The sequence below is a fragment of the Neopelma chrysocephalum genome, unplaced genomic scaffold (assembly GCF_003984885.1).
Source record: "Neopelma chrysocephalum unplaced genomic scaffold, ASM398488v2 Primary Assembly neopelma1_22, whole genome shotgun sequence".
NCBI classification, from domain to species: Eukaryota; Metazoa; Chordata; class Aves; order Passeriformes; family Pipridae; genus Neopelma; species Neopelma chrysocephalum.
Window position 1 is genome coordinate 30,875,074 of NW_020897689.1, and position 72,089 is coordinate 30,947,162.

The 72,089-nt window shown below is 38.1% G+C and overlaps 1 protein-coding gene and 1 long non-coding RNA gene across 2 annotated transcripts in view; one reads left to right on the top strand and one right to left on the bottom strand.

Moving 5' to 3' along the window:
- Positions 1-10,815: 10,815 nt before the first annotated feature.
- MC2R (melanocortin 2 receptor) lies at positions 10,816-22,892 on the bottom strand. The gene is made up of 4 exons (XM_027672966.1): positions 22,823-22,892; positions 21,313-21,408; positions 19,153-19,216; positions 10,816-12,009 (listed from the first exon to the last, which is right to left on the bottom strand). Exon 4 carries the CDS (start codon positions 11,853-11,855, stop codon positions 10,890-10,892), a length of 966 nt encoding a protein of 321 aa, XP_027528767.1. The 5' UTR covers positions 11,856-12,009; positions 19,153-19,216; positions 21,313-21,408; positions 22,823-22,892; the 3' UTR covers positions 10,816-10,889.
- Positions 22,893-61,539: 38,647 nt separating this feature from the next.
- Positions 61,540-72,089, top strand: part of LOC113963155 — a 15,162-nt gene continuing 4,612 nt past the window's right edge. Inside the window, exons 1-2 of the long non-coding RNA XR_003532665.1 lie at positions 61,540-61,629; positions 66,246-66,247. This is a non-coding gene — a long non-coding RNA (uncharacterized LOC113963155). The remainder of the gene's footprint in view (positions 61,630-66,245; positions 66,248-72,089) is intronic.

A 72,089-nucleotide genomic window follows, 5' to 3' on the forward strand; every position in this document is an offset into this window, starting at 1 on the left:
TTCCCTCCCTGTGTAATCCTTATTTCTGGAAAAGCTGACCATTCTCCCCCAGTGCAATACTGCTTACTGGAAATATCAATTCTTTTCCCCCAAATGTAAACACCGTATCCAAGAAATGTAAATCCCTTTTTCCCCTTCTGTCATCCCTGCTACTGGAAATGTTAAAGGGTTGTGGATTCCCCTGGCATAAACCAGCCTCCTTATTAGCATGTTAAGCCCCCAAGACCCTTAAATAAACACTTCTTGTGTTCAATAAACCATTCCAGTTTCTACCCCCAACCTGGGATCATTTTAGTCTTTTTGGACCCGTTACAGGTAATTTGTCAAATGGTCTATAAAACATGCCAAAGATAATACACAGATTTATTTTAAGGCAAATCAGGACACACATTTGAATCTTGAACATATGCACATACATTTGAAATGCAGACAGCAAGATGCGGGGAGGGAGTGGAGAGGAAGCAACGCTGGCTGAAGTGTGAGTACTGCCTTCCACATATTGTGGCTAATTTGCTCCCCTGGAAGCATATATTTGAAAGTGTATTTCAAGTATCTGTTATTTACCCTCACCATTATGCTTTGCTACAGCAGTTTTCCCCTGAAGGGATGATACTATTCCTTAAGGAAGCTAGTGTACTGGATGTTAAGTTCCACACAGTAAATCCACTGCTCTTGTTGTATCTCTTTGGTAAAAAGAAGAGTCAAAAAACAAGAGTTAGAACGACCTTATTAGAAAGGCCCTGTGTTTCAAACAGGTGCCAAAATCCCATAAAAAAACATGAAGTCGTCAGTCTACACCATTAAGTACTAAAACTAGTTAATTCACTGCTCTGTTTATTGCAGGGATGATTTTTCTACCTTTAATGTCTTTCTTGCAAGGATGAACCATTTTGACTCACAGTAGTTTTCTTCCCCCCCTGGAATTCCATCAGCCTGTTACTTATCTCCTCTTTCCTTACCTGCTCCTCAGAAATAGAAGCTGTCTGCATTTTGGCCTGTATTTCCAGCTAATAATGATTTTGTCCTTTAATTTAATGCACTAATTCCTTTAAAGAACAGTTTTTCTTCAGCTGCAGAGACTTATTGTTTCATGTGTTTGTGTACTAACAGCAGAGAGTTCCCATTTCTTGGGGTCTTTCACCTAGAGTGGTGAGGGTAGGATGACAGGTTTTGCAGATTTTCCTGTAATGAGGCTCAAATACTACTATTACTCTGGCCAACCTAGGCTTTTATGGAGGAAAGCATGAGGGAGCTCCTATCCTTGCTATAGGAATGTTTCCTCCTCAAAATACGTCCTCCTGACTTTTCAATGTGTTTATTACTTAATCATAGGACCTTCCCTCTAGCTAATATTATTGTAATAAATTCGAGTATTGTCATTCAAGAAAATACCCTGAGGTAACTAGTCTAGGAGAGCAATAATAAGGTTTCAACAGATTGAGAAAAGTGGTGAGTAGGTAATGAAAAAAGATGTAGAAGATTTGGCAGCAAAGAATAGGTCTTGAAAGTGCACTCATGATTTTTGAAAAAGTGATTTTTAAAGGGCAGCAAAATTTCTCTAGTGTTGATGGATAAAAGGGATTCTAGTAAATGCAGGTTACAACAGATATTAGAATATCCTTCAAAAGCCAAACATTTCAAAAATCAGAGTGCACTTCAGGTTATTCACAGATTGCTAGACTTGAAACAGAAATGTTAGAATTAAATTCCTCTATTTCAAATTACATACTGTTTTAAATTTAGTTCCTAATATTTTGTCTTTAGTCCTTTCTCATTTCTTATTTCTTGATTATTGTGCCAAGGAACTTCTTGCAATCAACAGGATCTTGGCTGCAGTGGTGGTTGGTATTTTTCTCTTGATAAATACGACACTATTTCTACTGTTGCTAGACAGCAACTACTAAAATGAAGCAGTTAGTTTTTTTGACTTTTCTTTCTCTGAAGGTTACATTTGCTGTCAACTCCTTTGCTCTGTGTCACCTATGCTGTAACTGGTTGCCTACCTGCCAGCAGCTGTCACGCTTTGCTGCAAATGTCTGTGCACTTTGGAGAGTGTGGCTTCTCCTACCCGTATCCACTCTCAGATCCTGGAGGGACTGTAACCCAGTGTGCTGCAGGTGCTAACAAACATGAGATTTCTCTTTTGTGAGAAAAGCCTCTTCTCCTCACTGCTGCCTTAATTAATGAAGCTTTGTCCTGGGTACATAAACTCACAGGCTAGGCAATCTGCATTGCAATCTGTTGTGGAGAAGTTGGTAACTGGTCAAGTGCACAAACCAGTCCGAGTATGCCTTTCCAGGGCTTATTTAGTGGATGTAAGCAAAGATATTTGTTGAAGAGATTCACCAATGGATAAAAAAGTGTGCCTCAGCTTGAAATTAGTGTGAGCAAAATTAGTCTGATGTAAACACACTTTCATTTTCTTATTGCTTCATCTGTGACCCAAAAATACTGATATGAAAGTATCGTTAATCGAACAGATGCATTCTTGAACTGCCAAATTCTATTTATGACTCTTATTTTAGGTATTTCTTTCTAAACATTGCCAGTTGGCACAGCATGTTCCTTAGGGAGGAGGCTTTGTCATCAATATAGCCAAAAGACTGGGAGAATAGACTGACAATTCAGAATACCTTTTGTTTTCCCCTCATTTCCTTTCTCATTCTTCCAGGAGAACATTTTCCAAACCCTTAAACTGAAAGCTTAGTCTTCTCCAAAGCTAACTGCAGGCAATGGTTTAATAAAGTTATGTCTCTTCTTTAGGGAAGAAATCCTCCATTACAAGCTTAGTGTAATACAGACGGTCATCTGAGCTCATGTTCATTTGCTTGCAAAGAAAACAGAAACAGCTGTAGGTGTTCCTGTTTTGGGCACCAAATTCCACTGAGTTTTATTTAGCCCTCCTTTTCCATACTGCTTTTTATTAACATTTCCTGTTTCAAATATAAGAAGACAAACATTTGAATAGACTGGTGAATGTTAGTACAGATATTACATTAGGTAATTTTAGTAATTTAAGAAAAATTTTGTGATCATGCCTCGGTTGCTGGGAGGACAGTCAGCTGACGAAACTATACTGTGAGGTGCTTATTTATAGAGTGGATATAAAGCATTTTGCAGATATAATGCACGAAATATTTGAAACCTCAACATCTGAAATTCAAATGACTGTGCAATATGTTTTAAATTTTAAATTACCAGGTTATTTTTGAAATACCAGAAGCACCATGCTTAATCTGACTCTATTATGACTGACCTCCAGACATGATACATTAACAGGGACCAGGATTGTGGCAGGCAATTTTACGATGATAATTTAAGGAAGAAACTGAACAATTTCAAAAGGAAATGGAAAATAAATTAATAATTAAGCCATAAAGCACAAACATTACGCTTGTTTACATTATAGATTCTTCAGGACCTGTTTTGAATTCCTTCCATGAGATATGGTATCACTTTATTTACACATATCCAAAGAAATAATACTTTAAATCAAATGGATGCAGGACTCAGACTGAAAGCCTATGGGATTGAATTTAAAGAATCTGTATGTCTGTGAAGATACATATGATCTTTGGTGTATGACATTGATTTAGACAGCCACAGCTTTGCCGTTCCTTCTGGGCACCAGACACTCCTTCCAACTTCTGCCACCACTGATATCCTTCCTCCTTGGCAGCAGTGATGGCTGATGGTGCTCAAGATAATTTTTCTCTCTTAGTCACCTCTTCACTGGAATTTCTGAATCAAGTGCTCTTTTTGTCATGTGGTACTGACTGTAGTTCTGGCATATTTCAAACAGAAATAACTACTTCATGGGCTATGTCACTTGTGCCTACTCTTTACATCTTGTTTAAGTATAGTCAGAAAATCTTGCCTTTGACATGCTGAGACTGGTATTGGTTCCAAAAAAGATTACAGACTTCAAACTTGAACAACAGTTAAATAAACAGTAAATATCTGGAGCATTTTGCGAACAATCCTGAGCAGCTGTCAGGGAATATTCTGTTTAAAAAGTTACTGCTCTGCATTTTCAATATAAAATATTATTCTTGAGTTCTTTTTGGCACTGTCAAGGCAAAAGTGCTAAGCTCTGAGACCATTTTATTATCACCTCTCTGGTTAATTCAGTTTGCCTTCTAACAGAGTTTTTACCCAGTTTTCACTATCCGATGGCAGAAAGCCGGCAGACTGTACTCAGAATACAAAGCCATATATACCTGCAAAGTTTACTCCTGTCAGCTGCAATGAGAGGAGATTTTTTTGGTGTATCCCAGTGCTTCGAGGTAAAAGGATGTCCAAGGCTTATGCATAGAACCCAGTTCATCATTATTATCTGTAATTTGTTTGTTGGTTAGTTTAAGTCAGCATTTTCCTGTCAATGTAAGAGCACTTAAGGTTGCTTCAGGTTGGGATGTCTCAGAAAGCTTGTGCAAGTTCACTAAACTAGTCTAGTGCAAGCCATTTCCTTCACCTATGGTTTGCCCATCATTGCAGTTCTTCTGCATCTGATCTCTAGACTAGAAATGTTAATTCTTATTCATAGGATTGATTGTGGTGTCTTGACTTTGGCTGGCTGTCAGGTGCCTACCCAGCCTGCTCCCTCAATTCCCCCCCTAAACAGGACAGGGTGAGAAAATAAGATGAAAAAAGCTTGTCGGTCAAGATACAGACAGAAGGATTGCTCACCAGTTACTGTCATAAACAAAACAGGTTCAACCTGGGGAAAAATTAATTTATTGTCGATTAAAACAGAGCAGGATGGCGAGAAACAAAGACAAAACAAAGACCTTTCCCCCACCCTCCCCTTCTTCCCAAATTCATTTCTTAATTTCTTAGCCTATGTTGTCCTCTGCCCCCAGCACAATAGAGAACTGGAGCTGTGGTCAGCCATACCAGTTACTCTCTGCTGCTCCTTACACTTAATGATTATTTTCTGCTCCAGGATGGGTCCTCTCCTTGGGTCCTCTCCTCTGGCGTAAACCTATTCAGCATGGGTTTTCCACAGGTTCCTTCAGGAAATATCCACCTGCTCCAGCATGGGGTCTTCCATGGGCTGCAGTGTGAATAGGTGCTGTGGCATGGTTGTCTCCAAGGGCTGCAGAGAAATACCTGCTTCACCATGGTCATCTCCACAGGCTGTCAGGGAGTGCTGCTTCAGCACCTGCAGCGCCTTTTCACCTTCCTTTGTCTCTCACCTTGGTATCTGTAGGAATGTTTCTCTTGCATTTGCCCCCACTCCTGTCTCATGGCTGCTGTGCACCGTCTTCACCTTTTCATGTGCACAGAAGTGCCACTATCTTGACTGCAGAGCTCAGCCGTGCCCTCTGGTGGGTCTGTTGAAGCTGGTGGAACCAGCTCTGTCCCATGGAGGAGTCCTGGCTTCTTCTCATAGAGGGCACCCTGCAGTCCCCACTGCCAGTGCCTGGATATTTCCACCTGATACATCAATACAGAGTGGAAAATGCAAGTTGAAGAAATCCACCAATTATTGGTTGTTATTGCAAATCAAGAGCAAAAGCAGTGTTCTGGACACCTTTGCTCCTTTCACTCGTCTCTCAATATTTCTTTTGTTTATCTGACCCTGAATGTTACTTCATTTCTGCTTCTCTCTCAGCTCTACAGATTTCTTTTCAGTAATGCAAGATGAATAGGGCCTCTCCACCTGTTTGTTTCTCTGTTCTGCTTACTTCCATGCTGTGCCACCCAATCCTAGAAATCACTTCTTGTTTCCCTGCCCCTGTCTCTCCTGACCTGACCCTGGCTTTGCTGGCAATGTTTCCAGCTTGGCAACCCCGGGACCCCTCTGTGTGATGATCTTTCTTGTGCCCCTGGCACTCCTGAGCCACCCAGAAAAAACCTTCAGTTTAGAAACAGGCTGAACAAATGATTTAACTCATTTAATACCATTATTTTAAAAAATAATTATTCTTCATCAATCATTTTCCCTGGGCCTGTTCCCAGGCTTCTAACTGCCCTTGGTGCCAGGTCCTCTAATGGGAAATGCTACCACTCTCAGCCCCTTATTAACCAGCCAGCTCTTGCTTTCAAGGCTGTGCTTCTTTCAACTGCCTGCTCATCCAGTCTCTTTCAAAGGCTTTACTGTGATCTGAGGGGAAGCGTGGATGAGAGCCTCAAAGCCACCGTCAGTTCCTCTCGGCTTGCCCTCTGACATGGACCGCTCCATGCTGGGCTGAAGCACTTTTTTCCCCTCTTCTTTTTTTCCTCATTGCGCAGACTGGCAGCTAAAGACAGGTTTAGCTGTAACACCAGATATGATTTCCCAAATTGCTAGGCAGTGATCTCATTTCTCAAGTAAATGAAAATGTAGGGCTGTAGACTGTAAGACTGAAATGGTGCATCAGTGAAGCAACTCTGTAGATTGCTCTTTAAAATTCAAGCGAAAAGTTCAAATGCATATTTATCATGGTGGATAATAATAATTAATTTTGAAAGTGAGTAGCTGCAGGAATCCCTGGACTGGTAAGCTAGTTCTGAATTGGAAGACATCTAACCTATACTTTCAGTGCCACCAAACACTGAGACACAATTTAAATTATCATGCACAATTACCCAGAAAAACACAGGTGATAGGATTTTAAAGGGGCTGAAGACACTTCTTGCTGACTTTAGAGGCTGTACTTAACCTCATGGTGTTATGCTGACACCAAGACTCCCTGCAGAGCTGAACGCTCTCATGCCATGATGATGCAGAGGCTCCTGGGTGGCTTCAGACTCTGTGAAAGTGTCTCTTAACTGCCTGACATTGTAACTAAGAGGTCAAAGTCAGGGTATTGTGGGGGCCAGTGGCCATGGGGCTCCTCTGGGATCCATCAGGGCAATCTGTCTTTTTGTTCAGGAAACCTTTCTATACAGCTTACTACAGCTGCATTCTCAATACAAGTATCCACCCAGGTCATGTGCTCCATCTCTGCCATCCTCGGTCGGGTTGTCAGAGGGTGTGAAGTTGCCGATGGAGTAACTCCTCTTGTTCTCGAATGGTTTTTGACTAACTCTACCTTTATCCAGATAGTTCATACAAAGTTTGGGTGTAACTGTTGAGGTTGTAGCAAATGGTAGCATAAAGGTGCTGATGGAGCAATCAAATGTAGTGTAACAAACCCATCTCATAGTCGTAATGTAAAACAAAATAATTATGGAAAAGCAATAAACAATTTTAGTTACTCAGTAGGCATTTGTACTCCAGATGGGTTATCCAGAATTACTTGATAGTTAATGGTCACTCATTAGACTATATATGACAGCCCAGCAGTCCGATCTTTGTCTTATAGAGGTGAGGGGATTTATGGACATGAGAAAACTGCTTTCAAATGGACATGAAAACTTTTCTTAAGTGGCCACATTCTATTCTCCAGAATTGTACTTTGAGTCATCCTCTTTGAATCGGAAGCTCTTGACAGCATTGTATCTTTTGAAAAGATGCCACTTCAAATGAAGGCATATTAAAGTGCTATTGAATGATACAGATGCAATGGGTGCTATCTGCTACAATTACCTTGAAGAGAATTAAAAAATATACCCTACTTAGCTACAATTCTATTTGAATAAAGGTATCATTTTAAGAGTTTAATTTTGTTTGAGAAACTGAAATTTTGTTCAGCTAATAGGAGTCCAAGGCACCTATTTTTCTGAAAGTCTTGCCCAGGACAATAATTCACTGAAAAAAGATTTTTCTCACATGAATAAACTTTCAACTATATTTTCTCACAAAACCCCTGCATTTGTCTTGCTAATTTGTGAACAAAATAAAACTGCTCTGCAAGTTTGTCTCTCACTGTCATCCCAGCTGTTCAAGTGGAATTAATTCCCCTGGGTGTCTTTATCAGATTTGTTCACTTTGTTCCTGAACATGAAGTTCAGTTCAAAACAACAAAAACAGAGGAGGAGCTTTTCTTATTTGACTTTGCAGCAAGTGACTAGGAAATGTTTTGTTGCCAGAGGCTATGAAGTTCTGTGGATGCTTCCAAACGAAACATTGATTGTAGTGTTGATTGTGATTTTCAAAGGACTAGATGTTCCTTTCAGGTTTGTTAGCTTCTGGTAGGATCCAAATGAACTTTTTTCTTTCAAAGCTAAGGTACAGTTCTGCCTCCCAAAAATTTGTAATTTAAAGCTGGGCAGATGAAGGGAAGTCCCAAAATCTGAGGAAAGTGTTCACTGTTATACATTAATATATCAGAGGAGAATTTCAATAATAACTTCAGCACAATATGATTAAAGGTTCACAAATCATAGCTTAAAGAACCTGTTCAAAGAGCAACATAGGGAAATATATGAAGACATTAGCATGTGAGACAGAGAGACTTTCTTGGACACTGCAGAACAACTGAAATGCAAGTGAAATTTACAGTCAGTTAGGAGATAATGTATGGAGATTTACCCATCTGCTGGCATGCAACAAATGTAGCCAGACTGAAAAAATAAAATCTTTCTAGAAGCTTTTTTATACAAGAATTATTTTGTGCTCTTCCTGACTGTTTGTCTCCAGAAAAGAAATATTTTCAAGAGAATGTTTCATTTGTGCAACCTGAAAAAAAAAGGTTTATATGTGTCTTTTGAATTTTATATTGACTCTTTTACCATAACCCCTGGTTTCATCTTGAGATCTAATATTGTAGACACAGATTTCAGCTGTACTGCAAATGCAGAGAAGATCCATCTTTCTTACAAATTTACCCAGTAAAAATGGCAAATTCTGTTGTTTCTAAGACAAAAATGGAGAACAACAGGTAGTTCTCGTCATTTGCAACCTGGCTACCTTGCAGCTTTTCCCTAGTCTTGCTGGTTGTCTGGGCATTAGAGGCAGACTGGTGGCCTAGTGGTTAGCATGCAGGACTCTCACTGCTGCGACCACGGGTTCGAATCCCAAGTCCCCCGGGCAGATGGTAGCTCGTTATCCCTGTGAGGCCATCCATCTATGAGAAGGTCACTCTAAACAAACCTACGTCCTGAGGACCTCACTGCCATTGTCCAAGCTTGCTTGGCCCCGGCAGATGAACCTTAGGATTAAAGGGTGGGCTCAGTTCAGCGCAGGCTGTGTCTCACCTAAAAAATCCATTGCGCAGGCTGGAAAGGTAAAAGACCTTTCCCCAAATCTTCGTTCGCGAAGACTGGCCATTATTATTATTATTAAAGAGGCAGACTCTAACAGTAACAGCCATCAAGTGTCTATCATCAATTTACAGACATAATCACAAAGATTTAGGTATTGCTCAGGCATCATGACAGGAACACATGCTCTGGGGTGTTGATCTGACTGTATCCACAGATTAGACCAGGTAGGCTACAAAGAACAGGCAGTTAATTTCTGGTGGGAACCAGTTCCAGACAGTGCTTGGATCTCATGGCAGTAGGAGATCCAGCATGAGTAACTGTAGAAATACTTTTAAGTCAAAGAAAACGATGTGGAATAAAACCTGCAAAAAATTTTCTGCCCAAGTGTCGGCGCCATGTTTTAACAAGCTAGATGGAAAAAAATCTCACTGGACCCTAACTTGCATAACCATGACTGCTCTGTGTTTTGCAGATAAATGGTAGCTGGAGGCTTGGTGATGGTGCTGGGAAAGACAGTGGGACAGTCGGGGAAGGAGTGGGCAGATGCTGGGTTACTGGAGGACAGTTTGCTGTGCCACTGAAGTAGGGCCAAGAGGAGTACAATCAAAGGTGTGCTTGTAGGATGGATTTTGTTTGGTAAGGTAGAAGCCCAGCTCCTTGGGAGATGGGCTCTGGCTCAGGATCTGTGAGTGACTGCTACTCCTTGTCTTTGCCCTGGGCCTGGGGATGTTGCAAAAGGTGGTTGGAACCAGCCAGCTCCTAAGACTTTTGTGTAGCTGAGGGTAGTCAGATGAGGGCTGAAGGCAGCCGGGTCCAAGGTGATCTGTTTCCTCCAGACCAAACCACACTTGTCTACTGACTACCTTGTGCTGCCACATTCTGGTGTGGCAAAAGAAAGCAGTAGTAGCTGGCACCATCTGAGGTCTGCTGTAGCCACGACCTTGTTCACCCCCAGCTTTCCTGTGGATACCTTTCTAAGACCTAACTGCCAGAGTCTCCACAAGAGAATGAGTCCTTAGCAAAGGACTTTAAACAGAATTTCAATGTTATGTTTTACTGCTGAATTTTGGATTTTGATATAACTCCGTCTTAGATGCTCCCCATTGCAGGGCTAAAGGTATAGTGCTTTCTTTAATGATTATTTCTCTATGTTTAGATATTATGAGGTTAACATTTTATCATATAGTTGCATTATCATTTACATTTGGAGTGTTCAGTCCAAAATATCCTCTTCTCTTGAACTTACACTCTGAAAATTGTTTTGAAACTTAGAGGTCACTAATTGCATGATTTTAAGGAGACTAGATGATAAAGAGTCATGAGTTCACTCTTTCAGCAAAATCCATATTTTCTTCTTAATCATAGACTTTTATACAAATGTGCAGTTTAGAAATAAATGCTCATTTCACTGCAATTTAAACAACAGAATTTTAAAGTACTATACACCTTGAATTGAAATTACTGATATAGAGTGAGTTGGCTCATCTCAGTGGTAATGTAACACCGGATGCAAAAGATTTAATTTGAGCTTTTCTGAAATGACAAAAGATAGTTAAGACTGTTTTTTTTTTAACTTTCATGAACATTGTAAACAGAATTAGCTTAGTAATATCTCTGGAGGTCTGCTTGACAAAGATTTGTAAGCATACTTAGTTTTTATATATTCTTTGGTAGTCTTCTGAAAAATCACTGTCAATACACTGCAATAAACAAAGTATTACTGTGGGCATACTCGTTGGTATTTTTAACTCTGCAAGCAGATGTTGCACAGCACTCCACAGGTGCTTCTATAATCTTCATTTTTCACTAAGCGTTTACCAGTTCCAGTTCCAGTTTGACCTGGAACAGTAGAACATCTTCTTAAATGTACTCCTCAATTCTGGGCTTCGGAATGCAAAAATCATAGGGTCAATGATTGCATTGCACATTATGAGTGTTCCATTCACATGGAAAATGGACATATAGCAAGCACAGTAAGGGTTATGTGGGCAAAACCTTGCTAAGAGAATGTGAAGAACAAAGGGGGCCCAGCAGCAAAGAAAAACTCCAAGAAAAATAGTCAATGTAATTGCTCCTTTCATGTTAGTTCTCTGGTGGACTGTGCTGGTGGGCAGTGAGGCAATCATTTTAGCATGAGAACGAGCCAGGAGGAACATGTGGACATAGAGGCACAGTATAAAAAACATCATTAGAGGGAACAGGATAGTGAAGGGAATGACTGTTGCAGCTTCATAGGAGAAGAGGGCAATGGCAATGCTACTGCCAGCACAGAATGTCCAAATGATTGCCAAGATAACCAAGGCCCTTCTCAGGGTCATGATATTATGGTACCGCAAAGCATAGAAGATAGTGATGTATCGATCTGCTGCAATAGCCAACAAGCTGAAAATAGATCCCAGTAAAGACAGAATGAACATGGAATCCATGGCATCATCCAGTTTTTTCTCAAAGTCCCCATGACGTGTCAGGTATCCCATTTTGCACAAGATGATGAAGATGTTCTCCAGAGTTTTGTACAAGCTACCTAACATGTCTGAAATGGCTAAACTGCAAATGAAGAAGTACATGGGCAAATGCAAGTTCTTATTTCTAACAACAGCAATAAGGATAAGCAGATTTTCCAGTATTCCAGCAGCAGCAACAGTGAAAAAAACTTCCTCTGGCACCACAACCTGGGTGCAGTCAGTGACATTTAAGGAAAAATCACTTATATTTTCAAGGGAAGGAATGCTTGTCTGCCCTGGGTGTTTGATTAAGTTGAAAGGCCTCTCAGTGCTCATCTCTTCTGGTCATGGAAAGATTCTGGATCGCTGTTTTTTAGGTTTGGCTTTATTCTGAAGCTGACCTGTGAGTCAGACCATTCTTCTTTTGATCAAGGTTTTCTCCTTCATGTGAAGCAATTTTAAGACTTAACTGAAAGATCTGGAATTTCTCCTGCAATAAAACATGTAGAAACATAAATATCAAGAAGAAATTTACCACACAGATAAGGCAAAAATAGACATTTGAAATATCACCTACTGTGATGGAAAACACACATATTATCACTAAAGAGAGGCACAATTGGATTAGATAAAATAAGACCTGTTCAAGGCTTCACTGAACCTTAGAGAAAGTCGAAGTGTAAATTATCTCTTAGCTTCAAAGTAATTTTAAAAAATAGGTGTAGTTTTCTTTACCAATGGGCATACCACATTTACTGAACTAATCTGGCAGACTTCAAGAATTTGGCAATCTTTAGTGGCCCAGCTGTTTTCTTTGAGAAAGTCTGGCATTTCTCGCATGATTTGCAGTATTAATAGACACAAATAAGACCAATGCCAAGATAAACTGTTGTCCAGAAGAGTAACATGTTTACCACCACACTGTTGATGGTGCAATGAAGTACTCTTAATTTAGATGTGAAGATTTGTAAATATCGATGTTTTTAGAGGCATATTAGATAGTAGTGGGAGGCTTCCTTTTAATTTATATTGAAACTGTAATTTGATTTCATGAAAATATTTCTAAGATCCAAAGTACAATCTTTTCTTTTCTGTATTTTACAACCATCTATTAGACTGAATGTTTATTTCAGCATCAAGATGATGTTTTCCTTTCTCCATAATGATCCTGATCTAAACTACCTCAAAGCATATAGGAATCTTTCAAAAAGAATAGGCTTTTTACTTTTTTCATTAATGTATAAATAGATACAACATTAATTTAGCTCAGATATGACCCATAAATTATAAGACACATTTTTTCCTGTCATTTTTGTAGCCTGTCTTGCAAAACACACATGCAGTTGCTATTTGGAAAATCCCCTTCTTTAAAGAACTGATATATTTTCACTGAAAGGATTGTCAGACATTGGAACAAGCTGCCCAGAGTAGTGGTTGAGTCACCATCCCATGAGGTATTGAAATGATGTGTAGATGTGGCACTTGGGGGCATGGTTTAGTGGAGGACTTGGCAGTGCTGGGCTAACAGCTGAACTTGGTGATCTTAAAGATTTTTTCCAACCTAAATTACTCAATGATTCTCCCTCTGTTTTCAAGTTTAAAACAGGTTTGTTTGACACTTTCATACCAATAAGTCTTAAAATTCCTTTGGACATTTGTTCATAGTCAGGGTTGTTGAATACCATAATACGCTGTTACTATTCCAAAGGGAGAAGTCAAAATTTTAATTATTTTGCATGTAAACAATACTCTCTGCAAGTGTCAATATCTGTTATCAGGGCAGCTGAACTGCTATCTGGATGTGATTAGCCCTAATGGAGATGGATGTATTTGGCGTCTTTTCCGTGGAAGACAGGTTTCTAAATTGTGTTTGCTAATGTCATCTGCTGAGATTTCCAGTAAGGTGCTACTTGTGGTATAGAATGCTGAGATTTGGACCACCTGCCTTCATGAATTTGATTGAAACAAGCTCACTTAAGGAAAGTATTCAGGAGAGTACCCACATATATGTGAAAACACAGGCTGTGTAGTGGAATAAGTGAACTGTATTGCACTGCAGCATGCATAAACATTCCAAAGAAAATTAGGTCAGCATCTGTCAGTATGTGAAGGAAGGAGTTACTAACAAGAATAAGAGACTTGACAATGTCTTCGTAATGATATGTTTTTCCTATTCTCACCTAGAGCTGCTGTCACAGTTAAGTTTTATGATTTCTAATCTAGCAATCTGTTTAACAATTTTCACTCTCTACAGAAAGACAACACAGACACTTCAGACAAAACCTCATTTCAATTGGATTTGAACAGGGGAATCAGTTGGCAAAAATATGTTTATGTCACTGTTTTCTCAGAATTGTTTTTTCATAATACTTCTCTCTTGACATAGTCATATTCCTGAAATAATCTGCCTGAAAAACATGAAGCTTCCTTTACTGAAAGCATATAATATTATGAATAGTATGATATATTACATCTGCTGCTTATAATTTTACAGTGACGCTTTAGTAAGTACAACATTTGGGCAGAACAGAAAACTTATAAGGACTTTAGTGCATTTACAGCAAACTGAATAATTATATCACTTAATGTTGTTTCCAAACAATAGAAAGCCAGAAAAAGACATTCTTGTTTCAGAGAGCCTCATTCCAGCATATTGCCCACTGTTTTGTTAGGTTTCCATCAACCTAATTTCATTTAAGGTCTCATTTAAGGTCTAGGAATAAGTTTGTCTGACTAGTAAGAAATGCAGCCAAAAAGCAACAAATGATAACAGAAGACCTTTACATCTGAAACACATTTGCAAATGCAGCTGTATAGCAAAAAATGCAAAAACCTCAACCCATTGTTTTTCATGTTAACATCATGTCCTGGGGCAGAAATCATCAGGTCAGTAACACTGGATACTCAGAAATACTTTTTATCTGGAAAGAGGCAGTCTCCTGAGCAGGTATAATGAGCAATGAGCTGATGGCAAACGTGGTTACTAGAAATGCATATATTTGTAATATTATCAATAATTTCTATTCAGTTGGTAGTTATCTAAAGCAAGACAAAGCAACAAGATGGGAAAATGGAAGCCAGGACCAGAAATGGTACTGACAATATCGTACAAACTTAGGAAACAAATCAAAGTCAAATTAGCTATCAATTGTATTCATCACCGTGATTATGGTGTGGCTCTTTAAAACACTCTTGTCACTTGGAAACCATGTTTGCACTGGTTTATATTACACAGCTAAGAGTCAGCAGTGGTACTTCTCCTGGTACAAGGCTGAGAATGCATCTGTGGATGCTGGGAGCTCCCAGTACTCCTCAGGATCAATCTTGGATAGAAAGCACTGCGTGCCCAGTGCCTACTGATAACCAAAATACAATTTTTTCTATGGTAGAAATGCAATGAATTAGCATCTGAAAGGTCTGGGAATAATAGGTCTGCACTTGATTTTTACTTTAATTGGATGAAAACTTATTCATTAAATAAATAAACACCACACTTCCCTTCAATCCCAAAATGTTAAATAAACTGTCCTAGTCAGCTGTACTAGCAATAAAAGTAATTTCAGTTGCAAACTATAATGATAAGATAAAGAAATTATATACCCTGAATACTGTATAAAATCCCAGGATTTTTTTGCATCTATTATTTTTTCTAATAGCAAACTATACATCCCTTTATCAGAGAGATCCCAAGGCGTACTTGTTCTTTAAATAGCTGGCAGTAAATAAAACCAGAAAAGGTATTGAGTAATCTTTTCAGATTTTGGACTGCACAAAACAGCTGAGATAACTAGACAATTATGTAGATGCAATGATTTCTTTCCAGAACCATTAAAGGTAATAATTCCCTGTTCTATGCATATAAATGTTTTGAAAAATGTAATTCATTAGGAATGAAACAAAATAAGTGGTTTGTGTATCGGACACAGTATACACAGCATATTTCACAATCGATTCAGTATATACAGAGGTGTGTATTTGTCACTTGAAATACCACGACTTTTTCTCAATCCTAAAGTCTCCAATATATTAGCACTTACCTCTGATGTCATTATCTCTAGCATTTAATCTCCAAAGCTATCCAGTGTATAAATTCTAACTGTTTTAAATCAAAGTACCTCTATCATTGGGGTACCTGGTTCCCCTTCTAAAACTTGGTCGTAGTGGAACTGATTATGCTGCCTGGTGCTGCTTAGGATGACCTTCTTTGAAAATGCCAGTCAAAGTCCCATGGATGGGAACTATGTATTTTTTCAGTCAAACCAAGCCAAAATGTTACAATTTTTTATCAAGATACATTCGAAAAAAAACTATGGACAATTACCTTTTCTCTTGTTTTCAGCTTTTCCAGGTGTTCCAGGCATTTAGGAAGGAAACGAGCCTCTCAAAAATATGGATGTGGAGGTTTAATTTTTAAAGAAGCTGTTAAAAAAACAAAATAACAACTTTTTTTTTTCTTTTTTTCTTCAGTAGGCAGGCAATGGCTTTCAAGGGGATAAAGGTGACTGGACCTTTTATAGGCAGGTGAGCTATGAGGACAGGAGGATTCTTACACTTGCTGATGGGCATTTCTTTTTGTCTACCAGCTGGGCTTAGCTCTGAACAAGAAAATAAGTGTAAAAACCACACAGAGCCTGATTCTGCCTTGTCCTGCACATTGTATAGTGCTTTACAGTTGTTAGAAGTAACTGTGTAAGAAGAATTACTCTACAGTATATAGATTACTAAGGGTCCTGTTAGCTTCTCTACCTCCTGTAGCTTTTCTGGCCATAATTAAAGTGAGGGTCACTGGCTATGTCAGAATACTTAAACTATCTCACTGAATTCTAGGTTGACTGTGCTTAAGGTACCTCAACATGGCCTGTATAAAAAAACTTGAACAGAAACCTTTCTGCTTGAGGAACAGTAGCAGATCATAAATGAAACATCCTCAGCTTCAGTTGTTAAACTCTTGAAGGGAAGAGTTTCCTCAGACAACCTCAATTTTAAATCTTACCGTTTATTAAATAGACCCAAATAGTGCAGGAAGCGTCCAAGAAAGTCGCTAAAATTTAGGGGAAGCACAGTTTTTCAATAGTATATAAACATTGTTCCTTTTTGAAGCAACCTGTGAACATTCGTTTTTTTTTTTTCTTTCTGGAGGAGAGCAGACTGGTAACTTTGTGAGAGGTTACGGTTTCACAGCAAGCTCTGAGCCACCTGAGCAACTCACTGTGCTGAAAGGCAAATTTCCCGCTCTCCCTTTCTAACTGCACTTCTTTCAGGTTATCTCCTGTTATTTCCCTGGAGCCTTCCAAATATTTTCTTCCCTAAACAGCTATAGCAATTATTATGTGTATGTATCACATAATAATCCTTACACCAGGGTGTACCCTGAAAATGGGGTATGCTGGTGGGGCTGACCGGTGCAGAGGCTGCAGCACACTGAACTGGCATGCCTGCAAGCTACCACACATACCAGTTTTCTCAGGGTAAACTAACACTAACTTTGTGAGCATTATGCCAAAAACTACGTTTCTACCAGTGCCAAGACCATGCTATTTCTATCCAGCTCAGACATCCGTAGCAGCGTAACAATCTATGTACAAACACCAGCATGAGTAGTTCCTTGCTAGTGAAACTCGGAGGCCAGGGTTCCTCCCCTATGAAGGCTGATTAACCATATCCTTCCTCTTAGGAAACTTTCCCAAAATTTCCTTTGGGAATCCTGCTGAAAGTACTGATGTTTCTCATCAGGAACCGAGAGGGCAAAAAAAGTGTCCATTTGATAATTTTCTCTCATGCAAAACTAAAAAAATCTATATTTCAAAAACTTTGTTCAACAGCCACTGAATAAAACAGCAGCTGTGAATGGCAAAAGAGTAACACCATTAATTTCCATCCTCTTTTGAATGCGAAGTTTCAGTCACTGGCATTTAGGTGTAACAGAAAGATCTCTTTCCAAGGAAGGTCTTTCAGAAACTTGAGTTTCCCCTGCTTACTGTTGTAGGTACATGCTAGAAAAAAATTACCATGTAGTCAGAGAACAGTGAGGTAGTTGGACTCTTTGCTTATGTTTCATTTTTCAGGTGCCAGAACCTGTATCTTTTCATCAAAGTAAATATTGTTCATGTGAAAAACTAATTTAATACAGAATAACGTAACTGTAGTTTTGATCTAATATTTTTCCTTCTAAGTATTTTTAAAAATTTTTTATTCTTTAAAATTACAGTCTAGGTAAAACAATATTAAATAAGGGTGTGTGAGAACTGTTAGGAAAAATTAAGATACTATGATACCTGGTGTTGTTTTATCATATCATCTTTTGAAATTTTATGAACAACTGCAATTAGTATCCATAATGTATTAGATAATTTATTCTTTTGCTTTGATCTCTCTCTAGTGTTCTAGGGTTAGCCAGGTGTTAATGACTGATTACAGCTATTCTGATACCTCACATGTGTGGACATTATATAACATTTTGTTGCCTAAACTCAAGTTCATGAACTGTCATCAGACCTAAATAAATGTTTTCTGTATAAGCGTGTTCTCTGCCATTTATCTTGGAGATTTACTGCATCAGAATAATGAATATACATCCCGTATGATTTCAATGTCTACTACTTACTTAGAAATAACTTTACACCGATAGAGACAGTACTTTCTGAAGAAAAGAGCAGAGACAAAAAAGGGAAGAGTATACATATACAAGCTAATCACAAAAAAAATTGTTGTCAATAAAGCCATACATATATCAATTGGGCTAATTGCTAGCAAAATATTACTTGTATGATTACAACTGTGGCTTCCCTGTAAAAAGCATTTCTAGAGTGAAATTAGGCTGTAAATCATACTTGCTGAAATGCTAAAGGTAAGATATGAGTGTATATTTTGATTGAGAATTCTATATACTATGTTTTTCCTGAGTTTGAAAACTGTAAGAATTTTCTGACCAAATCATACAGTGGACAGACTGGAGGTCTTGCAAAGATTACAGTTGAAGAAAATTTAAAAGTTTGGTTTACTTCATATGAATACTTCTTTTACTTTTCCCCTTAAGATCAACACTGAAATAACACAATTATGTGTTTCTTTAATCATTAATGAAAAATGCCACTATCAGGAAAGATTTCCTTATTTGCATTTAAAGTTAGGTATATTCAATATGCTGTGATTTTGTTGCCAACAAGAGAAAATGAAATAAAGCATATAAGCCATGCAAAAAGTAACTGGCCAGGACTACTCTTCTCTGTATGGTAAGAGTGTAGCTTCATTAAACACAAGCCCTGGGTACTTCAGCAAAGGTACTGAAAACAAGAAAAGTAAAAATGATTAAGAAAAGATGGTCTGAGTTCTCAATATACTAAAAATAAATCTTTGCAGTAGCAGAGAGGAAAAGGAATTATTCAGTGTGTTTATGAATGAAATGTCAAGAACCATTAAAATAACAGAGAGAAAAAGAACTTAAAGCTGAAGAGTCAGGAAATGTTTTCTAATTGATTAACTCCTTGTAGCAGTATAATTTTTCACATACAACTGTTGAGGCTGTAAGCTATGCTGTTATCTCAAGTACTTGGAACTAAAAAAACTGCATATAGTGTTGGAGGTTTTATAAAGACACTTGTTTTGTCATGAAGCATAAACACAGAATACTCACAAAGTCATTATGAAATAATCCTTTTCATATCAAGTGTGTAGACAATTTATTGAATGTGAGAGATCTATAGAGAGATAAAACCAGGACCTGTAGAAAATCGAGGGTTGTAAATGAACTAATGTACTACTGACTGGTGTTTTGCTTCCTTATCTAGTACTTGCACTTCAGAGGGGTCTTTTCCCCAGCACAGACAGCACGTTGTGCCCTGGAGACAGGGAACTTTTTCAAGTCATTTAATACACAGCTATCAGGGAAGAGAATGAAATTCAGTGAAGATTTCCCATCTTTGCTGCTGGACAGCATAAGTGATCATGAGAGTTGTTTTTTTCTCTCGCTCTCCACGAAGCTGCTGTTGTTTTGTAAAGTTGTGATACATTAAGAAATATAATTATTAGTCTATTGCAATTTTGAACAGCATACTCTATCTAAAAAAACCCCCTCAAACAAACCTTGCTGTGCCTGATGCAAGTAATTGCTTTGGAAGTGATGCACTTATACCCTTTGCTCACATCCTTCACCCCAGTAGATCAGTCTCAAGCCATTGGAGTGACTTAGTGACAAGTTACAAATATATGTTTCTTTATTAAGACTGTAATGGGATGATTCATGTTTCTTTGAAATATTAGTTACTGTGCCCCAGACTTTGTAGTCTGCTTTCATTACACTATTCTTTCTTATTTGTTTGAGAATAAATTAATTTTAAGCCTATATATAGCTGTAACTTTCTACAAGGAATGAAAAATTAGGTTGAATTTGAATACAGTACAAATAGCTCTTTGGTTCACTGTAAAAATCAATCAAAAGGCCTTCAAGTGACGTTTCTGGAGGCCACCGCTCTGTTCTTACTCTTTCCAGTAAATCATTTTTTGCCAGTAATAATGCCATCAGAAAAATGTTATCAACAAGTATCAAAAGCTTTAACTATTTCTTGAAAAAGAAGTTCTGTGTTTCTGCTCTAAGAAAGCAGTACTCCTAGATTTTCCTTTAGGACCCATTCATCTTTTTTCTGGCTGTGTTTGCTTCAGTAATTGCAAACAAAATAATAGTCAAAGTAAACGGTACCATTAGAATAATCTTTAATATTTTTAAATGACAGAAAACAAGAATGTGGATTTATAACATTTAAGCACATTATCATTATCTTGTAAACCCAGGTATGTCTTATTGAAAAAAACATGCATTAAAGATAAAGTATCTTCTTTCCTGAGAACTACTTAAAAGTGCCATTGTACTTTTTATCTTGCTACTGAACAAGTAAATTTATATCTCTTTATGCTAAAATGTAAAAATAGTGAAAAGACAATGATTAAAAAAATAATTAAATAGATGGTTATTTTATCTGGGAAATGTGTGGGCTCAACAGGGTCAAGAAAATACCTCTTTGAGATGTGTTTTTTCAGAGCCATCTTCATCCCATATGTCTGAGAGGGAGAATGAATAGAAAAGCAAAAGTAGAAAGACTCAAACATGAATTTTGCAAGCCCATAAAAATCTGCTTGCATTTGGAGTAGTGGCCACATAAAACTTTACGCTGGTTGGATGTCTGCATTCAGTGCTAGAATGGCCTCTGTTACAGGTGAAGACAACACAATCTCATTGAAAAAGGTGTGCTGTCATCCAAAGCCACCTCTGGAGAGGAGTCGGAAGTTTATGAAGAGACCTTAAATTAGGTCATTCTAGCTTGTTTTTTCCATGCATTAACATATGGAGCCCCCATGGCAATGATGCTGTGGTAGAACAGGTGTTTCTGCTTCTGCACAAGTACCACAGAATTACATGTATATCTGGGTGTGTGTGTGTGTGTGTGCATGTGGTGCAATTTGGCTTCTGCTTCTGGTCTGAAAAAAGTGACGAGGAAAGTCGGAGGATAAATATTAGTTCAGGCATCTACAACAACATGTGTAAATTATAGGCATTTACTCTGCCCCAATTTTCCTTGTGGTTATCTGCTTCAAGGCAGAGACTTCTGCTGTCCACTGCCTTCCTCTGCTGTGGATTAACTATCTCTGAGTATTGGCAATTAGAGTGCACCAAAGCACACAGTCTACTGAGAAATCTATAACTATCAGGTAGATCAATGGAATTATTCAATGTTTACACTTGAGTAAGTGAGAACGGAATTTGGTCTCCCTGAGCAGACTGAATGCAACAAAACTATACCTGACAGCAGTAGCCCTCCTTAGACAATTCCCAGTCCAGATCCAGAAGAAGACTCATTGATAACCAGTTAAAAGGTCTCTGAGGGATGTGTGGCCTCTGATTGATGCAACAAAAAAAACAGATGAAGCAGGAAAAGCAGTGTACAAAAGATAAGAAACATTTCAGTAGAACCTTCTGTATAAATTAATTTCTTCAGGTGATAAAGTAAAAAATCTTACTCAAGCTTCATACAAGAGGCATAAAACCTCTGCCAAAATTTTTCTTTAAAGAAGAATGTAAGATGAAAGATTTTAGAGAACATTAGAAATGTGGCACTTTGTTCCACAAATAACATTGCATTTTTCACTAACTTATCGAAGAAGGCTTTCTGACATTAGATATATTTAGTAAACATCCACTTACCTGCTAGAGAAACGATGTGTGAGTCAGTTTGCTGGTAACTCTGGGAGAAAGATTATTTATAAAGCAAATGAAACCAACATAGTCTTTGCGTAAGGGAAAGATTGGAACATCTAAATCAAAGAGAGTGACATTTATTTCATCGGCATAACCTTGAATTATGGTCACTTTAAAATAAATCATTTGCTGTCTCTTGAAACATTCATAAGAAAGAAAAACAAAATATGCCCAGTCAAAGGAAAAATATTTTACTTCAAATGGATTACCCTTTCAGACACTCCTGATCTTTATAACCTCCCCTCCTAATATTTGGCAGGAGGAGTCTGTAAATCAAGGAGACTATTCACAAAAGGACCATAATCCGTGTTATAAATAGTATTTAAACAGCCAGGTAGATAGCTGAGATGTCATATGATGTTCATTGCCCATTAAGATGATTGTCACTGTGTTTGTTTTTCAATCTAACACCTCTACTAAAGACCCAACTGGTGGCTGAACTGAAAAGTTAATGAGGTAGGGAGAACTCCAAAAGTTCAACTGTGTTACTCTGAATAAATTTAAGTGATAATCACAGAGAACTGTAATTCAGGTCATGAAGGTAAAAATATGTACTGAGCTTTAACAATATTCTATAAAGGATTGGTAGGCCCTATTACTGAAACAAATAGGAGGAAATAGCATAAGTGAGTTACCTTAGGGAAAGAATTCACAGTTGGATCTATTAATTAGCAATTAAATAGCAATGTCCAAAAGCAGAATTATATTCTTAACTGTATAAACTGAGAAAATTTGTTTGCTTCCAGGGAACCAAAGGAAAGTTCAACTCTACTACAGAAAGGGTGAATTCAGGCTCAAGAACCAAGGATTGAATTCATCTGTGTGCAGAAGGACTGGTAAAAACCCAAACCCTCTTCAATAAGCAGTTCGACAGCTCCAGTGAGAGTCATTTGGATCTCTGGAACTTAATTATTAGAGAAAAAAAGGCTTAGCAACACATTTGAAGGGAGGGGACCTGAAAAATAAAAAAAAATGTTCATAAAATGTAAAATATATTCATTATCTTTGAGCATCCTTCAGATTTCCAAGGAGGAAAGAACTGTCTCACTCTTACTCTTTCCGTCCTGAGTTGCACACAGGTTTCATCTTTTCTTTAGACAAGTTGGGCCTGCTGAGTGCCATTGTGATACACAAATGGGTCATGGAAGAATAGGACAAAGTCAAGACAACTGATGTCACAAGAGTGCGGAACACTTTTTACTATTTGTTTTCACCTGCATTGTCCAACATTTAAAAAAACTCCTTCAAATATACCTGGTTAGGTTCCTAGCTCTTGACTGCCAGCTTCAAGAGTACTCATGCTTTATTGTGTCAGGCAGTTTTTCTAATGTTAATGTTTGCGTTTTCTGTTTTGCGAAGGAAAGGTATGTAAATATGAAAGGACATGTCAGAGACAGGCTAAGAGTTATTTGATTATTTTTTTAATATTACTATGTAAAAACAGATGTACTATGATGAATTACAATGAGAAAACAGCTAGAGTTGCATGTCATAAATAAAAAGTGAATCCCTGTTATCACACTGCATAAAATATAGTGTTTCTCTTTAAGGATCCATTAAATCAGTAGATAATTCTAGTTTGAAAGATGAAAAATGCAAAGTAATTAGAGAATGACCTTATCACCTGACAAACTTCTTACAGTGATTTTACCAGTTCCGTGCTTAAATGACTATAGACAATCTAATAGTTGTATTGCATAAGTTTTCATCCCACTGTGTTTCATTTCCCAAGAGCACAGCAGGAAATAAACAGTATTTTCACAACATGTGAAGAGACAAAGAGATCTAGAAATTGTAGCAGTAAAAAGCTCTATAAATAGTCCAGGCTTTCAAGGAGGAGACATGATTGGTAAAGTTGACTAGAAGAAGTGTGAGTGAAAACGGGGGCCTCAGATGGGTCAAGAGAAACACAGATACTGTTTCCACAGTATAAATTTTTTTCCATCTAGTAGACAGGGAATACGTCAACTGCAGTTGATTAGCAATGTTGCAATATTAAATACTTAGCAAAGTCTCAGATTCTTTAGCCATGACCTTTAGCAAAAAAAGGAAGAATGGATTTAGCATGCCATTTAATTCTTGCTTAAAAGCAGATCTGTTAGGTCTGTTTTCATTTCATGCCATTCTCAGCATGCTGTGCAAACTTAGAGCTTTGAATAAAAGGCAACTATTAGGCTACTCTATCATCAGAAAGCAAATAATAATTTTCTAGTGACAGATGGCTTAAGGAAACATTAGCAGGAGAAGAGGTTTTTCTTAAGCAGAAGACAGACTAATCGTGATTGTCTGGTAAATCAAAAATATGTAAATATTTGCAAAATTATTACTAATAATCCAGTATTTGCACAAAAATACTCATCATTTTTTGGTGACTTGTAGTGTGAAAAAAAAAATTAAGTTTTAGGGAATTTCTGGAGGTAGGCTGGTAATAAACTCATCCCTGAGGCAGTGCCATATGGTCAAACAAAGCTCCAACAAGAAGGATTCAGCCAACTTTTTCAGATGTTAGCATGTTTTATCTTGCACAGTGAAATACAGCAAGTGTGATGATAAAATCTTGTAGCATGGAGTCTTTATATGATAAAGAAATGCAGTCAGCTCTCTGATGGGATGGTAATCAAAGAGAGTTTATTTCAAACTCGGTGCCCTTTTTATCCCTTAAAACCGTGTGACCTTGTGACCAATGGGGTCGTCTGTCCCGGCGCATGTCCCTTGGCTTCCCTGCCCTCGGTGCGTCCCACTGCGCCCCTGGAACATGCCTCCTACAAAATCTGATATTAAAATGCCAGTAGAGAATTTTTTTTGATGAATCTGGGTTAGATAGAGAAGCCCAAGATGCTATGCTGGTGTACCTCTGTCTCCGGCTATCACATCGTGCTTGATTCCCAGCACCTCGCAGCTGAACACTGTTGAGCATAAATGTATGGTTACAATGCCACACCCCAGGGAAGCTTGATTTATTCGTTAGTAAAAAATACTTGCAGTAACAGCAAAGCTACTCCTGTTATTTTCTTGCACTGTGTCATTGTATCTAGTGTATTGGAGTGAGAGGAAAAGAAGAGCCGGAGCCTTCCCAGCTGGTGTGCCCTTGTTTAATGAGGTGTGGAAAGGGCAAGTCATGAACGAGCAGCCTGAGGGGGAGTGGGTAGTGGTGGCATGACGCCTTCACCAAGGCAGGCTGGAGGGAGTAGTAAAAGAAGGTTGGGGGAGATAAGGTTGGCTATGTGACTGTGGTCTCCTCCGGATTTCTTTAAAATGGAAACCTAGTTTTCTGATCCTCTTACCTTCCTCTGAGGTTATGAGCAGTCAGTTTCTGGTGTCAGCCCAAATGGGAAGCTGCAGTTAATTTTATCAGCCCAAATGTCACAAGAGTGCACTCTCGGCTTTTCATTTCAGAGGCCTCACATGTGTATTAATGCAAATTCTTGCAATAGAAATTTTTTTGCCCTCTTCAATTTTTCTAAAGGAAATTGTCTGTTAAACTTTGTTAAAACCTACAATATAGTCAAGAAGTGTATTAGACTCAGTACATATAAGGATTAACTGCAGTTTCATGGTCTACTTAAATGTTAACACTTATTTTTAAATACTTGGATTTTCTATTTTTATATTGTACTGTTACAAATGTTTTGGGTATAATATTGCTACTCAACATGAAAGATTAGAAAAGTTTTAAAAGGAAAAGCTGACATTGCTTTTGCTGTGCAAGATGGTTTTCACGCACTTAGTGCAGTGGTCAGATACTTCTCAAATACTGGTGTTCAAGGGGACCAGACTATTTTCTGTAGATGTTCAGTAATTTCAAGAGAAAGTCATGTCAGGAAAATTTAGTAATCTTTTAAAAAGTACATTAATTTCTTCAAAAATGAGAATGAGAACAGTTAAAAGGAATATATATTTTATTAAGAGTCATTGACTGTCTAGGATAATTCTCCCTTTTTTCTTTCCTAATTACTGTTTGCTTTCCCCTCTTTTCCTCTTTATGGAGCTTTTGGGGGACATTCTAACAAAAGAAAACCTAGAGGGTACATTTGTTAAGTATTTTCCACATGATTATCCACTGCCAAAATTAATATTTAATTATTTTCACTTTCAAAAGGAAAGGACTGTGATGCATAACAACAGGCTTTTCAGTTTATAAATTTATTTGTGTGAAGAACTTTATTTTCATGATTGTCTCCCATTTATTTAAATTCCTTAACTTCTTTTTGCTTTTTCTCACTAATTTTGCTTTTGCAGTACTGCCAACAAAATAATTGCTCTTGATGTAGTTTTCAATGAAAGCTAGCTTAATTGATACAATTGCCTTTAAAAAATAAACATATCATTAATTTTGCTTTACACTTAGATAAATGACAACATTTGCATGTAGATTGGGATCATTATACTTTTTAAAAAGTATCTGTAAATATGGTAAAAAACTGGAGATATTCAGTATTATATGAACTTAAAACAAACAAAGCCTTCAGGATAGATACAATTTAATTTTTTAACAGGTCTAGTCTTTCAAAGTTCTGGAGAAGCAAATCCCTTAGAAGGGAACTATCTAGGACTCAGCATTCTCCTCTTCCAGAACCTCCTACAAGGCAGGAGAACTTCTCTCTCCTCTTTCTATCCTTATTTATGATAAGCACTGGTAATGGTAGACTGTGGCACAGATCAGGTAGTTTTGATTGGAAGTCTTCCTCAGGATTGCTTGTTTCTTTTATCATTCACTGCCCGGTAGGGAAGCTGTGTTTTATTGCTTAATTGCAAAACATGCATCACATTAAAGACAACAAAATGAAGTTTCATATAAAGTGACTAGGTCTTCTAGTTTGCTGTTAACAGGCAGAAATTTTATTTTTAGTTGGTACAGTTAATTTAAAAAAAATCATAAACTTCAAAATAATTTGCATAGAGAAATAAAATGCAACATGAGAAGTTTCTTGATTTGAAATTTAACATTATATTTGACTTTTTATTTCTCATTTAAAAAAATTTCTGAAGAAATCTGAATGTCTACATAAAGTTTTATATCTTTATGTTTTCTCTTTAGGTAGGAGAAGAAACATCAATGCCTTTTACACTAATTAAAGTTAACAAATAAAAATATGGAAAGGAGTAAATGTGATGACAGGGATAAATATTATGAAAATACATTTTCAGGACAGTGAAATAATTTGACCACTTGTTGAAATCTCTAGTTGATGATTTGAGATTGAGGAATTACTTCAGCTGTTATAATTTTTCTTTCTTATCTTGCTCTCAGAAAAGCCTTGAGCCTTGGAGTCCTCAGTGGAACTCTCTGAGGGCAAGAGCAGCACTAAGTCTGTTGTTGGTACTGAGCAGCAGGGAGAAGGGTAATCCTTTGAAAAAGAAGGTTGAAGAACTCCTTTTATTTTCCTTGTTTCGTTTTGTGCAGAGGCTTCATGTTGGACTGAGACAGCATCCTTATAATCCTAGGTTTGTAGCTGCACTTAGCCTGACCACGTGTACTACCTTTTGTTCCATAAAATTCTGATTTATCTTTATTCTTGAAGCTATGACAGTAGAGTAAGCTGAATGGGAGGAACAACTTTGGAGAGTGGAATCATGCAATTTAAAATATGATCTCCTAGTATAGTGATTGATTAGGTGGAGGAGGATTCACTGGAATGGCAAAGACAACTCATGCGATCTTTATTTCACTTAAACCCAAAAAGATAGACAGCTGAAAGTGTTGTTAGTGCTGAAATCTTTTAATTTACTTTTTCTGATGACCATTACGTATCACTACCTGATAAAAAAACCCACCATTGTCCAAATGGATTTTTAAAAACAATTTATCTGGATGGTCCCTAAAGGCATTGGCCACTGTTGCGTCTCTTTTTTAACTTGGACTTTTTTTTGACATCTAATTTTTCTTCCATTTCATTTATGCCTTTATGAATCAGGTAATTTTTTAAAATGCTATTTATATACTTTCATATTCTGTTTAGTGTGAAATTATTACTGTCTGAAATAACATACCTACAATTTTTGGCATGCAAAGAACAGAGATAATCAATATAACAGCTTTGTCTATTGTTTTTCTCTGTTAAGACATTATTATTCAGCTTTTGTTTTAGGTTTTTGTAGAAATTGATAGAAAAATATTTCTTCAGGCATTTTTAGCTTTTTTTCTCTGACTATTAATTAGTCTACAGCATGCTTTTATTGAATGCTTCATTTGTTTACTGTGACAGAAAATCAACAAAGACTTGCATTTTGTTCTCAGTCTAGTTTATACTACCTGCCTATTATTCCCACGAAATACATTTTCCATTGACAGTGTTTGGTTATCTGTTATGTATAATTGAAAAGCCTCTTGTATTGTTCATTTGTCGTTCTCAGCCATGCATTGGGTACGGACACTTAGAGCAAAAAATTGAACGTGTTTGCATTCGTAAATTGAATTCTTTGTTCTTGTACTAATCTTCACAAGTGGCATTTAGGATCAATAAAAAAAAAAAAAGGAAGAAAAAGGGAGAGACTCTGTTACTGCCACACCCCCTCTCCCCCCTAGCCCCCATTTTAAAAAATCTTACTTTCATTCCAAAACCAAAATATAGTTGGTCTTGGTAGGAAGTGGGGGCAGTAGAGCTCGTGGAAGATTGACTTATACTGTTCAGTACTGACTGTTTCATTTTTGTAATACAGTCACATAACAAATCTGGTAATGAAGGTATGTGAAAGAATAGATTTACAGCACAGAGCTTCATCAAAATAGAGAAGGTAGCATAAGAAGACAATGGACAGAAAACAAAGAAGATTGACTTAGACATATTGGCTTGCTCTCTATTGCTCCAATGTCTGAGTGTACCATCTTCAACATGTTTGTCTGCATAGTACCCCTGAGGTAAGAAAAGGGTCTCAATTCATTTTTTCTAGTTGTTTCTACCAATGGATAATTGAGTCATGGAGAAACCAAAAGGGACTTTACGGTATCTTTGCAGTAAGACAAAAGCTCCTTAGATCTAATTTTAGACTAACTATTAATATTAGCTCAATCTTTGTGAACAGCAAAAGCTGACCAGAACTGTGCTGGAAACTGAGTTTATAAGGGCAGATGAGCCCTTAGACCCCCTCACTGTATCCTGCTGCTGTGCATTTACAGGTGACTTGCATGCGGCTGTACTGACTTCAGTGTTGGCTCCCTGCTGCTGCCGTGTCCCAGGGCAGAGCCACAGCAGTGCTTCTTTCTGGAGCTGATTTGACCTCTTTCCTCTCTAAGAGTACAACAAGGATCACCACAGGAAGAAGAGAGGGGGATGATGATGAAACAGAAATTTCCAGGAACGAACTGCAATAAATTCAGGCAAAACCAAAGGTCCAGCTAGCGAAATATTTTGCTTACAGCAGTAACCACTGGTGGATCAGTTAACTGGATTTTTTTTAGTAATTACACTTACTAAAGTGTATTTAGTAAGCTTGAGATTTTTTGGTTGGGTTTTGGGGTTTTACTTTTTTTATAGTGTGGTTGTCTGGCCTCCCTTTGCACTCATGTAAACTTTTAGCCGTCAAAGAATCCTTTTGCAATGTGTTCCTCAGGTTTATGACCTGTGGGATAATTTTTTTCTGTAGGAAGGACGTTCCACTTTTATTGTATGACTCGTTTTCATTTTATGAAGGAGAAACTGGGTTTTGGTGAGGAAGGATAAGGGCATATTAAAACATATAGTCATGCTTTTCCTATCGGATGATGTCCCAGATCAGGTTAATTCCCTTCCTATAATGAACAGTGAGCTTTTTTGTATTGGTCTTATGCATTGGGGTTCTGTCTTGGTTTTCTTTTTTTCTGAGAGCTGGACTTTTCTTTGTGATTTCTGGCCAGGAATATCTTCTTCTCTAGCTTCAGCATAACCTTTCTAAGTGTTTCAAATTTTTGAGCTGCTTAAACTTCCAGGAATTATGTACTATTTAAGCCTCCAAGAATAAGTAAACCCAAAGCTTAAAAAAATACAGTTGCTATAAATGGTTTCCAACCCAAATATCCGTGTCTGTAGATTGTTGGTACAAAAGAAAAGGTGCATATCTGCACTAGACATTAAAAAAAGTGGGCTATGTTTTCTTGTCTCTTCTCCTCACCAGGAGGACTTTCAGCTTCTTTCAGTCTCAATTATGGAGTGCAGGATCTTTACATCTCTGCACATGGCATCTTTTTTTCCATCTCTAACTCTCCCTCTCACTCCTGCAAAAAGCTGCTTGCTTTTGGCTTCCACTCCTTTTCGCCAAATTATCTCCCTGCTGTTTAGTTTTATATATCTTTTGTCAAGGGATTCACCTTCCTGTCTTGTAGTCTCATAACTAGCAGGCACTTTTCTTTGATGTAGTTTGGTGATGTTAGTGTATTTTGTTGCCCAAGGGCTTGCTTTAATTTAAATGCAAGATTGTCAAGGTTTAATGAATATTGTTGTTTATGGTCTCTTGTCAGCCCTTGGAACTGCATTCTAAATTTAATTAAAAAAAACACAAAGAAATTAGAAATGTGGAGATTCTTCATTTTTAATTTGACTGTTAAGATAGAATGAGTTTTCAATACTAAGCAGTTTATAGGTGGCAAATGGAAAAATTTCCCAGATCATTACATGTGTTTAACTAGTTATAAACTACATTGAAGATCCTATAACAGGAAATTCGAGCACTGCAAGTGGTAAGAAGGTCTCAAGGAATGCTTCTTGAAAAAAACCACCATTGAATAGGGTCACGACAGCCTGGACAATTCCTGCTAAGTTGCCTGTCAGGGTCCAAGGCAGCCTGCAAGGCAGAGCCAGAAAGAAAAATAACCCTGATGGACTTGCCCTGAAACGTGCTCCAGCCAAACTCCATATATGCTGATACCTCACAGTATTTACAGAAATGATGACTCCAGAGGTGGAATTTCTTTCTTTCCCCTCTTCAGCCTCCTCCCCCCAGCCTTCCTGAACTTTCCATGAATCAGGAAGGCAAGTTCTGAAGACACCTTGCTCCATAGAACAATCTCTCATACCCATTCTCTGAGAGACAAGACCTAAAACTTTCCAGCACCTACAGCTGTGGCATTTCCTGATCACAAAGTTCGACTTTTTAATTTCTGCTACATTTTGATGGGCTTATCACTGATATTTAGTAGAAGAAGAGATGAAGAGACATCAAGTTTCTCAGCAAGAGGCCATTACTGCCCCAGTCCTTTTCTTCTCAGACTCTTTCTGTGATTTCAGCCACCAAGTTGAGTAAAAGGGCCAGAAGAGAGACCAGGCTGTTTCCAGCATCCCTCTCTTTTCCACCAATGGGCAGTGCAACTGAATCACCCTAAAGGAACACAAGCAGATGGGATTTTCTGCACTGTTCACTCATTGTGGTACAATTTGTATGCAGTGTGAACACAGAATGTATTTGTGAGGTGGGTCTCACATAATGAGGGAAGCATTGGCACAGGTTGGCTGTGATCTTGAAGTTGTTGAATCGAATACTTTTTAAAAAATTCAGTTGAAAAAATATTTTTCCCACCAGGATTATTAAGTGAAAAAGTTAAATTTAAAACAATTCTAAATACATCCAAGAAGCAGAAGAGTGAAGGCCTTGTAACAATCACATTGATCTGGAAAGTTAACACAGAATTCCTGCACTTTGACATTCATGTTTGGTCTTTGATGTTTTGTATTAAAAAAGCTCCCTCCTTCATCTTTTTATTCAGAAAACATTTTTCTTTAGCAAGCGATGTATACTTTACCTTTTCATCTTATCCACTGTAGTTCAGGGCCGCTAAAGAACTACATTTGCTCTCAGCAGAACTCAAAATAGCTTGCTCTTTATTCAAAAAGAAGGTGCATAATTACACTAAACCTGAACAATGGAATAGTTCAGAAAGTGAAATAATAACAACACAAATAATTTTGTATGGTTTCATGCATCTAGAGTACTGATTATGAAAGTTATTTCTATTTAGAGTTATTAACAATAATTCTACCACAATAATTTGCTTATGGAATACAAGGTTAATGAGAGAAAAGTCAAAATATGACAATAAGGAACAGTGCATAATTAATCAAAATGTTATTTAAATCTGAACATTGAAATAATTTTAATTATCACCTTTTAGGATAATGATATGGCAAAAGGGAGAGGGAGTGCATTTTACCATCTGTGAGAGATTCATATTCTTGCAAATGCCCATGCACAGCTATAAATACATCTGAGAGTGATTTTGGTACTGGAGTGTTGCTAACAGCTAGAGTTGAAGAAATTATTTTATTTTTCCACTAAGAGGAATCTGTGGCAGATGAGGAAATACAAGATGGTCAGCAAGAAAGGGCTCGAAAAAAGAAGTGGAATAGATGGTCATTATGCTAAGAAAATATGAAGTGTCTTAAAAGAAAGATTTCTGTAGATTATGTCCATTTCTTTTTCTATTTATAAACCTGACTACTTTGTAAAAGTAGCATTGCAAAGGGCATGATTGTGCATGCAAAATATTGAATAAATGCAAAAGTTTTCATAAGCTGTTTGTAATTTATGGATTTTGGAATAAAAATTGTTGTATGTAAACTCTAAGGCATCACCACTACTAAATTGAAAATTAGAGAGATAAATCTTGTCATAAATGCAAACTATCCACTAGGAGCCTTTAAGTTCTTTCATAAAAGCAGTTGTGTGTTCAGAACACCAACAACAGTGCAAGGCTTGCTCAAGAAATGTGGAAACCCATGGTTTGCAAATACAGCTGTTTGACAATTTGGCACACAGTGCTACAAATAGGCATTGCTTTCCAAACTGCCCTATGTGTCAAGCATTTACCACAATATGCAACTTCTAAAGATGTGAACAAAATATTCTTTAACTTCAGACTACTTACAAAGAGTTGAATGAATAACGCAACGTAACACCAGATTCTAGCTCATTTATCCAGGCAACAAGAGAAAGTGTTCAGGGGTGACCTGAATACAGCTTGTAGAAACATAGGTAGTAGTTTCAAAGTAAATGATTTTAAACATCTGAGCAAAGTACAAAGGCCCAAACTTGAAGATGGATATATTCAGATTCTCATTTTCTTTTTTATAGTTAATAAGAGGGGCAATGTGTGAAGGGTAATGTAGTGATAATTTAAATCTATGTCCCGCATTGTGCAGGGTGCCAGAATGTATGGCCCTTACAACATAGCTTAATTACTAGCTGTTGCTCCAATCAGTGATATTAGCCATAAATATCATATTCTCAGAGGTATTTAGTCACTGATTTCAATGGATGCATCCCACTTGACACGAAGTCCATTGTCAGAGTGTTCTTTGGACGTTTTGTAATTGGCATTTCTCCAGCGGCAACCCTTTATGTGACACAGAGCACTAGCAAGGTCTTACTCTGCAGTGGTAATGTCTAGGAACCACCGACAGTCCTCATAGTATTTAAAAAAAATGTTTTCCAAGTCAACTGGAAATGTTTTAATATGATATAGCAAACCAGATATTTTACAGGTGCAATTCATAATGGCCACATGCTGGACTAAATATTCTGGCTTTTCTCAGGGAATTTCTATTTGTGTAGTAGTTCTGACTAGTTTTAGTTTTTTTCCTCCTCAAGGGCAGAAAAAAGGCTAGTTCACATGAACAGCGTTTGCAATGGGGCATTTGTGTGAAATAAACTTTTCAGTTGACTACTTCTACCACTATAGTCAGTTTTATAGATTTCACTTTAATTATTAAGAAAAGACTAATTATTTCTCTGCTTATTCCCTAAATCTCTGCTTTAGGTAAAGGTTAACAAATTATATTAATAATAATTTAAAAATATTCTAGATATTTCCAATGGAATTCCAAATTCCAGTGGAATTTGAATAGCTCATTACAGATCTTTAAAAGTAGATTTCTGAGAGGGTCTTTTCATGTTATGTTAATGTCTGCTTTTACAAAAAGTGCAGTTCCCTAATGTACAAGTTTGAAAATATGTAACCATTTTAGACTTTTGGCATTGTAGCTTTGATGAACACTTGTACATCAATTTTGCATTAAATGTCTTATTTTGACTTTGCTGGTCTCTAAACTGTCTCTTGAGCAATGTGGTAGCATTTATGAACAGTGATGAGGCTGGGTTGAAACTGATAGCAAAGTGCAATGAGTTCATTCTGTCATGAATTGAGATGCATGTATTAGCATGTGATGTGTGAAATGCACTTTTCAAGCTTCCTGGTACTTAAACATTTCTACTGCAAGTAAACTACCTCCAACCCATCTTGGGATTGATTATTAACTGCTTTATGGGACAAAGTCACAGTATTGTTAATGGCAAACTGCACGGATTGACTCTGAAATATTCAGCGAGAAAAGAAGATTGCATTTCACATATTAGTTTTTATGCAGATAGAGAGAGCTGGGGAAGTTTTCTGTGCTACAGTAAATGAGAACAACTAACTTATTACATGGGGAGTGGTTGCTGATAATACTAGTTCTCTTCCCCCTCCACTACACTCTTGCTTCTTTGTCAACCAGATTTTTATTACAAACGTCAGAGTTTTCCTGCCAGATTGTGTCTTTGAATTGCAGTATTTGTTTCATCTGACCTTTGTGTCTAAATGGATTTATGTGCTGATTGAAGAGACAACCCCTTTGATTACATTCTGTTGCAGGGAGAGGCATACAAAAAGTATGATTATGTGAACTCCCGTGTCAGGCTGTAGCTGGTACATGAGATATGATTGCAGGCAGAAACAGGCTCACCATCTCTCTGCATTCAAGTCTCCCTCTTGATTAGAAGCAAAAGGGATAGATTATTTGGATGCAGAACCTAAGCTAATAGCCTCATTTTGGAGTTGATTTGCAGCTGATTGAATGGAAGAACAGGTAGAACTGGCCTCTGTCTGTCTGTAAGATACTGCACAGGAATATTCACCATGATTCTTGCATCAAGATTCTTTCCTCCTTAATAGGTTAAAGCCTGTCTTGTAGGAAGATGTCCACGCTTGATTAAAAAAACCCCAAACAACCACCCACCCACAACAACTCAGAACTCTAAGTAATGGAGAATTACCGTCTGTTTTCTAGTTTTATAGTTTTTATATATGCAATTACACAAGGGGCAGGATCCCACCAAAGAATGCATCTGTGGAACACAAACAAAATCCAAGTAGAATGTGCAAACAGAAAACTGTTTCTTCTTCTGTGTGTTTCTCCTCCTTGCTGAAACCTCTCATTCCCTCATTAGATCCTAGTGAACTAATTGCCTTTAATCAATATCATAGGCTATTATTTTGTATATAGAATATTATATTTTTTTTTGAAGTATAATTATGGAAAGTCAGTTCAGAATAGCTGAGAGTTCAGAATATACTGGGAATGTAATGAAAAAACACCCCTTTTTCTAACTTCTCTTGGATCTGATAGTCAAGATGCTATATTTCATAAGTGCCATTGTAAACATCTATAAATAGTTCCAAAAAGAAGAAAAAACCTCTTTGAAGTAGTGTCACAGCAGCTAAGTATGAAAAATAACAAACCTCAAGCAAATTAACATAATTAGATAATTACTGAATTTGTAGTTTCTATAAGTCCTCTATCATTTGCACTAACACTGCATTAATTCTGTATTCTATTATAAGAGGATGACAGATTATAGATCTATTATTAAACACTTATTGCCTTAGGCCTTTCACAGACATCTTTTATGGAGTCTGCTGTATTAAGTTTAAAATAAGTATTACTGAGTTGCACCGACAGTTGGTTTGGCTAGCTCCAGTAAAACTACAAAAAATATTCAGAAAATAGGGTTAACTAGTCTATTCCCAAGGCAGAAAGACCTACACCTGTTTTGATTTACACAGGTTACTTTTCTAACCTCTAATCAAAAACCTATATTTCTGCATATGTCTCAACCTCCTTAAGTGTTGCTTTTCACTATTGTTGCTATGAGAAAGTGTTTCCTCATACGTGAATTATTTCCTTTGTTGCAATCAAAGTCAGAGTAGTATGGAAATAGTATGAGTTGAAAACTGAAATTGTGTTTTGACAGATTTGTTCTAACAGAATATTTACTTTTTCATATTAAGTGCCTACTTTTCCCTTTCATAAGAGGAAAATGAAAAACAAAGTAAAAGCAAACAATGAACTGTGAATAACTTTGATTTGGAGAGACTTGCAGCATCCTGTGAGAGTTTTAGGTCAGCCTTACCCTGGTCCTATTTTTTGTATGGGACAGGCTCTTCTTACATATAATATTCTTGTAATTCTTGATAACTAATTGAATACCACACACTGTTTCTAGCCATTTTACCTCTGAAAACCCATTCATTTAATTATCCAGGGATACTAGAAGCAGTCTAGAAACACAGGATGATAAAAATACTACATATGTCAAGTTCACTCCACTGCAGTAGATGGAAATCAAGGAGAGTACATCAGGAAGTCATGTATCAATTAATTCTTTTGTCTCAGATTACAAAACGTTTGACATTCCTCTGACAGAGGGGATTTGACAGCTATGACTGAAAACACGACCACTGAAAAATCTAGCATGGACGAGAGCAGAGAGCTCAAGGGACACAGTCAGTGTGTTAGCAGTGGTACACAGTCACAAAAATAACAGTCCCAGAAGGCAGTTTATGCTCAGGGCTGCCAAAAAACAGGTGGTAAAACAAACCAGCCAACCCAGCAGACATCCTCCATCCAACCTGTAGAAGTCAGATGTCTCATCTGACATGTGATGTTATCTGTGTGTATGTGGGCAAGCTGGTGTGACGGATGCACTTGGCCCCCTTAACTAAACTAGCAGTAGTTTGGTAGAGGTTCCAAAGGAGGTAAAGACCTGAGCCACAGATGGGTAAGAATTTCCCAAGAAAACCCACAAAGGGCAGAGTGACTTGATAAACATATGAGCTTGGAACATGGATTTTGTGATTAACACATGAATAGTGGATGGTTTTTCCAATACTTATTTATCAAGGAGAAAAGAAAATTGTGGGTACATGCAAACCCTTCCTGACATAACCACTTTAGCCCATAAATATGACAGCCTAAGAGAGTCTTTGAGCTCTCCCTGCTAGGCAGCATGACTGCACAGTGATCTCCCCTTCAGCTGGGATGCCTCTAAAGGTTGCTTCTCGAGGCAGAGAGAGCTTTCTACTAACAACAGATCTTCAGACGAGTGCAGTTTGAGTTCTCTGTAAATTGCAATTGGACTGCATGCCAGTGACTTTCCCCTTGAGCTGGGACACCTTTCATGGTCTGAGATTCCTTCCTTGAGACTGAGAGGTTCTTCCTTACCCAAGGCAGGAGAGATCTCTCATTTGCAGCAGATCCTCAGTAAGTAGCTAATAGAACGCTAAACTAATACTAATGAACTCCATGTAGTTAATTCCTTTAGATACAAACCTTTGCCCAGCTCCAAGTCTAAGATTGGACCTAACCACACCTAACCTCCATGAGGAGTTTAGAAAGTGAGGGGGTCCACTCTGAACCTTGTGTCTCAACAGGAGAGTCTCTCTTTCCCTTTTGCAATTTTTGTCTCTGTTTATATCATCCTAAATTGATTCTAGCTTAATTTTTTTATATATGTTTGATCCACAAGGTAAGTAAGAAGGGCTTGTAAGAACAGCCTTAGTCCATGTAGTGGGAAGCAGAAGGGGTAAGAAACAAATCAGGGAGAAAAGTAGATTATGACACAAAGCAAAGAATGAAAAAAAGAAGGAATAAAGGCTCAAAGGATAGCTTGGAGCTAGAGGGAGAAAAAGCAATTCTGAAGCACTACGAGATGCTTCGGGATTACTCCTATGGGGTGGTACAGTGATTGTTGCTTGGTGATGCTACATCTGGAGACACACCATGCATGAACAGCTGTAAACAGACAAATGTGACAAGGATGGCCTGTGGCTTGGTGGGTCTGGAAGAGGAGTTCAAGAGGTGAAACATGCACCTGACATATCAAACATCCCCAGGGAAGAAGGGTTGCACTTTGTGTACTTGCTGTATGTCTATGCTAGGGTTTGCCTCTTTTCATGGAAAGTCTAGGAGCAACAGGATTCCTTCATGAAAAGGGCTATGAGTTCATAGGACTCTGCTCTGCTCTGTCAAGTTTCCCAGATCACCCTCTATGGAGGATTTTCAAGTTTGTGTGTGGGGTGGTACCTTTGAATGTCAGAAAGCCTATCAGGGTTCCTCATTATCTTCTGGGTTGAGTGGCACCAGGATTTTGTGTGTTGAGGGTGTGCAAGGATGTAGGGCTTGGGCATAGGGACATGAGGGTGAAAAAAGGGAACAATTATAACATAAGCATATTGAGATTTCCAAGGCAGGGATCTGAGACTGACTACAGCTACTGTTGTGTCAAGGTTGACAGCAAGCCTGTCAATAGCCTGGCATTTATCAATGAAGCAGTGGACATAAACCGGATAACAGTATACCCCTGAAAGGAGGTGTAGTGGTTTGAACCAGGTTTTCCCCCTGAAACTAAGAAAGTAGTAACCCCCAGGGGGTGGTGACCCTTGGGGCTTGACCAATCAATGCTCCTGCAAAATATAAACATATCTCTGGAGACCGGAAAAGAAGCAGTGGTACTTGGTAAGAGGAGGAGGTGGCCATGTTGTAGAGGCCACGAGGAGAAGGGGCTCCGGCCCCTTGGGGGCCTCTGCCCCCCCCCCAGCCCCAGTTGGGGGGGCTGCAGGGACTTGGAACAGTGTTAGCTGGACTGAGTGCCTGTGGCTAGGAGCTGGGGGAGTTTTCTCCCCTATAAGCAGAAGTGGGAGACGCTGGGAGCAGCGACGGAGCAGCAGCAGAACGGCAGTGTCCGAAGAGCAGTGGCAAAGAGCCAACTGATAAGAACCAAGAGAAGCAGCAGATGCCGGTATGCAACTGAAGCAGACACAGAGTTGTCTGAGGGAACGAAAAAGAGCCAGCAGCAGAAAGCAAGACAAGAAACCCGAGCCAGCAGCAAGAAGAGAGTTTCGGAGGGTAAGAACTGGCTCAAACCAAAACCCCCAAACTCGCTAGAGACCCCTCCGAGAAAGAGGAGAGGGTGGTGGACTGAGTGGAGTCCTAAAGTGCAGTATGCACTACAGAGAGGAGCTAAGAAGCTCCGGCCTCCTGAGAGCTCAGCCAGGATGGCCAAAGGAATGTGTGTGGAGGGGGTGACCTTGGGCTTTCCCCCCCCCCCCTCCTTGCTGCCAGGCTTCAGAGAAGCTGGCAGCCATCTTTGAGGCAGAGCATGGGAGCTCTGCACAGGGGCTTGATTTCCCCTGAGGATACCAGACCGTCACGAAGACCCCGGTGCTTCGTGATATGACCATGGTGTAGCGGCCGTGTCTGGGGTTACGCAGCCCATGGAAAGACCCCCTGTTTGAAGACGGGGGCCGAGAGAGGCTTGGAAGACCTCCCTCATGTGTGCTGGCAGAGAGCCAGCAACTACTACTGCTGCCTAGAAGAGAAGACACAGAAAGCCTACTGCCTAGAGAGAGAGAAAGACCTGCTGCTGACAGACTGGAAGGGGTCTTTTCTTCTTCTTCTCTCCTGGACTTTTATTTGGAGAGAGAAGAGATTTGGCCCATTGTAAATATTATTGTCATGGTAGAGATAGATATAGAGTTAAGATTGTATGCAGTGTATTATAGTATTTATGTATTTGTATAGTCTTTGTAATATATTCCTTCCCCCATATTGAGTCTCGTGTTTTTGTCTGGAAAACCCATCTCACATGGGGTTGAGATGTGGGTGGGGAGCTAGGAATTAGAATTAGATTTTGGGCCTTTTTCAAACCATGACAGGAGGAGAACACAATATGCAGAGGAACGTGGGCACCTTTCAGACAGAAAGAAGATGGAAAACAGAAATGAACTTCCTGTACTTTTTACAAGTCAGGATGACTCGACAAAAGCTGTGTTTACTAGTTTGCAACCAATCCTGGTGTGCATATACATGAAAGTACCAATAGCAGGTTGACATGTGGATGGCCTGATGGCCTGATGCATGTGTACCAATAGTAGGGTGATATGTGTATGGCCTGATGTATGAAGGCACCAACAGAAAGTTAACATGTGTGATGTGTGAAAAGTATAAATGTGTGCAACCTGCTACAATAAAGTGATTACAGTCTTCTTGTAATCCTGTCCCTGTTTTGGAAGAAGATTCTATGTCGCATTGGCCGTCCCTGACTTTAACAGCGATTCTGTTGCACCCTACAGCTGTCTCTTATGTGGTGCTGTATTGTGTTTAAGTGACAAGGTTTTGGTCTCAGAAGAGATCAAGAGCTGCCTGCCCCCATGTTGGACATAGCCAGTTCTGAATAGCTCCAAAATGGATCCTTGGCTGGCCAAAGCTGAGCCCATCAGTAGTGTTGGTGACACTGCTGTGAAAATATATTTAAAAAAGGGCAAAGAATGCTGTGCGGTAGCTGTGAGAAAGAGGAGTGAGAAAAATTTGAAAGAAACAGATTTTTTCTCTGTGAAGTGCTGTTGATTCATCTTGCTCCAATCACCTAGGAGGAGTTCCAAAGATTCCAGGATTAAGCAGCACGTGATCACTGATTCTTAGAATATTGTTGTGGTCTGAACTATGACATAGTAAGAAGGACCTTTGAAGGAGAGACAGGTGGTATATAATTTATCTGCCCCTTGATATTGCAAAGGATTAAATGGAGCCTACTAATTTCAGCTTGTGAATGGATTTGTATCTGTTATGAGTTTATATGAGGGTAAAGAGAAAATAAATATTGTTTCATCTTCTGCCTGTTATGTAGTATAATGATAAAATATTTGTTCAAATGACAGTGATTGCTAAATGTGTCAGAGTGAATTAAATCCTACCTTGTATGAGTTATACTGTACTCCAGGGATTTTTTACTTTTTTTTCCCCCCTCTTTTTTCCCCTGGATTTCTTATAGTGTAAAATCACTATTACCATATATACAAATAAGGCTTTGGCCCCACAAAACATCCTTTATCCATTTTAAAACTATGTTTTGAGGCAAACTAATTGATGACTCAAAGAGAGCATCAAACCCCATGAAGCACTTCAAAAGTTATAATTTATGTAATAAAGTTAAAAAAAGAAGACCGTGTTCTAACTAACAACATAATCATATATATGAGATGCTTGCCCACAGTTGTCATCACTAACACCAGAATACATTACCTCTGATTATAACTCAAGTAAGCATAAGAGGGGTTTTAATGTTAAACTGCAATGGGTAAAAACTAGGTTAAACATTAGGATCAGGGTTTATGAAGTCCTAAACAATGCAGTGATCTGTTTGGGCAATTTATACTTACATCAGAATTAGGAATAAAGAAATATTATGACAGTTCTGGCTGTCTCTACTTCTGTAAGATTCTGCCTTTTTTTTCTTCTTCTTTTTTTTTTTTTCCAGGAAAGTTCCACAACAGTTTCCTGCAGATCATACAAACCTAAGCAACTATGAGTTGATCACTAGGTCAGATCCATAATTCAAAGTCAGAAATTATAAGAATAGCAACTGCTTGGAGCACAATTATCAGTTACTGTGAGATTTGGCATAGTACTATTCCTTGGACAGGAACCTGTATTCTGAAGCAGAGGAACAGACTTCTGATCTTTGTTCCAAAAAGCAAATGTATGTTTAGAAAAGAAAAGAAAAAAACAGACTAGGCCAAATAAAAATGGAAGAAAGGCCAACAACCCTCTCTTTTTCCCAAAAATACAATAACTTTGCCTGGGAGGCAACAGTGAAAGTCATCTGAACTGGCCCCATGCTCAAAGCAATGTCAATGTAAACCTGGTTCTACATTGCAACCTGCAGTTGCTCAAGGCTGTTTCCAGCAGAGTTTTGAATAGCTCTGAGTGTGGAGACTTTACAACTCCTCTGGTTAACCTGTAGTAGTGTTTGACTGCTCCAATTTAGACATGTTTATAATGTATGGTATCAAAAGTTCATGCAAGGGTTGCAGTAGTGCTTAACTATTTTGAGAACTAGTCTCAGGAGGTGTTTTAATCCTGTTGATGAGGTGATGAAACACAGTCCAATAAGCAAATAATTGCATTTTAGTGGTAATGTGATGGATTTTCTCAGAATTTATTCAGTATGGTGACTGTGAACTGAGTTGAGACTAAGTACCTGAGGCAAAAGGAAGCACCAGCAATTTTTTAAATAAATGCTTCTCTGATCTTCTTTTAAAATTCTTTTTTGTTAACTTGATTAACTACAAAATGCTAATGACCAATGTTCAGGCGCTTGACATCTAGCTGTGTAGATTTTGGTTCTGGCCACTTTGTTTATTACCACTAAATCCTAGCAAAGAATATAGATATGAGAACTTCTTTCATAACATTATTTTCCCGTGTAAATTGTTGCTGACATTTTTTAGGATTAATACTTCATTGTGAGTGGGTAAAGAAGAATGTTTAGGCACAAACATATGCTTATTTCTTTGGGATAAGTTATAAACCTCACCATTGAAAGCATTCTGAGACGCCCAATTTCAATTCATTTTGAATGTCACAGAAAGCCAACTGAAATGATTATTTTTATATATGTAATCCTACCAAAAACTAGTTCCAGAAAAGCAGAAACAATAGCAGAGTTCAGATATTACAAAATTGTATTCACCCCAGCAATATATTCGTTTTGAAGTTAATTCCATTTAAATGCTAACACTTGAAAAAATAATAAATTGAGGAAAGTATTACTAGCTTCTTTGTTGCCTTTAATCATACATCTAACCTAAAAGTGGTTTCAAATAGGCATTAAATCACAGATTGCAAAGCTAAGTGTTTTGCAATAAAGCCATAAACCTTTGGCTCATGAATGGGAAACGTTAGAAGCAACAAGCAATCTGACAGCTATCGTTGCCATTGAGTGAAGATGAGCTGCCAGTTGGATACAGCAGTGGGCAAACAGGAACTGAGATGTCTCCTGGTCACAGATGGATGGTCATCCACTTCGCTATGTGGCTTTTTCTGGATGTGTGCCATTTACTTGCACAAAGTGGAATGAAGATGCTGACAGGCGAGGCTTAGAGCAAATACAACATGGAATATAAAAAAGTCTAACTAGTTGCCAAATTGTTGTTCATATGTGGAAGAGGGTCTCCTGTGTCCTACCTGAAAAATGCCTGGCACTGTTGCATCAGTTAATCCCTGAACTTTGCTGCTGGTTAGCCGAACTGCTAACACCTGCTCCACAGGTTGCTGTGGAGAAGATCCCTGCTGTAAACAGTCAGCACTGTGCAGAATGCTGGGTGAAGCAGCTGATTCTGTAGAATAGAACAGAATAGAACATTTCAGCTGGAAGGGACATACAGCAATCATCTTGTCTGATCACTTCAGGGCTGACCAAAAGTTAAAGTATGTTTTTAAAGGCATTCCCTGAAAGACTCTTAAATACTGACAGGCTTGAAGCATCAACACCTTTCCAGGAAGCTGTTTGACCACTCTTACAAAGAAAAACTTCCTAATATCCAGTGTAAGGCTCCCCTGGTGGAGCTTTGAGCCATTCACATGTTCTGTCACTGGATACCAAGGAGAAAAGCTCAGTATTTCCCACTCCACTTCTCCTCAGAAAGCTGCAGAGAGCAATGAGGTCTCCCCTCAGCTTCTTTTTCTCCAAACTAGACAAGTCCAAAGTCCTTAGCTACTTATCACAAGACATGCCTTCTAGTCCTTTCACCAGCTTTGTTGTCCTCCTGTGGATGCATTCAACTACCTGAACATCCCTATTAAATTATGGGACTGTACATAGTACTAATCTAATTGTATTGGGTATTGTCCCTGAAAGCCTTGCAATAATTTCTACATTTTTAATTTATTAATTCCACAAATTGCTGTTTAAATGCTGCTGCGAATTAGTGCAATGATGTCAACTGCCTGGTCAGAAATTAAAAACTAAACAAGACCTTTTGATATTGTTGCCTTGGAGATTTTTTTATTTTTTAATTGTTTTAGATTTTAGAAGTAGCTGTATTTGTTATATCCCTCACCCTTTAGCACAATAGTTACACATACCCAACCCTATTAGCGATTCCATACCAATTCCCCCTAAATTCCAGTAGTATGTTTAGTCTCTTTTCCAAGGTAGGCTTTCATTCTGTTTAAGAACATCTGCACCCTTGCCTGGACAACAAGATATCACCCAGGCAAAGCAACCTTCAAACCCAGAACTTCGGAAAGCCTCCAAGGACTGTACATGCTTCAAGGAAGATGAAGATGAGGAGGAGGGGGTCCCAAAACTCCCCCAGACTCAATTCCTGAGGGGCAGGTTGGGCCATGGAATGGGGCCAAGGCTTGAGGGTGGACGAACAGGGATTGGATTGACATCATTATAAAAATTGTAACACCTGGGTCAGCGCATGCGTGTGGTTTGTATTCCCAGAGCCTGAGAGGCTTCATTAAAACCTTCCCTTATCTTACCTCCTACTTAATTTGCCCTGGAGTTTTTTCTCCCTAGGTCTTTTAGGCAACAATATGATTTAAAATTCGCCTTTTTGGCTTATTGTTTCAAATTACAATCTTACCCACTCAGCCCATCAGGTGCAAAAAATTAAAAGAGGGTTGCTTAATGTGCTAGCCCAAGTTTCTAGATACTGTTTCCCTTTCCTTAGGAATAAACCTAAGCTTTGATATCACCGCTTTTATTACAAGGTCTAGCTGGTTATCATTCTCCAGCTGTTCCCAGTTTGAAGAGTCATAAGCTGTCAATTGACTTGGAAGCATTTTTCTTCAACGTGTTACTCTTCTTCAAGTCTGAAATTTTCAATATTCTCTTACCAGGTAAAGGTAGCTGTAAGAGAGGAAAAAAACCATGCCAGTTAGAGAGCGGCTGTTGTGCTTTAATTTTTTTGAAGATGTTCCTGAAAAGCAATGATTAGAAATGAACAAGTATAATGTATTTTAACCCTATAAACTATTAGTTTCCCTGGCATCTTTTTTCAGAACAGCCTTTAAATTACAAGGTAGCTCTAGTTTGGCAAGAGTTAGTCTCAAGCTGCTGAAGGGGAACCAGTTGCCTAAACAGAGATGTCTAGTATTATTTTAGGTAGTTGTGTAAGGTATCCCTTCAGGTCCTCAGTTACAACTCCAAAAGGAAGCAGATCACGGTAGGTCTTGTGTCCTATCTATCATAACCACTACATCATCCATCAGATGATGTGTGTAACTGTTGGAGTCTCAGATGACTGCAAGTGTTTAGGCAGCTGATTAATGCACTAAGATGCCAAAGTCCAAGCAGTGGGATCTAGTGAGCTATTTTACTCATCCTAACAAACATACCTACCTTTGGTCAGCTGAACATCACTTTGGGGTACACTAGACTAGCCACTGACTGTAGTGGAAATGCAGATACATTGCCCATACCTTGATACCGATCTTCCAAATGCATACCTGTAATGAGGCTTACATGTATGGAGTGTCTCCCTAGTGACTGCAATCACTTTGACTGGGTTCCCTGGTCCCCATCCTTTGGATAGGTTTGCACACATCTTATTTCTCCTTTCACTAATGACTCTGTCAACAGACACACAGAGCCCCAACAGACTTCCCTGCCTGACCTAATCTGACACTTCCACTTTTGCTGGTTCAACAAATGAAAATCCTATGATTCTTGAGACAAATTAAAGTTGCCTTTGTGAACTAAAGAACCTGTTCTACCAGTAATAAAAGAAGAAAAGGCTTGAGTAAAGCCTATTAAAGAAAGTGAACTTTATTTCTTATTTGTAGCAGTTTTTCAATGTTGATGCATTTTCAGGGAGTGATATGTCTGAAATGACAGTACCTCTACATGAATGAGTTCTGCAGAGTGCACTTAGTGGTGAAGTAATACCTCACAGCCTGAGCTAATTAATTCCCAGTCCAGCCTCTTCACCTCTCTACTCCTTCTACTGGTTCTGAGGCTCATCTTCTGTGCCAAACTGGTTCAGCTAACCATACTGCTAGAAAATTAACATTGCAATAAAAATTGAGTGTCTTTATGCTAAATTAGGGAGCTGACTCTGCTGAGCAAAATAGCCACTTAGCACCTGAGCTAGTGCAGTGTGGGGAGAGGAGTGGGGTCCTGTGACTTGCATTGAGAAAGGGCAGGAAGGTGGTGAAGTGGGACATCAGGTAGGCTGCTATGTGCTGCCTCTTCTCGGAGACCCTACTAGATTATTTTTATTCTAGTTAATTTTAGTCAGGTATTAATAGGTAACATGCACCCTGTAGTTTTTCATGTAAAAATTACTCCTTCTTTATCCCAGCGCTAAGATTCCCTTTGTTGTCAAGTTGTTCCTTAGAAAATCTGTCCCTAATTGTGTGCATTTACTGGAAGTGATAAAATAAATATGTACAGGAGAAAAGAAATGTTGGTATTTTAAATGTCATAGTAAATGTTATTTCATGTTAAAGACAGTGAAGTGATAGGATGGAGGCTTTCTGTAGGGTGAGAAAAGAAAGCAAGTAATTTATGAGCAAGTAATAAATGAAAGAACACAGTAATTTTCCTTTTAGTTTTTCATACTTATCTATTTTATTTCCATGTGAGAATATAAATAAGCCAAAATCATTTATTTAAAATGTGAACAAAAATGGAAGAACTTTTCCATTAGTCTCTGCCTCCTCTTTGTTTCCTTTTTCTTATTTTAAATATTACCTTTTAAGAACCCAGCTCAAAGCTTACCTATGTAATAAAATCTCTGATTTTATTGTTGCACTGAATTTATTATACGTCTAATAGAGGAGAGGCTTGTACCCATTTAAGGATTTTTTACCGCAGGATAATTAAATTACCTACTAGACTGACATAAATTGACAGGTACAGATTGTGCCTACAAAGGTTGGTGTGTCCCCCCCCGATTTATATTCACATAGCTTTAACAGCAAAACTTTGTAGATTGCTGTTATCCAAATGAACAGCACTTTATTCAATCAGAAATCTTGCAGAGTGGGGTATTGGTATAATTTTTCACAGTGTGCAGTACAGTAATGAAAGCAGTTTCTTACACTTTAAGAGACACAGTCGCAGACTGCTCTTATTAATATTGAATCAAACATGTTCATCAAACACTTGTTTTCTCCTCATCAACACAAAACACATCTATTTCATGCAAAGATTCTGTGATTTAAACTGAGCAATCTCCATCATATTAATGCTTTCGGCACAATTTCTGCTAAAATTGCATCTGAAAAGATTTCACACATAGAAAAGGAAAGGCTGTACCTATTATTTAAAAAAAACCCAACAGCAACAAACAATGTTAACAAAAACACAACAAAAAAAATCCCATAGAGAGCCAGTTCTACTCTGTGCTTCAGCTGTGACAGAAATATAAATCGGCATCTTCATGGGATGTCTTTTTGGGTATATTCTCTTTAGCTAGGACCAGCAGAAAACTCTGTTTATCTTTTCTGTGAATGCTATTCAAAGATGCAGCTAGAAATCCTGTACAAATGGGATATGAAACCAGAGTATGGATCCTGGCTTTTTATCCTACCAGCAGCTTTAAATGAAGCAGGCATTAAGCATAGTGATGGAGTATTTTACAAAGATGTCTTAGATTTTCTGGGAAACTGTTTTCCTTCTCATGTGTTGCAAATGTCCAGCATTAGCATCAATAGCAATTGTAGAAGAAGAGTTACTGGAAAAAAATAAATGCATGTTGCATAGCAGTGGAGATAAGGAAAAGGCTGAAGAATCTGGTGGGGGTTTTTTTTTTGGTTGTTTTTTTTTTTTTGGGAGGAGGTGGGCGTGGGGTGGGAAAGGTGTGATGGTTTTTTTGGTTTTCTTTCCTTTTAAATTATATAAAGAAATTGTGATCAGTTGCTTGATGCAGTAGAATAGAAACACACATGCACATGTCATAATATGGGAGTACAAAACTTTGCAGACGGACCAGGTTGTGTTTGTGACAGCAGCAGAACCTGCTGATGTTATCATTGTGGTGATACTGTGTCCATTCTGATATGCCCAGCTTGTTCTTGGAGTACTGGTGAAGGTGTTTGGCACTTCTGCCCTGGATGAATGTGAGCTTAACAAGTCTTTTCAACCCAGCATGTTCTGCGAAACATGATCCTACAGGTAGTCTTAAATCCTATTTTCGCTTGGATCTAGTAAAATCCCCTGCATTGAAACTAAATAGAAACATTCAGTTTTGTGGGATTTTTTTCATGTGTTTTTGTTTGTTTGTATGTTTATTTTTTCCCAAACACGTCCCAATAACATCACAGCACTGAAGACATCCCCCTGGATGAGTTTTTGTCCCTTCATTTAAATAAAATTTATGTAAATGTGCTACTGAAATTATCTGTTACTACCTCATAGCATGTGGTTTGGAGGATGTTCACAGAATTAAACAAAAACTGCTGGAAGTGTAATGAGGTACCTTTTTCTGTGAAACAAAATTGTTGAATCTCACAGGACTTTGCTTCAGGAAAGACAATTTTCCTATGATATTATTTCATCAGTTCTAAAAGATGCCTCCCACTTTTACTGTGATTAACTACAGAATAAATTTTAAAAGTTTACCTGTTCAAAGAAAGATCTTTTGATCTATTTGACATGCAATGAGACTTTTCAGATGCAGATGTTTGTTTTCAGACCATTGAAAATATATTTGGAGTATCAGTCAAGCCAAGTACTTCCTTCCTCTCAGGAATTGACTTTAACAATCTTTTCCAAACAGCTTATTGCTTTTTAAATTATATGACATATTTCATAGAAGTCTATAGCCAATTTTTTCCCATGTTTTACTTGATGTGTAATTTCATTTCATTAATAGATGTAACAGGGAACCTGAAATTCCCGAGAAAATAATATTTCATTAAAAAAAAATTCTATAGAAATTTGGTAGCAGCTAATAAATCTAAATTTAAGTCACAGAACAGAAACAATATGAGAATTAAACTACTTTTTCCTATTTTGCCAAAGTCCAGGTCTGAAAGATATAGTTTCTTTTCTGTGTATTCATTTTTTCAGAGTCTTGGTCCACTGCTCTCCCAGAGCTTCAGCTGCTGATTGCCAACATTGAATGAATCCTCATTCTACTTACCATGATCAAGATTAGCCTTTCTCCAATGAATTCACCATTCCAATACTCAATGTTTAGCTCAAAAACATTTTCTTAATTATTTTTTACCCTTCATTTGCTTCAGGCTCCCTGTGCCAATGCCTCCTTCTCTCTGCTCATGAGAAGAGTAAGTTATTATACCTACCCGCTGCACCCAATGCATAAATAAAAAACCAAATTTTTCATGGCAGTAGCTCCGTGATATATGGAACATAATTAGCACTGCAGATGTCTGTTAAGATTAAGACTGCTCAGATCCTTTGCTGCAAACAATACTCCATAGTACTACTGGTTACAGCATTTGCTTCTTGCATTTTGTTTGCTTGAGATGGAAGACAGACAAGTAGCTGTAAATTTAAGGACTGAAGATGGAGAATCTCACCACTGCATTGTTTTTATTGTCTAGGCTAATTTATATGGCAACTTTATTGTCTAGGCTAATTTATATGGCAATTTATGTTCAATTTATGTTCTCTGAAGAAATCTGAAGTAAACCCCAGTGTTAGCTCTGATTTCATTGGAGATATAGCATCAAGGAAGATGACAAAAAAAGTCACATCATAGTGAGTCTTTTGTTGCAAGGCTGCTCAGTGTTTACTGTGAATGCATGGTTTGTCTCTGAATGAATCCAGAAGCTGCCTGTGTTAAAATATCACTATTTACAGACATACTAGCACTGATATATATCAGTTATATATACATAAATAAATAGGGGAAAAGGAGAGAGAGATCAAAGACAGAGAATGAGATGGTAATGTTAGAGAAATACTGAAGATAAGATAAGGAAATTTTGGATAACTCTGCTGTGCAGTCTGGCAGATTTAACGCCTCAGCACAGGACAACTGTGAAGGAATAGTCTGCAGAAGAAAGGTGGCCTGGAGATAATTCTTGTGGTTCTTGTTTGTGAGAGAGTAGAGTTTTGCATATCCTTACACGAGGTCCCTTGATGGTCCCTTCTGGTAGAATTACTGAAGCCCATTCACTTCAGCCCACTTGAATCTCCTCTAATATTTTTAGGTTATACAGACATCACTCAGGCTGTTTCTCCTGGGCTCAATTATCCAATATGATAGCACCAAACTTTTAACATTCCCTCTTTTCTGCCTCTGTCAAGCTGTCCCTCAAAATATTGATGTGTTGCATTAAGAGGGTATGAATGAAGAGGCTGGTGTTTTTAGGCTAACTACGACTGTGTTATTCGTAGGTATCAGAATTGTTTAAAAAGTGTTTCATTATCAACTTTATATGAGTTCCTGCTAATAATGCAACTGGATTAAAACCCATCTCAGTAGCCAGAAGGATACTTCAACATGGGAAGATGTTTAGTATTGTTTTCCTGTGTGGCTCCATGGAATTTCCCTGGACAGAATCTCTTCTCTTACAGTATCTAGAAACACGGCACACTCTTGATTCCTGCCCCCTCAGAGTTAAAATAAGAAAGACAAATCTTTCTGTGTCTCAGGTCTTTTATAGATTATTCATGCCCAAGAGTCACTTAGTGCTGGTTCTGCTTGGAAGTTGGATGGATGCAAGGTAATTGCTCTTAGCTTGCTTCAGTAGTGGAAAGGTTTAAGGCTTCACTTTATGAGATTTCCCTTTCAGAATATATCAAAACATCAGAAAAATAAATTTAGGGTCTACAATTTGTGATTAGATTTTCTTATCAATAACAGTGTGACAGATTCATGGCTTAACGTAAAGCCACAAGTTAGATTCAAAATAGCAAACTGAGGGAAAAAAGCTGCTCAAATAGACAATGCCTAGTATAATGGAGTGCCAGATTTAGAACATGGTTATTAGATACTCCCACAATGCAAATAACAACAGTAATATCTTCATAATAGAAAACACAGAAGTATTGTGAGAGATAAGGTGGGTTTTAAATAAAATCTCAATTATGTTGCCTCAGGTGTTAGCATTTGTCTGCTTTGTAGTGCACTTGGTACTTTACGAATATTATATAATGAAAATCCCACTTTCATCTGCTGAGTAGCTATGAGTATAATTTTGAAAACTTCATTTTCATGAAGAGACTCAATTGTATACTTACTGAGTAATGCAGCCATGAGGGAAAGTTAATCATGAAAACACTTTTACTTCTTAAAAAATTCCACTAAAAACCAGAGAATACAATTCTCAAATAGCTAGTATTGGCTCATATCAGTTTGAATCCCCTTTATCTTTTGACATAACAGCCAGCATAAGCTAAAGCAAAATCTACCTATCTATCCATCCATACAAGGACTATGTCTAGCTGACTGTAGCTCTGTGCTACTATGTTCAAGGGTATAACTGTCAATATTATCTTTCTCCAAGTTATGTTCTGTGGTTCCACAGTCTGGTTTGAACTCCAGGGCTTTATTTATATTAACACTGTTTGACTTCCTTTTTTGCGTGATGCATTTATGAAAGGTAAGGTGCAGCTCTTGGCTTATGGAGTGACGCCTCAGGTGTGAAGGACAGTGCAACAGTGGCATAGAATCACAGAATCATAGAGTGATCAAGGTTGGAAGGGACCTCTGGATGTCATCTGCTCCAACCTCCATGCTCAAGCAGGGACACTTATGTCTATTGCCCGGGGTTTTTGAACATGTCCAAAAATGAAGACTCCGCATCCTCCCTGGGTAACCTGTGCCAGTGCTTGGACATTCTCACAGTAGAAAACAGTTCCCTGACCTTCAGAGGGAACCTCCTGTATTTCAATTTCTTCTCGTTGTCTCTTGTTCTGTTCAGCAGCATCAACCATTCCTGCATTTTTCTTGCATCTAAGCCACATGAGTTGGAGATATGAGCTGGCATATCTGGTTTGGTGACACATTTAAAGGCATCAGAAGATGATTTCTTCACTAAGTAATCATGTTCCACCATGGAACTTGTGTGCTGAGCTGAGGAATAATCTGATACTCTTGAACCAGGTTTCAGTAAAATGAAAATTTTCACTTTTTTCTGTGCTTGTAGAAAGGAGACTGATAACTACTGCAGAAACAAGAACAGGAAATAACTTCTGTTATGTTCTATGTTTATTGCAAAATTCCAGTTTAAGGGATAATTCAAGGAGTACCTCTTTGGCAAAAAAAGCCCAAGACATTATTAGCTGATGTGAAAGCTTAATCCTACAAGTAGAACTGTTCTTACTCTAAGTGAAAAAATACAACAATAAGACAAAACAACATATTATACCATCAAAACACTCTGATTTAAAATGCACTGTGAATCATCATAACAATTTTTTCTCTTCATTCGTATAGCATTGCTCAACTGAGTCTCCCAACTTCCAATTCTAAATACATACACGTAAATCCATTCATAAGGTGATACATCATTACTAAATCCCTTTTCTGTAGTTAAAAGCTCATGCCTATAGCCTTAAAATCCAGGGAAATTTTCCTAACATCACTCACAACATGTGCTCTGCAACAGTAACCCTGCTAAAGCAGGTAAAGTTATACTTGCTGAATAGCAATCATAAAAATAAAATTTAAAAAAAAAAGGAAAAAAGTGTGTTTATATCTGGCCAATATTTCTTGAAAATAAATATTTTAAAAGGTTCAGACTGTGGATAGACAGTGAGCATCTGTGCCTATGGAACAACAAACAACATATGCTATTTTGTGCTTTGAAAGAAGAAGAGCCTCTGAAAACTAAAACTGAAGGATGAAATAAAATGATCATATACTTTAGCTGTATGCAGGACAATATTGCTGTTGACTACCAGTGCATGAGTTATATAGAGCAACCTTCAATGAAAACTCAATCACTTTCTCTGTGTCTGGTAGTTGTTATCATGGGAAAGGCAAAGACAAAAGCCTAACATAACAGTACTGTAGAAAAAAAGAAACTCTGATTGGATTGTCTTTTTTCTATGTGATGCATTGATGCTGGGAGATACAGAAGAAAATTATCGTGCCAGCCATATGTGGGTGTTTGATTATTTGCAGTGATGACAGTAATTGCATTTTATTTGGGCTGGATAATGTTCTTTTTCTTCACAGCCCTGAGCTGGAAGGACAGCATCTTCCTTGCACAGCAAGATATTTTTAATCTGACACTAAAAATAAAGGAACCATTGCTAGTGTCCATGGTTGCTTGTTTGATTCTTCCTCTGGATAAATGTAACCTTCTAATCCTGAATGGCTTGGAAAATGACCAGAGAGTGTGCATAAATTTGAGATTCATCTCAGGGAGTCAGCAATTTCTTCCTTGATGAAAGAGAAATTTTGCCATCAAAAATAAGGAAGAACTCTGTATGAAAGTAAATGAATGTCTTCTCTAACACACTTTGGACTTTCTTGGGTAAATGATTTTAGTTTTATACAGCACTCGTGTGCAGATTATTATTGTACATATTCCACATAAGATAGATCCAGACATATAAGATGCCTTAGAATTTTGCAAAAATTGCTGTGCTGTTCTTGAATGAGAGGTCTCCTAGCACAAATACCCTATTTTCTTTAGTGACACAAATTGTGTTAAAGCAAGGCTCTTGACTTTAAAGATAAGAGCAGAACTTTTTCAAAGAATTTCAAGTTTTTGTCTGTGGGAGGTTACAGTTCATAAACACCTGAAACATGTGAAAATGCACTTAATTAATGCTGTGTTCCATTATGCTCAAAATCATGGTATGGACAAAAGGAACCAAAACCTGCTTATGGAGTTGAGACATTAGTAGTTTAACTGTGTAATCAAAATAAAAGGAGTTGTTATGAGTCCAGTTGCTATGATACTAACACTCATAGTGTTAGTATCCAAATAAATCTAGAAAGGTCTTATTAGTAATACAGTGCAAAATGTTATTCCAGAACCTCCTAGCATCAACACCTTTTCTTCAGCTGAAGGCAAAGTTGACCCTCCAATGTTGCTTTTATGGTGCCTGTAAGATGATATTTCCGACTACCCTAGGAAGACCAGGAGGGATGCTTTAGAAAGAGCTGGCAGTGTACTGGCGTCTTCACAGGATAAGTGGGATGTTCATCTCATTTGTCTTTCTCCTCAGTATCTAATCTGCTTGTTTGATTTTGTTTCTCCCATTTTTTTTTTGCTTTGTTTTCCTTAAGACTGACACCTCACATGTTCTCTTTGTTCACTGTTTCCCAGTTAATGTGTTTTCTTTCATTCTTCTTGTTGTCTCTGAAACCAGTTGTAACTAATTCACAAGGCTGCCCTCCCATAGTGACTGTGGTGTGACCACTGTGATTTGTGTTTGCAGTCTGAGACCTCCTGCCATCGAGTGTGTCTGCACTCTTCCCCCGCACATTGTGTTCTAAAGTCATGGTTCCAGTCACTGCTTCTTATTGCGCTGCTTCTTGTTTCAATCAATTAAATAGATACTAATACAAATTTAAGCAAGTTACTTGACTGATAGAAAATTACTGTTGCAGCTAAATGAACCAAATGTTTTCAGGCCAAGACCAGCCCAAGCATGTCCTGAGACCCTGAGGCATGAGGTAACTGCAAAGTATATGGACATTTATTAGACATGGCAAAGTTGTATTTGCCAGGCTCTGAAGTTAAGTCTGATGATCAGTATGTACCACATCCTGATGGTTTAAGACATCTTTTTAAAAACAGATACTTTGGTAGAAAAAAGAAGTTTCCAAATTTTCTCTTGTTCACATTTTCCTGTTTCATGAATCAATTTAAAACAATGTAATAGAAGAGCCTTAAGTATCATTCTAATTTCTTTCTTCTCTTAATAAAGTATTTTTAAATTGAGCATTCATTTGTACTTACAGGTAATTCTAAACACTTTTCCCATTTCCCTGAAAACATTTGTCAATATATTAACTAATTTTTCTCTCCCATTACTTCATTTCTACTACCACCTTGTTTAATTTTAGAAATAAAATAAAGCTTAAGCTTCATTTCAGCTTAAGCTTTTATGTCTGTACAATTTTGGAATATTTTATAAAAGAAGTCTGAAATGCAATGCTTTTTTATTGTGTTTAAAGCAAACATGCATCCTGCTTTTTCATTTAATATTAACAACACTCTCTTCTCTCATTGAGAATGTTACAATGGCACGGTATTGCACTGTGAGATTTTTACGAAGATTAATGGTGACCTTTTGGACTGACTCAAACTTTGTATTTTCTATGAATAGCTTTCAGCTCCCCGGATGATTGACCACCCTGAAAAACCACAATAGAACACAGTAACGTTTATTCAGTGTTTGCTCAAATAGTGGCAGCTAGCCCAGGACAGTCCTACAACTAATGCTGTTATTAATAATAATTCAATATCTCAGGAAGGATTTACTGTTCTATGAGTGATTGACTGTGTCATAGGTTTACTTGTTCTAAAAAACCAAGCAGGGAATTTTTCTTTCCCCTGCATCACTGTAAAAGAAAGATGTTGAATGAGGGAGGGGAAAGGTGTTTGCCTATGGTAATCGACACACGCAAAGGAACTAACCAGCAGATCTGCATTCCAAGCTGATGGCCCTATGAAGACTATGGGGAGGGGTGATGAGTTTTTTTTTTCTCTCCTCAGAAACAGAAGGCACTGAAGTGCCTTAACTCAGGCAAGGTGTGTGTTGGAGGGGTCCGAGGTTCACTTTGTTTTTCAGCCTGGTCATCTGGCTGTTTTCTGACCCCCGTTTGCCTCCATTTTTCCTGAGCCCTGTTCTGCCCCCAGCCCAGACCTGCTCGGACTTCATCGGAGAGACTTGACCCATCTGCAGAGGAACTTTTTGGGGAGGAGGTTGACCTCTCCCTCCTCTGCTCCCATATTGGCAGCGGTGTGTGTCCATCAACGAAAGGGGGGAATTCCCAGCCACAGCCAGCTGCAGACAGTGTGAGTTTTGTGGGAAGAGCCCCCTTTTTCCCCTTTTCCCCTTCCCCTTCTTGATGGGGGGGGGGTAGGACCTCTATTTTTTGGCTTCTCCCACACACCGGGGCCCCATGCGGCAACTGCCAGAGCCCAACAGTGCCCTCTGCTGACCACCACAGACCAACTGCAGGCTCTGCTCCTTATTTTTTGCCAAAAAGTTACGCCAAAAGGCAGAATGTATTGAACTCTTTCCTTTTTGAAGGGGTCTTTTGGGTACAGGATTATTGTTTAGTTGTTTTTTTTGTTCTTTTTTTGTTCTGCCAATACACATATATCCTTTAATAAAGAGTTGTTATTTTTTCTTTCTCCATACTTCCTCAATTGAAGCTTCTTAATTTCGGATTTACAATTGCTTAGAGGGAGGAGTTTGGTCTTCTTCATAACTCATCCTCCTTAGCAAAACACTTCAGTTTCATTAAACTGAGACAGACTGTCAGTTGTTTGTGACCCCTCACAAACCTTGCCTGGGAATGATTTGAGAGAAGTGTGAATTTGTACAGTCCAGACTGTGCCAGACACTGTAAACATAATTAAGACAGAGACATCTCAGTTGTAGCATCTGAAGGGGTTTCTTGTCCCACTTTACTTATGTATATAGAAGTAATTTTATACTTCATAATTTTATTCCTTCTGTTTTATGGAAGTAATTTAAAGGCAGTTACTGCATCAATACTCCTGTTTAATCCCTTTCCTACAGTACTGTGTATTTGCTTGACTGCTTCTGGTGAAAGTCTAGAGTCCATGAATCTACCAGGTCGTTCAAATCTAAGTTTCAGGTTTCATGACTTCTCTCTCACTTTTGAACACTGTAATTGTGGCACTCTTGATTTTTCAGGTCCTGTCATCTGAGCAGCCATGTAGGTTTTTTTATGTAAAATGTCAGTCTCAAGGTAGCAGCACGTGGAAAAGTGCAATATAGTCAACAACCTTCATTTGAGTTTTTCTTGACAGGATTAATCTTGCACCTCACATATTTATTCCATACAAATTGCACATTAATAACTTCTCTGGGTGTCTTAGGAAAAGCCTACTTCTGTTAAAAGCACTCCCACTTATAATCCCTTGTCTGTGCTAATTGCAATCAAATAACTGCTAGGAATTGGATTTCTCATTGTCTGGGAGGTATTTAAGTTGCAGTATGGAATGGAATTCAGTTCTGCCTAAAAAAATACACATGTAAGAAAATTAACTGTTTGGTAATAATAACAATTATACTCAGTATGCATCTCAGCTGAAAGTGAAGTCTTTGTTTTTCTTTCCCTCACATGACTTTCCTTTCAGTGAAAGCTGAATCCAACTCTGCTACATGGACATCAAAAGTTCTGCAATTGCATTCAGTGGAACATTTAAAGTTTTGTTGACTTCTTAGAGACAGAGCTTGCATCAATATGTATGGTGAGAAGATGCCTCAACAACAAATGGGAACTGAGTATTTTCATAGCTGCTTTTAAAGCAGTACCCTACTACCATTACTGTTGCAATGTCCAGTGTAAGAGCATTTTGTACTTAGTCTCCATAATCTAATTCTGTTTGGTGAGTAACATTTTGTATTCTGATATAACTGTTTGGTAAATTAGAAATCGAATATTCTATATTGAAGTGTTGCAAAGTAAAAATGTAGATAAAAGACATCTACTTAGGCTTCTGTGTGACATTTAAGTTGGGCCAATCTGTTTTATTCTGTCCATGACAGGGGTGAATACTAAAAGTGTCAGCATAAGGCACAAAAGTTTTCTCCAAATGTCTGATTATATAAAATCTTGCTCTCAAGACAGTTTGTCACTAACTTTGAAAAGGTTTACTTTCTTTCTGATATAGAAGAATTAAGAAGAGGTTAAGGCAGGATTTTAAAACTTGAACAATAACTCTTAAACTCAGAATTGTAATCACTTTTGATGTGAAGTTGAATCAAATCTACAAACTCCTTGAAATTTTACATTCTTATTTTGCATCTACATGTCTAATTTTATCACATTTAAACTGCATAGGGCAGAAAAATATATCCAACTATGTACTTCAAAGTTTTTCCTGATCCTCTGTTAAATGAAGAAAGCCCTTTCTGGTTCTCCTGTTATCCTGTATAACATTATCATTGCTCCTTTTATGTCTCCTCTGTAATCTAAACAATATTAACTTTTTTTATTTCGTCCTACACAGAAATCTTGCAATTTCTCTCTAGAAGAAACGGGCTGAATATTAGAACTGTTCATCTCTTTGAACATCTGACTTTATACTTCATAATGCCTTCAAAGGTCAGACACTCTCCTGACAGTGCCAAATCCCATTAGGTAAAAACGATCAAGATTGTATACCATCACCTTATTTGATAATGCATGCATTGTGACACTTCTTGAATCTGTGTCAGACAATCCCAAATCTCACAGTTTTAACATAAAAATCAAGATATGCAGACATATGGGTAGAGGGGTACAGAACACTAAATGGAAACTCATGTAGGTGAAACCTAAACTGTTTTAAAGCCAAGTGAGCTCCTTTTGGTTTAGCCTTGTGAAACTTGTTTGTAAAGAACATGCCAAAGATGACAGAAATCCTTTACAGCTAAAATTTCTAACAGTTTATTTCCAAGGACACACAGTGGGCCAAATTCTTCAACTGAGCTAAGGAAGGCATTAAATAAATCAGTTAGCTGGTGAAAAAAGGAATTTAAGAACAAATGTTCAGAAAAACAATGCAAGAAAATATCTGACTGGTGCTTGTAAAGTCATCAATGCTTCAAGCTTTGTGCAGTTTCCAGGGTATCTACAGTTGTGTTATTGGACTTGTTGAACCTGTAGAGCCTCTTCAGTAGGATTTTTTCTGGCTGAACTACCTGGTTTGGTACCTTTCTTTGCCTGATTCTTTCAACCTGATAAGTAAGGTCACTTGGTTGAGATTAGAGAGTCTCTGGATTATTTCTGTTTTCTCACTGATATTGTCCAAGGTAAAATATGCTATTAACTGTGTGAAAATACGGCATCTCAAATTGCTCATGCAGACTCTAGCTTTAGGATTTAATTTTTCAAGTGCCTATCTGAACAATGAGGTGAGTAGACCATGCAAGAAACTTCAACAGAAACCAGCTTTTGACATTTCCTATGGGCATGGCTAGGTGGTATAGAGCACTGGCATCCTGAATCCCTAACTGCCTCTTACGCAGTTTAAGGGGAACTTCAGCATCTGACTGCACTGACTAGTGGTTGGGCACAACATTTCTGGCTGATACCCGAGTGCTCCCTTCAGTGGATTCTGGCCTTGGTGTGAGCACAAAGAACTGCAAAGAACTGGTCTTTACCAGTCTTCCTTTGTACACTTGAGTCACTATAGTAAAATGTGCTGAAAAAAGGCACTAGAGTGATCAAGTGGGTAGAAGAAAAAGAAATGAGAGCATGGTTCCTCACTTACTGAAACCCTTACTACCTTACCTTTTCAGGCTACTTGAACAATTTTTTATTCTCTTCAGGAGAATATTTATTTCAATTTACAACTGTTACTTCCATTTTGATGTTTTCTGCCTATTTGCACTGCTCTATACTCCTTTGTATTGCCTTCCTAATGTATTTAATTTCTTCAAGATATTTAAGATATTAATTCATTTGGAAACCTTTTTCTAATTATTCTATCATGTTACAACACTTTGACTAAGAGACAGCATAATGTAGGTACACGAGATTTTGAGGAAATTATTTTGGAAGAGCTAGAAATTCTGCATGCAACAAAAGTGTTCTTTCAATGTAAGGGAAAGTACATATTGGTTTTGATACTTTCTTTTTCTTTTGCCATTCTTTTCCTATATTGCTCTCTCATTGCTTTCATGGCTGTTATTATAATTTCATCCACTTGCACTAGCATTGTACTAGCCACTAACTTAATCCCTAATAGGAAACCCATCTATCTACATTAATTAATTCACCTATAGAATAATGTAAAAGATGCTTCCATTTGCACATCTGTTCTTCTCTCACGTAATGACGGAGAAGCTGGCAGCTCGGTGTTCATAATGTGATCCCTTTCCTAGCATATCTGTCCTGTTACTGGGCACATCTATGAGGCAGATTTATTAACCTACTCACCCGTCAAGCAGCACCAGTAAAGTTCATTCATCATAAATATAAAGCATTCAGTGTAGCTACTGTTTGCAAGTTTTGATCTTGTTGCCTTTTACCTTTTGCCAAAACATTATATCACTGCAGTTTTGCATCACAAGTGTCTTTCAGCTCTATGGGCTGTGCAGACTACTAGAAATGACCATCCTAGTTTACATGCAAAGATGGCAAGGTACAAGGAGGGGAGTCTGTTCCTTGGAGATACAGCTTGCTTTTAACAGCACAGCATGCTTTCCTGTCACTCCTCCACTTCATAGGTCAAAAGCTGCATTAATGTGCACCACAATGAACTATTTGAAGCTAAATGGATTCATTCAGGTGTAGAGCAGAATTTGACTCAGTTCTCTTGTGTGAATTCTCCTACTGTATGGAAAAGAGACCCAGGCAGACATTAAGATTTACTGCCAATAATTTTAGAGATAATTTTGAAAGTTTGGCCCATGTATTACATTTATAAATGTCAAATCACAAAAATCAAAAGTATTAGCTCCTTGTTATGAATATTTTAAAGAAATTAAGTAATCAAACTATTTTATACTGTTCCTAATGCTAACTTAATTAAGTCTTAAAAGAATTTAACAAGCTTAACCAATCCCTCTGGAGCCCCAAACCAGATGGTTAAGCAAAAAATATTCATGCAAATAGAGAGTGATGGAATACTTGAGGCTTCACTTAGAGAAAACTTACAGAGTGTCATCTAAGGCTGGGATAAACAGGACATCCCTTTTCTCTCACTGAAGATGTCAGATGTTAAAAGAATTTTTTTTTTTACAAGTTGTTAAGTGATTTTGCTCCTTTGTTCTTGTGCAAGCACTATTGGGTTTTGAGAAGTTGCTGGATCAGTCGCACTGGTAAGCAACGTAAGCAGTCTCTATATTTCCTATGAAGTAAGCATGAAAGTGGACAGTCACAATAATATCAGTGGCCCAGCAGCTGAACAAATCATATGACTGCTTAATTTCGCTCCCTTAGTAACATGAATTACTCAAAAATTACTCCAATTGCCTACACTAGCTTTCAAAATGCAGATTAAGGCAAACTATATAAAAAGATCTCTCAAACAAATGAAAATAAAAGAGAGAGGGTATGAAAACAACAGACAGTATTCACAGAAAGCCACTCAAAGGCATTGTGTTAAAAAAGAAGTGAGTCTTAGGAGACAAGAAACTGTGGCGAGAACAGGAATATTGCACGTAAACTACAAATGAAGAAGATTTATAATGTATGTTTGCAAAACCATACGTCACTAAAAGTAGCTTAACATAATGCTGTGGTTTTCATCTAACAAGGAACATACCTGGATAAAAAGCATTAAATCCAACATATGAATAAGGACACCATCTCTGTTCCCAATTCTGCATGTCCATCAAGAAGCAACAATAACTAGATTACAGTGTCAACTTAATGCTACACCGAAATTTAAATCAGGGAACTTTTCTGATATGAAAATAGAATACACAGTCATTGAAACATTTATTTTTGGTGTAGCATGGGCTTGGCTTGTAGTTCTTGTCAGCATTTTTAATTATAGATGTGTTTTACTGTTATCATTCCACTTTTAGAGAGTTAAGAGTTGGAAAGAGCCTTAAAGATCATCTAGTGCCAACCCCCCACCTCCAGGGACACCTTCCACTAGATCAGGTTGCTCAAGGCCTTATCCAGCCTGGGCTTGAACACTGCCAGAGTTGGAGTATCCACAACCTCCCTGGGCAACCTGTGCCAGTGTCTCACCACCTTCATAGTAAAGAATTTCTTCCTAATATCCAGCCTAAATTTCCCCTCTTTCAGTCTGTACCCCTTACTCCTTGTCCTATCATTACAGTTCCTGATGAAAAGTCCCTCTCCAGTCTTCCTGTAGGCCCCCTTCAGATACTGGAAGGTTGCTATGAGGTCTCCATGCAATCTTCTCTTCTCCAGGCTGAACAGTCCCAAATTTCTCAATCTGTCTTGGTAAGGGAGGTGCTCCAGTTCTCTTATAAACTTTGTGGCCCTTCTCTGGACTTGCTTCAACAGTTCCATGTCCTTTTTATGTTGGGGGCACCAAAACTATTTGCAATATTTCAGGTGGGGTCTCACAAGCAGAGTGGAGGGGGAGAATCCTCTCCTTCGACCTCCTGGCCACGGTCCTTTTGATGCACTCCAGGATTTGTTTGGCTTTCTGGGCTGTGAGCACACACTGCTGGCTCATGTTGAGTTTTTCATCAACCATCATACCCCAAGATTTTCTCTGCAGGGCTGCTCTCAATCACTTCTAAGTGTGTTTGGGGATTGCTGTAACCCAGGTGTAGGACCTTGCACTTTGCTCTGTTAAACTTCATGAAGTTTGTATTGGTCCATCTCTCAAGCATGTCAAGGTCCTTCTGGATGGCACCCCTTCCCTCCAGTGTGTTGACTGCACCACAGTTTTCCTTTTTGGTTTTTTTATCTATCACAGTGAGCCAAACCTATTCCAAAGGTTTTTGGCTTTGCTTTTGAAAGTAGGAAGAAAATCCTCCCTCCTCTGATGTCCACAATTACCTTTACCTCATTCTTCAAGTGCATAATAAAGAAAATATAGGCAAAGCAAATATTCAGTGTTCAAGAACAAGCTAATTGGGTTCTTTTCATAATTGGTAGTTTATTGCAGATTTGTGTTCAAAACCGTTCCCACTGAACACCCTCAGTTGTGGAAAAGAGACACAGTGCTTTTATATTACATGCTTTTCTTAGCTGTCAAGCCTAAATAAAGAATCCCTTATTTTTATTTAGAAAAGACCTTCACAATATCTTCAGCAACAAGGAATAGGCTTTTACAGGTTAATGATTGAATTGGTGCTGTGTCAGTATTACTGTCCCATTCAGAGAGAGTGCAAGAACCTCCCAGGCTTTATGTTCATCCCTTCTATCAGAGCATCCCATTTTGGAGTATTACTTGGAGCTAAAGCTTTTTTTGGGCAGTAGCCTACACCTCACTGGATCTTTCCCCAGTCTTTCTTTTTTAGGTCACTTAGGCTGTATTTCAGGAGCAGGAGCAGAGCAATTTCTTTGTTCCTGTTCTCAAATTGCATGTCTCAGAGTACTATAAAAATATTTTTCTGGTTCTATTTAAAGACTAGGCACACTGGTCTTCAGTAAAATTCCCTGTCAATGATACTGAAGAAGAAGAGAAACAACCATCAGCTTGTATACTTATTCTGTTAGGTATATTAATGTCTACAAATAGTCAGATACAGATTACTTTTGCCACAAAAGCTAATTTGTGCTGCTGGCTAATTTATCCTTGGATATTTCCCAAGTATAGTAGATGTAAAGGCTAAGTAAAAAAAAATCTATGTTGTTCACAAATGTAATTTTTCTTCATGAAGCTGACAAAGAAAACTGCTGAAGCCTGGAACCCAACTCATGCTATTTAGCGTATTCCATGTGTCTAGAAGAAGTTCATCGATCTCTAGATACAAAAAGAATTTAAGATTAAAACTAAGAAATTATCGAACCCAAGAGTGTTTTCCCTCCAGTTGCTCATCTCTGCACTCTAAACATCTTGGCATTATGTTAATTTTTATGAATTTATCTTCACGAGCCGATAATATTTTCCTAAATTCCATTTAGATGCTTCATTGTGGTGGTTTGATCCCCACAAAAATCCAGTTTCCAAGCTTCCCCCACCTCCCTCGTAATTTACCTCAACACCAAAGAGAGACTTTCAGGCAAGCACACCTCTGTAGGGGGAAGGGAAAATATATACATTTATTCCTATACAAATAAATACTGTACAAGCTAAAAGCAATTATATATATATAATATTACACACTTCTATCATCTCTCTGAGCCCCTCCCATAATTCAGTCCAGGAGAAGCCATCAGGTTGATAGGTAAACAGTCTTTCTCTCATTGGGGTGTTCCAGGGAAAAGGGTTTCCTCTGATCCACCCCTCCACCATCCTCCAGCTTTTTTTACTGAAGTCTTTTCTTCCTCATGAAGTCCAAGAAGATAGTTTGAGTCTGTGCTCCTTGGTTCCACGCCAATCTCTGCTGTGTGACTCTCTGTCTCTCTCTCTCTCTCTCTCTCTCTGTTCTGTAGCTGCTGTAGTTTTCTATTTCAGTAGCCATGTCTCCCATAGCTCCCCCAAACCTGCCTTTGGTCTGTCTTCAATTTCGCCTGGGGTTTTTTTCCCCTGGCACTGACCTGCTTTCGTTAACAGCCTGTCTCCTTTGGCTCAGCTTCAAAATACTAAGCCTCACATCCACTCCCACTTACAGTGAGAGGAAAAGCCCCTGCTCAGCTGTTTGCTACAAGTGTTCGGTCCAGTTACGAACTGTCCCGAGCTCTGCAGTCTGGCTGGAAAGGGGGGGGGAAGAGGGCCTGGTCTCCTCTCAAGGAGCTTGCCTCTCTCCCTCCCTCTTACCTCCAGCTGTTGTGAGTCTCTTCCCTCACAACAGACACTCATTCTTACATCCTACCTTCAGCCCTAGCTTGGCCAGAGCTGTGGGGGCACAGGCCCTTCCCCCCCCGAGTAGGGGGGGCCTCCGTCCACCCCTCGGCTACTCTCTCTCACACACTCACTCAGACACAGCAGCAGACTGACTCTGCCAACTCTGCCAACTCACTTCTGGCGGTTGTGATATCTAATTCCACAGGAGCGAAAAAAAAGAACAGCTGCTATTGGTCCTCCTGGCTGGAATCTCAACTGGAACTAACCATTTCTAACTCAGGGACCCCTGGGGGGGTGGGGGGGTGGAACCAAGACATTCATGGACAGAACTTGTTGCTTTGCAAAATATATCAGTTTTGGGCATCTTTGTTAGATGTAGCTGTGCAACAAGAGAAACTATCCAGCCTGCAGTTTACTTATTAGGAGAAAACATGTACAGATTTCAATTAGAGATCATGGGGAAAACACATTATTAAATAGAAAATTCTTTTTAACAGCCTTTGTTACAAATAGAATTTAACCAAGGTGAACTTAACTATCAAAGAAGTATTTATGCTTGTGTATAAAGTCAACATCTTGAGTAGCTAGAATACGTTTTTCAGATTCAATGGATTTTAATGGAGAAACAGTTGCCTTCTCAGATATGTTACATAAATAAATTAAAGACTTCAGAAAGTGGGAGCTGTGTTTTCATCCATGATGAAAAAAAGACAAAGTCGGTCCCATTTAGGTATGATTACTTGATAAGATACAGTTTGACAATGGTTTCCAACAATATTATCCCCAAATCCAGACTCTTCTTAAAATCTTAGGTCTGTACACCTTTGTGTGGATCTCTGTCAGCCCATTATTCCCATCCACAGAAGTATCTTTTTGTCTTGTTTATGTGTGCCACAAACCCAGCTTTTGTTGGCCATCTCCAGATATCACAAGACCATCATTTGGTGAAGATGTGGAGAAGCAGCAGGGCAGAGGATGGTGTGAATCTGATCTCTGCTGTGTACAAGTTTATAGGAAAATCTCTCTGTGTGACTGTAGTTCTTTCAGATATGGTCTTCATTTCAGTTTTCACAGAATCTCTATTCTATTGCATGCTTTATTTTAGTTTGATGAGCACTGTTTTGTCTGTTCTCTGGCCTCTGTATCTCAAGTACTAAAACTGAAAAAATCCCAGTGATTATGAAAGACATTTTCCTGATCAAAGCATAATCTTTCTGCCCCTAGATATTGCGTTCACAAGAAAGACCCACGTATTAACCTTTTCTTTATGGACTCATTAGTTCAACCTTACAGCTATGGATCACAAGAACATAAAGGCAACAGCCTTTCACTACTCTCTCCAGCAGCACCTTATGAAAGAGATTTTATATATTCTCACACATAATACCAGGGGATTGTTAGAAATTTTCTAGTCCTATAACTCACCCAAGAATGAAAATGAGCTTCAGGAATAAAGTGAGGATGAAAGGATACTGCAATGCCTTGGCTCTTTGGCAAGACAATACCGACTGCACAAATTTTTCAGAATATCAGCTCAAATAACTTCGCCCAAAGAGCAAAACTGGCAAAGCTGCAGATGACACACTTGAAGCCGGAAACTGTACACAGGATTAGACACAATCCTGTGGCCTCTTCTTTATTGATGCAGTTCACTTAACATTCATCTGAAAAGGTCACAGTAAGGATCTCAAAATCTGGCCTCAATAGAGTTGGTGAAAAAGAGAAGGAAACTAATGCATCTTGCTGCTGAATCTTGTAGTAGGAAGAACATATGCAGTTTAGTAAGATGAGATTTTGAAGTGAAACTCGAAGAAGATCAAAATACTGCCATCCCACAGTGACGAATAAGTATTTGTGCGAAGCAGAAGGACTGTGTATATTGCTTGGATATATATCAGTGTGCATGCTTGGTAAGAAGAAAAGAAGATAGAATAGGGTCACAAAGGTGCACTGACATAAATGTAAAGGCACACATCTAGACTCTGAAGTAAGCCTGGATCTTGAGCCAATTTTCACAGTTAGCCATGTCTGATCCACATCATTTAATCTCAGGTGATTCAGAGGAGCTTTAGACCTCTTTTGGAAGGATTTCTAACAAACAGATGTAAGTTTATTATGACCCAGGTAACAAGCTGATGGTTTATCTTGGATCTTTCTGAGCAATATCTTCAGGAGTCTGGGCACCAGCAAGGTGACTGGTAACCTGTAGGACCTCTGAGCACCGTGTAGGTTTTCAGCAAGACTTTGCAGTCTCAATCTAGTCAGAATATCCTAGAGGTGTAAAGCAGCCCCACTCCAGTGTCTGATATGTCTCCTCTTTAATAGTAGTTGAGGGAGAGAGACAGAAGAAGAACCCTCAAATCTCAGTGCTGTTATCCATGAATGACTAAAGAATTACCGATGTTGAACCTTTTCAATAGAGATGTTTGCAATGCATTACAATAACTCACTTAGCAATCACTGATAGTTCTGACCTAACAAAATTTATGTTCTATACATGAAATAATGAGAATTGGAACCCAATTGTTGATTCCAATGATGAGAACATGATTTAGACCTTGGCAGTAAAATAGTTAAATTACACTTCAGAAATCAAGATATAGTTGCCTTCTTCCTTTAAAAATTTGAAAAGTAGCCTCAAGCTGGGTGTAACAAAGTAGTTACGCATAGAAAAAACAGCACATCCCTGCAACACAATGTCAGCCAATATTGTGTTGTTTGGTGGAAGGATGTGAGGACTGACTGTGCTGTGGTGTGTCAGGAGGCATCAACATTTATTTAAACTGTTCAGAACACACAGGATAACTTTCAATGATTGTTAATAGGATGTGGAGTTCTTTCGTTGTTCTCCACCTCTAAGTGCTCTCTCCTACATTACTTCAATATAAAAATGACAAATGAGAATTTGAACATTTTCAAGTATAAAAACCTCAGTGAAAGTCATCTATTTCTAAAGATTTTCAAAATTTTGGGGAGGAAGTTTGTTTTTATACCAGACTGACTTTTCTGTTGAAATTATGTCCTTTTCTCTATATTCTCTGTCAGTGCTTATTCTGTCTGCTGCAATCACTGTCTTCTGTTATGGGCTATCAGACTGCTGCACTTGTGTGGCCAAAAGTCCTTGCTTACAAAGAGAAGCTAGGCTGTGTTTTACTTTGCTAATAAATGAGAAATTTATCTACTACAGGGGATGTCTTGGCAAAGGCCATACTGGTGTTAAGGTGAAGCATTCTGCATTTACTCCCCTTGTATGTCTTCAAGGTCAAGACTGCTGAATCTGAGTCTGGAGTAACCAGATGTTGCTCTCTCTGGTTGTTACTACAGTCTCTCGAGTCCCCTTTCTCTCTAGTTCATCCACACCTTTAGTAAACATTAGCCTGTCTTAATTTTTAGATATACTGTTTCTCCTTTTTATGTTACTGCCATTCTTTCTCTGCAACTATTTAGGCTAATTTCATTGAAAGAGTGATCATCTAGACAGTTTTCAGATGGTATAATAGGTGTCTTTTACCAATAATTATAAAAAGCAGGTATCTCTCACTTGGTATGGCTGCAACAGAGAATTGGTGAATATAAACCTAAGAAATACACATTTTGAAACTAGACTCTGATAGCCAGAAATTTTAAAAATTGTTAGAATTTTTACATTTGTTCTTGAGATCTAGCTGTGTGGAAACACATTGGGCTCACAAAAATACAGTGATCCAGATCTAGGTTTTCAAAGTTCAAGCTTGACTTTAAAATGTGCAAAGGAAAGTTTGCAGAACAGAATAATCACAGTGCAATATGATATATCAATTAACTCCCATTACAGGACAGGCAGATAGCTGGTATGGTGCTGTTTGTTATGTGTGAACAGTGTGCTTGCTATCCTGTGGAGCACAGATGTGCATTATCCCTGTCCTTGAGAGCTTACAGTGAAACAAAATAAAATGAGAAAACCATATGTAAAATATTTATACTATGAGAGTTATTTAAGATGTCATTTGGGGGGAGGGAACAAGGAAAACCTGGCGTGCTAGATTTACACTGCATTTTACAAATTTGCTTTTTTAAAAATTTATTTTGGAAGATACAGTGCTGTGTGTCTGTCTCATTCAGAAATCCTACTGAGATATAACTGAAACAGTGATAAGTCATATTCACCTCCTGTCTTGATGCTTGGAAAAATCTGCACACACATTAGCAATAGAAAATTATTCTCTGAGAACCACTCTTGATGTTTTACTTTTGAATGTGCACTATGTAATGAAAGATCTGCCAACAGAAACCTCCTGTCCTTCTGTAAAATGAAAAATAAAGTTAATTGATGGTACACAGTCACCAACTTAGCATATTATATGGCATAGCATTTTGTGGATAGTAATTATCTATGAAGAAAAAGATTTTTTCAGAAACAACAAAGATTGATATTAAATACAAGCTATAAGATATCATTGAATATTCATGGTTTTCAGTAAAATATATTTGAATGAGTAAGATACTTGTAATTGTCCTACCTGAAGGGTTTGATTCCAACTCTAAAATGTAATTCAGACCCAGGGGAAGATAGGTATTATTTCTTTCTGTGAAAGTGAAAGAAATATGAAACTTGATAGCAGTACAATGTAAAAAGCTGTCCTAATAAAAGCTTCTAAAGGGATATTTTGAGTTAGCGTAGCCCTGACATGGTCAGTCCTAGTCCAGTCAGGTCCATGTTAATCTTCGGTGAAGCCTGCACAACCCCTGCTTTAAGTAGCTGCATTCAGGTCAGGGATGATTTGCTGTCTGTTAGGCAGACAAAGGTCTACATTTTCAGTCTATGTGGTACAAATACCTTCTGTAAATGTTTAACATATGATGCCTTAAACCCATAATGATTTTCTTATTTTTCTACCTTATAAGTTTTATAGGTAATAGAAGTAGATTTTAGAAACCCTTTCTCCCTCCTCCCCATAGTACCCTTTAGTTTATACATTCCATACTCCCTATATCACCCTACCCCCATATCCAGTAGATGATGTTTAGTCTCTTGTCAAGGCAACCCTGTCTTGTTTGGAGAACGCTTGTATCTTGGCCTAAACCGCAGGACAGAGTCAAAGAACTGGGTCACCCTGCTCTCTGTACGCTGAAGATGATGAAGATGATGAACAGGGGGTCCCAAGAAGCACCCCAGACCCAATTCCGAGAGGCGGGCCAGGGGGTGGACCAGGCCAAAAGTTAGAGGATGGACACACTTGGGATTAGCCAGATATTGCTATAAATGTAACATCTTGGGCACAGCCCGGGCGCGCGTCGTAACATCTATTGCCTTGGCATAATTAAACCCTTTCTTATCTCACCCCAGCTTACGGCTCCTGAATTTTTTTCGTAGCACCAGCTGAGCAGGCATCACATAAACTTTACAAAAAAAAAAGAAAAAGAAATTTTTTTGAGTGAAGTTAAGATCAAGACTAAAGACTCTAGGTTGAGGCAAGAGATAGAAAAAGCCAGCAGAAAAAATCACACATGACTAATCAGTGACTGAAAGTGTGTTGCTAAGATTGAACCCCTTGCTTACCTTCCTGCTAGTCTGAATCTTCATGCACTGTTGGAAAACAAATCATGTCTATCTCCCCCGTGTCAGTTTACGATACCCTACAAGTCTTTAGAAATTGTGTTGAAAGTAATGGTATACTAACAAGCAAATGTATTATGCATCTTCAAGCATTAATGCTTAATTAAAAAGAAAATAAATATATAATAATTATTCTATGCAATTTTCCAGTGACTTAAAATTAGGGTGTGTTATTATTGCTAAGGAGATTTACTAGACATTGAGTGCTTGAGGTTTTATGATAAGGAGATTTTCACATCAATTAAAAACCACTTAGTTTTTATGGATTTAAAATTCTTATATATTCTTATGTATACATGAACACATCCATATACGTATACACCATTGCTGAAATGAACTTAAGAAGTCATCTTTGTTGTAATGTCTCTCTCGAAAATCCCATTTTAGATCACACAGCTCTATGAAATACCTGTTTCAGTTTTTTCAGGAGGTCAAATTGTGCCCATATGAATAGTGTTGTCCCCCACCACAAAGAAATCAGCTAGTGGATTTCCCTGCATGCTGTAATTTCTGAATTGCTCTGTGAGAGTGGTTTTAATCAGAATTCACTACAAGTATTATATAAGAGAAAAATAGGATGGAAAAAAGTATTGAACAAAAGAGATTATACCTAAAATAGTTAATGGATGCTAGTAATTTTTTTTTCCAGCTAGAAATAGTCACATTTATAAAATGAATGAAAGCAAAAAACGATCTTTCAGACTTATCAGAAGGAGCAATTAAGCTTCTTTATTTAGTAAAGGTGGTGGGAAAGATGTGGAGAGGAAAGGGCCTGAGGTATTTGGTGATATGACAAATAAGACCTAAATAATGCAGCGTTTTCTCAGCTGTAAATGCAGGTGTTTGCAGAAATGGTGCAGTTGTTCATCCTTTTGGATGTACAATTCCCTTTAGTGACATATCTCAATAAAGATTCTTTTATCAGCTGTTTATCTCTAACAGGGACAGAGAAGCAGGGCTTTCAATACATTTCCACATCCTGTCCTCCACTCTTAATCAAGGATATTTAAGAATAGAATAAATCCAACTTTATAGCTTGTCTACAGTCCAATAAGGAAAATCTTCCAAAGGCAAGAAACTTTTGTTTAAATTATTTCCAACATGACAGTGGCTATCTCTCTATCACCTTGTTCAGCCTATGTAAACCAGCATGCAATAAAAAATAAGTTCTCCACATACGTGAAGGAGATTTTAGTGCATGTGTGCATACTCTGCAGAAGATTTGATAATGTGCACGGAAATATAAGTGAGGAAGAATTTATTCCCATCTTCACTCCTGCTTTCAAACACTGTTCTCTTTTCCATCTCTGTCAGAGACATACAGTATTGCCTACTGGCAACTTTCCTAGCTCTTACCTTTAATTACCACCTGCCATTAAGAAAAAATTAAAATTAAAAAAAAATCCCAAAATAAAAAAAAACAACCGAACAAACAAAAAACCCAACTCCACAAGGACTGAGGAAGCATTGTATTGTCACAGTTGTATAGAAAACCTTGAAAACAGAACTAAAGGTAACACTGGATGTTACCATTCACATGGTAAAACTACTTGATGTCTGAAAATAACTGGTTTGAGTTATAAATTGACTGATGAAGTTTGTTATGTACTAGCTTTGACACCGGCAATGCATTCAGCATCCCTGTTCCTGTTTTCCTAGTTACTATAACAAGTAGGAAAACGGGAGCAACATTTTATTTTCACTGACTTTTTAAGGTTAGTTCCTCCAGCACCTTGTTCTGCAAGACTATGAACGTCCCTCTTCCCCAGCTTAAAGAATTTAAGAGAAAAGAGCTAGATGATCCACTAGGGCTGCAAAGCCTGGGAGGCCATACATGTGAACACCCTGTGGGGTGATGTTTCAGAGACCACGTAGGACTTTTGCCAGGTTCAGAGTCGCTAAGAGTAACAGCTGAGTTAATTACTCACAAAAATATTCCAAACATGCAGAAAGTGTTACAGGTGGTTGAGCCTTTTAGCTGCAATTACATTAGCATACAAAAATTTCCTAGCATATTTTCAGGGAAAGAGAACATCATTGAAACACACTGTTCCAAAACAAGAACGCTTTTCAGAACAATTGTTTTGGAGCGAACTCTCCTCCAGGACTAAAGAGGAGCTTTGTAGTCTATGGTGTGGGAGCTAGATGACTTAAGACATGTAGGTTGTCTTGTTTTCCCCATCGGAGTGGTAGAATAAAAGAACAAATGGGGCTGACAAGTTGTAGGCATCTGCCCTTGGGCACTATGGGTCCCCAGGAAGCAGAGATACTTGCTAGCAGCTCCCTACCATTACTGCAGACACCTTTGGAAGCGTGCTCATTGTCATAATTTCCCAACGGGTTGCCCTAGATCCTGAAAGCTAAATATATCATCTTCAAGGGAAGTTAAGTTCTGTACAGGTTCACTATTTTTCATCTTT

Coding starts and splice junctions, on each gene's coding strand:
- MC2R (XM_027672966.1), bottom strand. CDS start 11,855: ATGAGCACTGAGAGGCCTTTCAACTTAATCAAACACCCAGGGCAGACA.